Below are 71,490 nucleotides of genomic sequence, written 5' to 3' on the forward strand. Positions count from 1 at the left end.
CAAAAACATAGGGCCAAATCCTCAAAAAGGGATACGCAGGCGGAACTGCTGTTCAGCCTGCGTATCCCTGTGCCTATCTTTGGAACTGATCCTCAGAAGCAGTTTTCCAAAGATAGGCAGAAGATCTGACATCTGTAAGACACTTACACTGTCAGATCTTAGGATGCAGTACCGCATCTGCCGCTGGGGGCATTTCGCATTGAAATGCCGCTTTGCGTATGCAAATGAGGACTTACGGAGATCCACAAAGCTTTTCAGCTTTGTTTTTTCTGCGTAAGTTTACGTTTGCATACGTAAAATTAGGGCTGCTTTTACAAGGTGTAAACTGTTTACACCTTGTAAAAACAGACCTTTTTTTCGATCGGCGCGATTTTTTTCAAATTTTGAATTTTATTTTTCGGCGCGCAACTTTTTTTTTACCCGACGCAACTTTATTGTCCCGTCACAATCCACAAAGCCCGGCGTAACGTAATTTTGCGCGCTGCCCATCGGGAAAATGACGTCACGAGCATGCGTAGTACGGCCGGCGCGGGATCGCGCCTCATTTAAATTGTCATCGCCCCCTGGATAACAGGACCGCCTTGCGCCGGGAGAATTTAGGTTACACTGCGTGAAATTTCTAGTTAAGTGCTTTGTGGATCGGGCACTTAGGTAGAAATTTCCCGCCAGTGTAACTTAAATGGGAAAAATTAAGTTAGGCTACGATTTTGAGGATTTGGCCCATAGTGCCCAAACATCACAGCCAATCATCCCCATACCACCTCCCCAGACACGGCCCTTGCAGCTCAGGGCTATACATATCGCTCATACACCCACAGTAATTGCTTCACTCAACCCCTCTAATGGCAATATCTAGAACTATACCAGTGAGTCAACAGTCTCAGAGCAGTAGCCTATCCAGCACGAGGTCCACTGGGGACAGTCCTGGGGTGCTCAGCCAGGGTGACCACTGCCTTTCAAATTTGCCAGGGCTCCCTCTGTGTTGAAAGATAAACTTCTCTAGTCTCAATGTGTCTCCCACCTTATTGATCCATTCCCTAAGCAAGGGGGGTTCAGCCGCCTTCCATCGCCTTAGGATGGAGTACCCGTGCCTGAAATAGGGCTCTTGCAATGGGCAGTTTAACATTGTCCTCCAGGGGGAGATTGTCTAGGATGCCCAGGATGCACGGTTTGGGATCAGTCAGGATAGTCACTGAGAAGGCCCTATTTATGGTATTTAATACCCCTGTCCAATACAAATGTAGCTTTGGGCAGCGCCACAACATGTGAATTAAGTCTCCGTGGTCTCTCGCACACCTTGGGCAGTCTGAGTTTAGTCTCACCCCCTTTCTAGCCAGCCTGGCTGGTGTGTAATGCACTCTCAGTATAATGTATAATTGCGACTGACGCTGCGTCACGTTAAGGGAGGACATTTGTACCGCCTGAAGCGCCTCCTCCCACTGTTCCCCCTCCAGAGCACCGACGTCTCTCTCCCATTGGGTCACGGTCCTTAAAGGAAATCCCGTCAGGAACACCCCTAGTAGCATCGAGTAACAGTTGGAGATAAAGCCCTTATAGCTGTCCACCTCCTCCATATAGTGAAATATGGGGGTCGGTGAAAGGGTCCCCGGAGTCCCACCAAACTGAGCCCTGACGGCGTGTCGGAGTTGCATATAATAAAAATGCATCGTCCGGGGAAGCCGAAATCGCTCCCTCAGATCAGTAAAGGTGCTCAATTGACCCGCCACAAAAATGTGGCGTAGGTGCGTGACCCCATACCTCCTCCACCTAGACCCACATGTCAGAGCCTGTAGTTCCAGATAGTATTTATTATTCCAAATTGGGCTGTATTTGGTGAAACCTTCTACTGCCTGTAGCTGTCTGGCCTTGTTCCATATGTTTTGGATTAGGGCAAACGTGGGGAATCTCTTGTTAGACTTTGCGTATGCCAAGGCCTCCAAGCCCGCCGCTACATCTGATACACCCGTTTCGTGGCACATGAGAGTCCTAACGGGGTCTACAGCAGGATGGTCCTCCACCACCCCGTCCAGCGGGGCGAGGCCTCGGGCCACATGCTGCAGCTGGGAGGCAATATAATAGAGCCATGGGTTGGGCAATGCCAACCCCCCCTCGTTCTTGGGTTTCTGCAATTGTTCTAGCTTAACCCTTAGCCTATCCTGCCACAGAAAGGACCTGAATACAGAATTAATAATGCAAAATATTTTAAGGGGGATCACCACCGAGGCATTATGCAGTATATAAAGAAGCTGGGGCATGAAGATCATTTTGATCAAGTTAGCCCTACCTACCAGGGACATTTTCAGTTTTGACCACACTTTAATTCGGGCTCGGATACGGCCCAGCAGGGTGATAGGTTAAGGGGGATATATTCTAGTATTTACGGGGTGACCTGAATTCCTAAATATTTGAAGCTGGAGGTTACCGGTATTTGAAGCGCCACCAAACTCTGGGTGTCTGGCTCGGCGTCAAGCACCATAAGAGATGATTTCGTCCAGTTGATCACCAGACCAGAGAACGTTCCGAATTGCACTATGATCGACATTGCTGCTCTAACGGAGTCTGAAGTGTCTCCCAACAGCAGCATAGTGTCATCCGCATATAGCATGATTTTTTCATGTAGTGACCCGTACCGAAAGCCTTGGACCTGCAGACTGGACCTGATCAGGGCAGCCATCGGCTCAATTGCAACCGCAAACAGAAGCGGTGACAACAGACAGCCCAGTCTTGTCCCTCTATGGAGCCTAAAGGGTAGTGAAACGTGGCCTGCCTCTCTTATAACTGCCTGCAGGGAGTTATAAAGCAGTTTGACCCAGGACAGAAACATATCTCCGAACCCAAACTTGCCCATAACCGCCCAGAGGTATTGCCATTCTATGCTGTCAAACGCTTTATGGGCGTCCAAAGACAGCAGTGCCCTGTCTCCTGGATTATCTGACTGGGCTTGGAGGTTAAGAAAAAGCCTGCAGAGATTTATGGCCGTAGACTTTTGCGGGATAAATCCTGATTGGTCCGGGTGAATAATGAAAGTGATAACCTTGTTAAGTCTAAGGGCCAGTACCTTAGCTAGAATTTTTATGTGGCTTTGCAGAAGAGATATCACCCTATAGGACCCTGGGTCTAGCGGGTCCTTCCCTGGCTTCAATATAAGGACTATGTTCGCTCTAGTCATAGACTCCGGTAGGCTCTGATTGGTCCTGGCCTGGTTAAGCACTCTAAGGAGATGAGGTAGTATAGAGTCCCCGTACTGTTTGTAGATTTCAGTCGGGAGGCCATCATCCCCAGGGTCCTTATAGTTAGGGGAAAGAGCGATCGCCTCCCACAGCTCCTTAACTGTAATGAGGGCATCCAGCAGTGCTCTTTGGGACGCAAAGAGGCACGGAAGCTCTACAGTCTGCAAATAAGACTGCAGCTCTGCCTCCGTGTATCCCACTCTGGACCGGTAGAGGCCTGCATAATACTCCACCAGCTCCTGCATTATCAGGGTAGGAGTGTTCACCAGCTTCCCCTGCCTGGTGCGAAGAGCACCAATTGAGGGGGAGGTCTGGGAAGACTTCACTATCCTTGCTAGCAGGCGTCCCGTCTGCTCCCCCTCCTCATAAAAAGCAAGTCTGTTAAAAAAAATATTTTTTGTCAGCAACTGACCTGATAACCTGATCCAACGCCTCTTGTGCCGCTACCCAGGACTCCCTGTTTACATCACTGGGGTCATCAATAAACCTTGTCTCCAGTTGGCATACCAATTGCTCCACCTGCTCCTGCTGTGCCCTCGTATTACATTTGACTTTTGTTACTGCTTTAATGAGAATACCCCTCAAGGATGCCTTAAAGGCCTCCCAAGCTGCACAGGGGTCCGCGTGGTCTACATGGTGCTCCCAGAACTCCCCAATCGCCTTTGCCAGGCTCTCATGGGAGGGGATCAGGTTCAACCAAAAGGCATTGAGCTTCCAGGGGGCCCTTGCAAGAGTTGTGTCAGGTTTGGAGATTAGGTGAATCAGGAGTGGAGAATGATCAGAGATGCTCCTAACCAGGTATTGGATGTCCTGTAGAAAGCGGGACGTTTGGGCTGTGCACAGGCACAGATCTATCCTGGACAGGGAGAGGTGGGTCTTAGAGAAGCAGGAGAACTGTCGTTGCAATGGGTTTCGGTCCCGCCATGGGTCCAACCATCCCACCTCCTCCGTGAGCTTCCGCAGTGCCGTTTGAGCAATTTTGTGGCCGATCACTGGGGGCGGGTGCTTGTCCAGGACGGGGTCCATATAACAGTCAAGGTCTTCCACCGCGACCAGTGGTACATCGGGGTGACTTAATTGGAAGGTTAGGAGAGTTCTCAATGCCTCTGGGTTGAAGGGGGGTGGAATATATAAAGCAGCAATAATACATTTCAGTTGGTACACTTTGCGTAGCAATATAACATATCTCCCTTCTGTGTCAATCAATTTGTCATACACTAGGAAGTCCACTGACCTGCGCACTAGCACGCTCACCCCCCTTGAATAGGAGGTGTGTGTGGAGTGGAACCCCTCCCCCACCCAAGCATACCCAACACTGGACAGTGTCTCTTGGACCAAATGAGTCTCCTGGAGGCAATAAATAACCGGGGCGTGCTTCTTGAGAACCGTGGATACCATTGTACGTTTAAGGGGGTCCTGGAGACCTCTAACATTCCAGGACAATATAGGTACAGTACTCATGGTTAGGCATAGAGTCAACTCTGCAGGTCTGCCATACACTGAGTGATACATAGTTCTGACTGACCGGCAAGGGGAAGTGAGCACATCGGACAGTGGGCAAGTACCATTCAGCCACATACGGAAGATGGGCGGGGGTGAGGCAGATAGCTCTGAAGGCATGGCAACATACTGTGTGGGCTTGGAACTGGAGTATCAAGCAAAAAACTGAACGGAAAACATCACAAGCGCGCCTGGGCAAGCTGTCGCCTGCCTGCGATTTCTTCTTCAAACTGGTCGTACATATTGCATAACATAACCCCAAGAGGACCCAAACAACAAACTTAGGGTACCTCCGTGGGGCACAAACGGTGCCAACCATAGGGGATCAGCTATGGCTTTACAACGAAGTGTTGCGGTAATAACACAATTCACCTTGCTCACTGCGCTGGAAGGAAAAATAGGTTGTGGCTCCCAGCCAGGTTGTAGGTTACTGAAATGGGAAACAAAGTAAAGTCAGGTTCCATTCAGCTCACCTCTCCTCTAAGGACTGTTGTAAGGGTTATCAGTCACCCTCCGCTTCGGCCCTCCTGGTTTGACGGATGGGATGTTCATTGGCTGTCCAGATGGAGGCATCTGTCGCGGACTCAAAGAAATGTGCTTGGCCCCTGGCAATGATGCAGAGTCGTGCCGGGAACAGCATGGCATATGGTGCTTGTAGCTGCTGGAGCCTCCTCTTCACGTCAACGAATTGTGCTCTGCGCTGCTGCACTTCCGCGGAGTAGTCAGGGTAAAAAGAAATGCGTGCTCCGTTAAAGGTAACATTGCGCCTTTCCCTTGCCTTGCGGAGAATAATTTCCTTGTCCTTATAATTAAGGAGCCTGGCCAGCAGTGTTGCGGGGTGGGTGGCCTGGCGGGAGTGGTCTGGGTGGCACTCTGTGGGCCCTTTCCACTGCAAATAGTGACGTAAATACTTATTTCCCAAAGACCTCCTGCAGCCACGTTTCCACAAACTCTGTGGGGTCCCTGCCCTCCGTCTTCTCCGGTAACCCCACTATGCGCACATTGTTTCTCCTCATGTGATTCTCAAGGTCATCAGATTTGAGCTAATTTGCCCTGGCCAGCCTAGCCGTGATCTGAGTGTCTCTAAGAAGGAGGGCGATTTTATCTTCTATGTCGCTGATGCGGCCCTCCACTGCGGTAGTACGTTCTCTTATTTTTTGTATGTCATGGCGGATAAAGCTCAATTCCTCCTTCATACCGCCGAATTGCTCCTGCAGCGTGTGTACAGAAGCTGTGCAATTGTGCACAGCTCTCAGAATGTCTGCAAGGGTGGGTTGCAAAGGCTCCTCTTACCCCCCTTCCCTCATTTCTGCGGCTGGTGTGTCAGTGTCCTGTGACTCATCCTGAGTCTGCTGGCTCTGCTCTCCCGCCAGGGCTGCATGCAGTATGGCTGGGGTGGCATCCATGTCATCCACCCCCTGCTGGCCAGACTGCCCCCCCAGCTTCTGTGTGTAGTATCTCATGTCCTTGGGGGGGGTCCTTCCCCGACTGTTTGGGGGTTTTAGGAGGCTTACCCACATCCTTGGGCTTGTCGGCTCCACGAGAGGTCCTGGGGAGGGACGGGCCGGCGCCATCTTGGATCTCGAGTGGGCCGCCGGTCTCCGTATGTTTGTGGGTGAGCATCGCTGCCGGGATTGCAGGGGCAGACGCGGCAGTATCCAGAGAGGTTCCTCCGGAGGTCTGAGCCAAATTTCAACGTGTAGGGTGGCTGGGAGAAGGATCCGAGCAGGATGGTGTACAGGAGAGCTGTGAGACACTACCTCTCACATGCCGCTCTAGGCCACGCCCCCCACAAACAGATTCTACTTAAGAACAAACCTACAGTCCCTTTGTTGTTTGCACCGCCTGTATAATTCTGTTCAGAGTATATAGGGCAGGCCGGGAGCCCCACGCCTTTCCTTTTTTAAATTTGGGTGTGGGGTTCCCCTTAATATCCATACAAGACCCTAAGGGGCTGGTAAGGGGCTGGGGGAGTACCCATGCCGTTTCTCTCCATGATTTTCATCCATATTGCCGGGACCAGACATTACATTAAAGCCGCAAGCAGTTTTAAATTACTTTTATTCCTTTAGAAATGTCATTTAGTGCAGGGACAGTTCTAAACACGGGAAACACACACCACTTTACAGGCATACTATAGACACCCCCCAAGCATGATATTTAAAGGAATATTTCACTGTTATTTTTTCACTTTAAAGCAGAGTTCCACCCAAAAATGAAACTTCTGCTTTTTTGAACCCCCCCCCCCTCCGGTGTCACATTTGGCACCTTTCAGGGGGGAGGGGGGTGCAGATACCTGTATAAAACAGGTATTTTCACCACTTTCACGCCCCTTCACGTCCCCCCCACCAGTGTGGGAAACACACTGTTCCCAGGAGAGAGCGGGACCAGTAACGGCGCGCCGCGCTACTCAGGCGTGCGCAGAAGGAAACCCTGGCAGTGAAGCTGCAAGGCTTCACTTTCTGATTCCCTCATCGAAATTGCTTGTCCTCGTCTGCTAACATCGTGGGCGTGCTGGACAGGTACTTAAATGTCCAGTTTTTAAAAGTCAGCAGCTGCAGTATTTGTAGCTGCTGGCTTTTAAAAAAAATGTTTCAGGTGGACCATCATTAAAATCACTGCTCCCGAAAAAACTTCAGTTTTTAAAACTTTTTTTGCATTGATACATGTCCCCTGGGGCAGGACCCGGGTCTCCAACCCCTTTTTAGGACAATAACTTGCACTTTTGATTTCTCATGCTTGAGTCCCATAGGCCCGGATTCACAAAGCACTTGCGCCGACGTATCTCGAGATACGCCGTGTAAGTGCAAATATGCGCCGTCTTATCTGTGCGCCCTGCCCACAAAACTAAGTTACGCCTAAAAACAGGCTTCATTTCACCGACGTAACTTGCCTACGCCGGCGTAGAGTGGGCGCATATTTACGCTGACGCATTTGGTGTTCAAAAGTTTGTGCGAACTTTCGGTCTGTTCGCATGTTCTGGATGCTCGGCTCATCTCTAATGGCCAGCAAAGCATGTGATCAGCAGGTGTAAAAGGGGACCCAATTTGCCCTGCACATTACAGCTTTAAAGCTTTAAAGATTATTTTCTTTTTTCTTGCTTGCTGAAAGTGTAACTGACACTCAGGCTCCCGAATCCTGCCAGCCGCCGCTCAGCTCAGGTGCACCTCTGCTCTCCACCCTCACGTGCACCTCTGGTCTGCTCTCCGCCCGCTCTGCTCCTGCCTGTTTATAGGCTGGCGGTGGTGTTGGCGCAAAAATGCATCTGACTCGGCAGCTCAATGGCTCCAGCACACTTCCTAAGGGACAGCACAGCACGGACAGCGCTCTGGGCAGTTAGCAGCATCAGTACAGCCTGGTCGGGTGGTGAGTCCTCTGGGGGGTTCCCTGTTCTCTGCTGCAGCCGGGAGGGTGGCCTGTGGGTCTTGCCTTGCAGTCCAAGGGCGGCAATTGGGTGAGTCAGCATGGCGTCCGAACCGGAGGCTTCCCCCCTAGACATGCCGGAGTTAACCTTTAGTGCCCCTGTTCCTGCGGCCTCTGTGGATGCTTTGACGGCAGTCCTTGAGGCGTTTGTTTTCAGGATCGAAGCGGCGAGTGGCCAGAAGGGGAGTAAAAAGCACCCCCTCCCCCCGCCTTCTTCTGGGGATGTCTTTGACACGGAATCGGGCCCTGCTACTGCGTCCGGCCCTGGTTTCGTAATGTCAGAGGATGCAGGCCTAGTCCACACGGACAGTGAGAATGACTCTGCTTCAGGGTCAGCGCATAATAGGGCGCTTGTTGGAGCTCTCATCACTGCGGTGTGGGATACTCAAAAACTTGAGTAAAAAACACTGCAAAAGTGTTTCCTTGTGTTCCTTATCTGGACAAATTTTTGTACGGAATGGGATCGGCCGCAAAAAAAAATTTCTGTTCCAAAATGCTTTGCGGTCCGTTACCCGTTTGAGAATGACTTCCTAAAAAAGTGGACATCTCCTCCGTCGGTGGACCCCCCTGTGTCCAGACTGAACAAGGTGACCACGTTGCCTGTGGAAGGGGCTCCTGCATTTAAGGACCCTGCAGATAGGAGAGCTGAGGCTGTGGCCCGCTCCATGTTCACAGTGGTGAGGTCGGCGGTGAGACCGGTCTTGGCCGGGGCTCTAGTGTCAGTGGCCCAGATTTAGATAGGAGATATGACGGCATATCTCCTGATACGCCGTCGTATCTCTAAGGCCGGCCGGTCGTATCTATGCGACTGATTCATAGAATCAGTTACGCATAGATATGCCTAAGATCCGACAGGTGTAAGTGACTTACACCGTCGGATCTTAGGCTGCAATTCCAGGCCGGCCACTAGGTGGCGCTTCCGTGTCTTTTACGCGTCGAATATGCTAATGAGCATTTACGGCGATTCAGAAACGAACGCCTGCCAGTCGCTTTTTTTTTACGTCGCTTGCGTTCGGCTTTTTCCGGCGTATAGTTAGGATACGCCTCACATAGCAGGGCTATGTTAAGTATGGCCGTCGTTCCCGCGCCGAGTTTTGAATTTTTACCTCATTTGGAGCAATGCACGCTGGGAAATTGCACGCTGGGACGCGCCTGATTTAAATAGTACACTCCCCCTAGCCGCGGAATTTGAATTCCGCCGGGGGATTTACGATACGCCACCACAAGTTTTGAGGTAAGTGCTTTCTGAATACAGCACTAGCCTCTAAAACTTGCGCCGGCGGATCGTAAATCAGATAGATTAGCGGATCTTAAGATCCGCTAATCTATCTGAATCTACCCCACAGACACTTACTGAACGGGCAAAGTTGTTGCTTCGGGAATTGGAGGCGCATAATGCCTCTGAGGACTGTGTAGCGCTGGCCGACCGGTTGGTGCAGGGCCTAAAATTTGTCTGTGAGTCAGCCCTGGATACGCTTCCCTTGCTCTCCAGGGCCTCCGCCTACGTGGTAGTGTTACGCCGCCTTGTGTGACTGAAGTGTTGGTCTGCGGACCAGTCTTCTAAAAAGGCCTTGGTGGACTTACCCTTTAAGGGTGAACGGCTTTTTGGGGCGTCTCTGGATGACATCATAAAAGATGCCACGGGAGGTAAGAGTACTCTGCTCCCACAATCAGGTAAAGGTAAGGAGCCTTGCCGTAAGCAGGGGCCCTCCTTTACCGCCCCCAAGCGGTTTTTCCTCCGCCCGGTGCGGCAGGTGAACGTTTCCAGGGCGCTAAGGCGCCCGCTGAAGGGCAGAAGCGATCCTGGTTCCGCAAGCCCAACAAGCCTGCGGAACCAGGTAGGGGGTCTCTCGGGTAGGGGGCCGGCTTTGTGATTTCGTGGCTCGGTGGAGGTCTCTTCTTTCCGATCGGTGGGTTTGCGAAGTAGTTTTCTCGGGGTACAAGATAGTTTCTCTCTTGTTCTTCAAACAGATTTTTTCCTTCCAACCTCCAGCTTCCTCCGGAACGTCGGGAGGCCCTGTCAGGGGCTGTTCAGGATCTGCTGGTCAGGAGAGTGATTGTGCCGGTTCCTTTACTGGAACGGTTTTAGGGGTTTTACTCCAATCTGTTTGTAGTCCCCAAGAAAGAAAGGGGTCCGTCCAATCCTGGATCTCAAGGCCCTCAACTGTTTTGTCAAGGTGCAAAAGTTCAGGATGAAGTCGGTTCGCTCTGTAGTGGCGGCACTCCATAAGGGGGATTTTCTGGCATCCTTGGATATCAAGGACGCGTACCTGCATATCCCCATATGCGCAAAGCACCAGAGATTTCTGCGCTTTGCGGTCGGAGAGGACCACTTTCAATTTGTGGCCCTCCCTTTCGGCCTCAGCACCACAGGTTTTCACCAAAGTGCTCGCTCCGATTCTGGCCCTGCTGAGGCAGAGCGGGATTGCTATCGTAGGATACCTGGACGACCTTCTCCTGAGAGCTTCTTCAAGCTCAGAGTTAGAGGTGGATGTGTCTATCACCTGCCAGACCCTTCGGGAATTCAGTTGGCTGCTGAATGTCCAAAAGTCGGTGTCGGTGTTGGTACCGTCTCAGCATCTGGAATACCTGGGGTTGGTCATGGATTCCTCGAAGGCGAGAGTTTTCCTTCCAACGGAGAAACTACAGACACTGCAATCGGCAGTGCAGCGGTTGGCGACCCAGAAGTGGTCATCGCTTCGCTTTTGCATGCGGGTTCTGGGTCTGATGGTGGCCTCCTTTGAGGCGGTTCTGTATGCTCAATTCCACACTCGAGTGTTACAGAGAGAAATTCTGTCATGTTGGGACAAGCTCCCTTCGTCTCTGGATTACCAGATCTGGGTGAGTCGCCTGGTCAGGTCCTCCCTAGTGTAGTGGCTGACATCTCCGGTACTTCAGGCCGGGAAATCGTTTCTGCCGTGCCATTGGACGGTGGTCACGACGGATGCCAGTCTCTCTGGCTGGAGGGGTGTCTGGGGTGTCCAGTCAGCCCAGGGGTACTGGACTCGGGAGGAGTCCCGTCTGCCAATCAATGTCCTGGAACTCCGGGCGATCAGGCTGTGCCTCTCCAAGTGGTCTCTGGGTCTGCAGGGTTAACCGGTCAGGATCCAGTCCGACAACGCCACGGCTGTGGCGTATGTCAATCATCAAGGGGGCACACGGAGCTCGGCTGCAGCGACGGAAGTCGCGTACATCCTCCGGTGGGCCGAAAAGTACGTTCCGGCTCTGTCAGCCGTGTACATTCTGGGGGTACAGAACTGGCAGGCGGACTACTTAAGTCGCCAAACGCTAGACCAAAGAGAATGGTCGCTACACCTAGATGTGTTTCAGAATCTGTGTCTGAAATGGGGCACTCCAGACGTGGATCTTCTGGCGTCCCGTCTTAATCGGATGGTGTCACGGTTCGTGGCCAGGTCAAGAGACCCATGGGCAGACGCGTCAGAGGCACCATGGGGTCACTATCGCCTAATCTACGCCTTCCCTCCTCTGAAGCTTCTTCCTCGTCTGCTGCGCAGAGTGGAAGCCGAGGGGATACCAACAATCCTGATCGCTCCGGATTGGCCTCGCCGCCCCTGGTACGCAAATCTGGTGCGTCTGGTGGCAGACGTTTCTTGGCGCCTGCCTCTGCGAGAGGACCTATTCCTGGCTATGCTCTCTTTCGGAAAGACAGGGTAAAAAGGAAAGGTGGAGGGGTCTGTCTCTATGTGAGAAGTGACCTCAAAGCAAGCGTGAAAGAGAACATGGTTGATGGAGAGTGTGATGAGGCTGAAGCATTATGGGTGGAACTGCATACAGATGTGCGTAGTTCAAAATTAATCATTGGAGTTTGTTATAAACCACCCAATGTTAATGAGGAGGTGGAGACTCAGCTCCTTGCACAGATGGAAAGGGCTGCAAGGGCTGGGACGGTGATAATAATGGGGGATTTTAACTACCCAGAAATTGACTGGATTAATGGCACTTCTGGCACCGTTAACCACTTAAGCCCCGGACCTTTAGGCAGCTAAATGCCCAGGCCAGGTTTTGCGATTCGGCACTGCGTTGCTTTAACAGACAATTGCGCGGTCGTGCGACGTGGCTCCCAAACAAAATTGGCGTCCTTTTTTCCCCACAAATAGGGCTTTCTTTTGGTGGTATTTGATCACCTCTGCGGTTTTTATTTTTTGCGCTATAGACAAAAATAGAGCGACAATTTTGAAAAAAATGCAATATTTTCTACTTTTTGCTATAATAAATATCCCCCAAAAACATATATAAAAATGTTTTTTTTCCTCAGTTAAGGCCGATACGTATTCTTCTACCTATTTTTGGTATAAAAAAAAAATCGCAATAGGCGTTTATCGATTGGTTTGCGCAAAATGTATAGCGTTTACAAAATAGGGGATAGTTTTATTGCATTTTTATTAATTATTTTTTTTTACTACTAATGGCGGCGTTCAGCGATTTTTTTCATGACTGCGACATTATGGCGGACACTTCGGACAATTTTGACACATTTTTGGGACCATTGTCATTTTCACAGCAAAAAATGCATTTAAATTGCATTGTTTATTGTGAAAATGACAGTTGCAGTTTGGGAGTTAACCACAGGGGGCGCTGTAGGAGTTAGTGTTCACTTAGTGTGTGTTTACAACTGTAGGGGGGTGTGGCTGTAGGACTGACGTCATCGATCAACTCTCCCTATACAAGGGATCACTCGATCGATGCAGCGCCATAGTGAAGCACGGGAAAGCCGTGTTTACATACGGCTCTCCCCGTTCTTCAGCTCCGGGGAGCGATCGCGACGGAGTGGCTATAAACGATCCCGGATCGCTCCCCGCGGGAATCCGACCGCCGCATCCGATCGGACCCCCCACCCGCTAGAAGGCAAGGACGTACATGTACGCCCATTTGCCTGTACGTGCCATTCTGTGGACGTACATTTACATGCGGCGGTCGGGAAGTGGTTAAAGGACAAAAATTTAAAAACCTATTGCAGGACAATTTTATGGTGCAGGACAACTAAGAATGATGCTCTGTTGGACCTGATAATCTCAAACCATGCAGCGCTTATTACTAATGTTCAGATAAAGGAACACCTGGGTAGCAGTGATCATAACATGATTTCATTTAATGTTAACTTTAAGCAAGAAATACATACAGGAAATAATAAAACACTAAATTTTAAGAGAGCAAATTTTCCAAGGATGAGGGCTGCTCTCCAGGACTTGGACTGGGAGGGACTATTGGCACCGATGAACACAGAACAGAAATGGGAATTCTTCAAAAAGACTGTGTGGAACCTCACTGCAAAGTATGTTCCCATGGGCAATAAGTTTAAAAGGCTAAAAATAAAACCTATGTGGCTCACGGTCAAAGTTAAAAAAGCTATAAACAATAAGAAAGTAGCTTTTAAAAAATATAAAAATGAAGGAACACTAGTGTTGTTTAAATGTTACAAAGAATATAACAGGATATGTAAAAAGGAAATCAAGGATGCAAAAATTCAAAATGAACGACAGATTGCAAAAGATAGTAGGACAAACCCCAAAAACATCTTTAAATATATTAATAGTAAAAAGGTGAAGTCTGAGCATGTAGGCCCCTTACAAAATAATCTAGAGTGGGTGACTGGGGACAAAGAGAAGGCAAATGTATTAAATGCTTTCTTCAGCTCTGTGTATACAATGGAGCATGGGGGAGCTCATGTCCAAAATGGGGGTGGGAGTGACACAGCCCCAAATCCACAATGGCTCAAAAGTGATATGGTCCAGAAATATTTAGACAGAATAAAGGTGGATAAAGCACCTGGACCTGATGGCATCCACCCACGGATCCTAAATGAATTGAGCTCTGTAATTTCAAAGCCACTGTATCTAATATTTAGGGACTCATTAATGACAGGAATAGTACCACTGGATTGGCGCAGGGCCAATGTGGTGCCCATATTTAAAAAGGGAACAAAGTCTTTACCAAGTAACTATAGACCTGTTAGTCTACCTTCTATAGTTGGGAAGATACTGGAACGTTTAATAAAAGACCACATGGATGAGTTCTTGCTGGAAAAAAAAACTATCTAAGCAGCAGACAGCATGGATTCATGAAAGACAGAAGTTGTCAGACAAACCTGATTTCCTTTTATGAAGAGGTAAGTAAAACCCTGGACAGAGGCGTGGCCATGGGCGTAGGAACCGGGGGGGGACGCATCCCCCCCAGGAAATAATGCGGGGGGGACAGGTATTGTAAAATCCCCCCCATAAGCTAATACATTGCCCCCAAAGCAATCAAGCAAACCTAGGCTGACATCACGCACTTTGCACATTGCTAATGTTTGCACTGACATTTTTTAATGGCTCCCCAATGCACTAAAGGAACACACCTGCATTGTAGCACTGGGCACATGGTGCATGGTAATGCACTACCTATGGCATATGTTTTCCTGACATTCCATATTGTGTACTCTCCTTCTTTTATTCCTTATTTCTTCTGCAAGCCCATAATAGGCCGGCATCATGTGACGTAATGAGCCACCAGGAAAGGAACAATATGGTCAACAGTTACACAGTTTTCTATATTCCTGGTACTTATCATGCCGGCCTATTATGGGATTTAGCTTGCAGAAGAAATAAGGAATAAAAGAAGGAGAGTACACAATATGGAATGTCAGGAAAACATATGCCATAGGTAGTGCATTACCATGCATTGTGGTGTGCCAGTGCTACAATGCAGGTGTGTTCCTTTAGTGCATTGGGGAGCCATTAAAAAATGTCAGTGCAAACATTACATTTTTTTTTTTGGGGTGAACTCCCGCTTTAAGGGGATTGGCAACAAAAACCTTCACATTTTTCTTTGTATATATACCCTTAAAGTGCCAGGTGGGTGCACTGGTCAGTGGTCATAGTAACGCATGTATTAATGTCAGTGCAGGACATTAATAGGAGTTACTATGACCAGTGCAGGACATTTACCCCCCTCCCCCTCGCCGCCATGCTGTATATTAAAAAATGCTATATGTCGGTTTATTTTTACTATACTATATGTCAGTTTATTTTTACTAATGCTATATGTCGGTTTATTTTTACTAATGCTATATGTCGGTTTATTTTTACTAATGCTATATGTCGGTTTATTTTTTACTAATGCTATGATGGTTTATTTTTTTATTGCTGGATTTTGCTCTTCGCATTACCCTCTCTGGATTGCTTTAATAGTTTGATTTATTGGCTTGAGATACGAATATACCTGGCGAGTAAAAATGCTGTCCCCCCCAGATTTGTAAGGGTTCCTACACCCATGGGCGTGGCTGTGGACGTGATATATTTGGATTTTGCAAAAGCGTTCGATACAGTTCCGCACACACGTCTCATGTGTAAGGTAAGGTCTACAGGATTGGATATATCAGTTTGTAAATGGATAGAAAACTGGCTGAAAGACAGAATTCAGAGAGTCGTGGTTAATGATTCTTACTCTGAATGGTCCAATGTTATCAGTGGTGTACCCCAAGGTTCAGTGCTGGGACCCTTACTTTTCAATATATTTATAAATGATATTGGGTCTGAGATCAAAAGTAACATTTCTGTCTTTGCAGATGACACCAAGCTATGCAGTGGAATAACGTCCTTGCAGGATGTCGCCAATTTACAAGTCAACCTCAATGCTCTGTCTAATTGGGCGACTGAGTGGCAGATGAGGTTTAATGTTGATAAATGTAAAGTTATGCACTTAGGGAATAAGAATATGCATGCATCATACATGCTAGGGGGAGTACAACTGGGGGGATCTGTAGTGGAGAAGGATCTGGGGGTCTTGGTAGATCATAAGCTCAATAATAACATGCAATGCCAATCTGCGGTTTCCAAAGCGAGCAAAGTCCTTTCTTGTATTAAGAGAGGTATGGACTCCAGAGACAGAGATATCATTTTGCCCCTGTACAAATCATTAGTAAGACCTCATCTGGAATATGCAGTTCAGTTTTGGGCACCAGTTCTCAAAAAGGATATCGGAGAACTGGAGAAAGTGCAGAGAAGGGCAACCAAACTGACAAGAGGCATGGAGGAGCTCAGCTATGAGGAAAGATTAGAAGAACTAAATCTATTCACTCTTGAGAAGAGGAGAATTAGGGGGGATATTATCAACATGTACAAATATATAAGAGGTCCATACAGTGGACTTGGTGTTGAGTTATTCACTTTACGGTCAACACTGAGGACAAGGGGGCACTCTTTACGTCTAGAGGAAAAGAGATTTCACCTCCAAATACGGAAAGGTTTTTTCACAGTAAGAGCTGTGAAAATGTGGAACAGACCCCCTCCAGAGGTGGTTCTGGCCAGCTCAGTAGATTGCTTTAAGAAAGGCCTGGATACTTTCCTAAATGTACATAAAATAACTGAGTACTAAGATTTGTAGGTAAAGTTGATCCTGGGTAAATCCGATTGCCTCTCGGGGGATCAGGAAGGAATTTTTCCCCCTGCTGTAGCAAATTGGATCATGCTCTGCTGGGTTTTTTTTGCCTTCCTCTGGATCAACTGTGGGTATGGAGTTGGGATTGTACTGTGTTTTTTATTTTGTTTGTTTATTTTTTGTGGTTGAACTGGATGGACTTGTGTCTTTTTTCAACCTGACTAACTATGTAACTATGTAACCTTCTGTCGCAGGGCCCTATCTTTCATCCTGCTTTACAGTCGGTGGCTTTAAAAGGCATGGCTGTTGAGAGCCAGGTGCTGAAGGATCGAGGCCTGTCGGACTCAGTGATCTCTACCATGCTGCGGGCGCAGAAGTCTACTTTCCAGAAGATTTACCATCGTACGTGGAAGGCTTACATCTCTATGTGTGAGAAGATAAATTGGCACCCTCGTACATACGCGATGTCCCGGATTCTGCTGTTCTTACAGCGTGGAGTGGATCAGGCTCTCTGGTGCGTACATTTGTGCAGGGGGTTCGACATGTGGCACCTCCTGTGCGTCCTCCACTGCCTCCATGGGACTTGAATTTAGTTCTCTCGGTGCTGCAGAAGTCTCCGTTTGAGGACATTCGGAAAATCCCTTTACTGACCCTTTCCCAGAAGGTGGTTTTTCTGGTGGCAATTACTTTGGTCAGACTGGTTTCTGAACTAGCGGCCTTGTCTTGCAAGGCTCCTTACTTGGTCATCCACAGGGATAAGGTGGTGCTGCGGCCACAGCCGTCATTCCTTCCTAAGGTTGTTTCGGCCTTTCACATTAATGAGGACATTGTTTTTCCATCCTTATGTCCTCGGCCGACGAATCCGAAGGAGGCCATGTTACATTCCTTGGATGTGGTTCGAGCCCTACGGGTGTACCTGTCTGCTACGGCTCCGTTTCGAAGGTCGGATTCACTGTTCATGTCGGTGACTGGTCCTAAGAAGGATCTGGCGGTCTCGTCGGCCACCATTTCTAGGTGGATCAGACAGGTCAAGCTTCAGGCCTATGCCCTAAAGAGGCGGGCGCCCCCCTTCCCGGTTACAGCGCATTCGACCAGGGCAATTGGTGCCTCTTGGGCTTTCCGCCATCAAGCGTCTGTTTTACATGTGTGTAAGGCAGCGACCTGGTCGGCAGTCCACACCTTCTCAAAGTTTTACAAGGTGGGTATAGGCTCTGCCCCCCCATGCCTACAGGACTTAACTTGAGCCCACCTACAGCCTCGGCATTATTCTTTTTTCCTCCTATGCACAGGATCTAGGTGTGCTCCTCTACCTGCCTGTCTGCCCATGCGTGTGGCTAAAGCTGGTCCCTGGTGTCTAGTCTAAATGACCCATAATCCAGGGAGCCCCACTGCTGGTCCTTGGCGCGGCTTTTATCATGGCCATATCTGGGATCCGCTGGGTCCAAACAAAGTGGGCAGTGGTGTTGGCAGAGTCTCCCCTATGCACACGCACCCGCGCTGTGCTGGTGTTTTCGGTCAGATGACGGAGGTTGGGGGAGCTAAATTTGTAAAATGCTTTGTATCCAAATGAATGCTGCATTGCTGGGTATTGTTGTGCCTTGCTCCCTGCAGCCACTATGCATAGCCTGAGCTCCTCCACAGGGAGTACTCTGCATAACAGGTACACAAATAAACACTTTGGCCGGGATTCAGAAAGGACTTAAGACGACGTATCTCCAGATACGCCGTCGTAAGTCCAAATGTGCGCTGTTGTATCTTTAAGCGTATTCTGGAAACCAGATACGCCTGAATTTGGCCAAGATACGACCAACGTAAGTCTCCTACGCCGTTGTATCTTGGGTGCATATTTACGCTGGCCGCAAGGGGCGCTTCCATAGATTTACGCGTTGAATATGCAAATGACCTAGATACGCCGATTCACAAACGTACTTGCGCCCGTCGGATTTAGCTACGCCGTTTACGTAAGGCTTACGTCCGGCGTAAGGTTACCCCTGCTATATGAGGCGCAGGTAATGCAAAGTATGGACGTCGGAACAAGCGTATATTTTTATGTCGTTTACGTAAGTCGTACGTGAATGGGGCTGGGCGTAGGTTATGTTTCACGTCACAGGCATTGAGGCGTATGTTATGGAGTAAATTCAACGTGATTGTGAGCATGCGCGCGCATGCGCCGTTCGTTCGGCCACTCATTTACATGGGGTCACGGTTAATTTAAATACAACACGCCCACAGCCTTGCTACTTTGAATTAGGTGTAGTGTCACCGTTTGCTCCCTATCACAGAATGCAGCCTAAGTCACGTGGCGGCGAACTGCGCATGCGCAATGCGTTCCAATGCCAAATGTGATGCGTTCCAGGGATTCACGACACTACCCTTCAGTGAACCCTTCACAGTTTGTCACGGAAGTGACGAAGAGGCATACACAGAGCGGGGGGGGGGGGGGGGGCGGGACAGAACATACAGATCTAATGAGAAACATACAAAGAGCGGGGGAGGGGAGACGGAGGAGAGAAAGACATGCAGATACAGATCTAATGATACATTAGGCTGCATTCTGTGATAGGGAGCAACGGTGACACTACACCGCCAGCACCGCCTCCAGCCCTGTCCCCAAAGCAGAGGCTTATTGAGGTCCGTAAACAACACAGACTCGGGTGGGCGGGCGGAGGCTTTTAAAACATCACCCATGTATAATAAAATGTTACATTGTTTTGGTGTGCGCAATAAAGACTGTCGAGAAAATGGGTATTTAGGTGGAGAGCTTCTGAATACCCGACCAACAAACACATTTCCATTTTATTCCTCATTTCAATGGGACAGTTTAAAGTGGAACTTTGTTTGATTTAACTTTGAAGTGAAACGTTACCCAAAAAGTAAAGTTCCGCTCTTCTGTATTTTTTTAGGCTCCATGTACACGGGCCCATCCTCCCAGCTGTACGAATCACCCCCCCCCCACCGCCATCCTCCCAGCTGTACGAATCACCCCCCCCCCCACCGCCATCCTCCCAGCTGTACGAATCACCCCCCCCCACCGCCATCCTCCCAGCTGTACGAATCACCCCCCCCACCGCCATCCTCCCAGCTGTACGAATCACCCCCCCCCACCGCCATCCTCCCAGCTGTAGGGATCACCCACCCCCCCACCGCCGGAAGGATTTCCAGCTGTAGGGATCACCCCCCCCACCACCATCCTCCCAGCTGTAGGGATCACCCACCCCCCCACCGCCATCCTTCCAGCTGTAGGGATCACCCCCCCACCACCATCCTCCCAGCTGTAGGGATCACCCCCCCCACCACCATCCTCCCAGCTGTACGAATCACCCCCCCCCCACCGCCATCCTTCCAGCTGTACGAATCACCCCCACCGCCATCCTCCCAGCTGTAGGGATCACCCCCCCACCACCACCATCCTCCCAGCTGTAGGGATCACCCACCCCCCCACCGCCATCCTCCCAGCTGTAGGGATCACCCACCCCCCACCCCCATCCTCCCAGCTGTAGGGATCACCCACCCCCCCACCACCATCCTTCCAGCTGTAGGGATCACCCCCCCAGCACCATCCTCCCAGCTGTAGGGATCACCCACCCCCCAGCGCCATCCTCCCAGCTGTAGGGATCACCCCCCCCACCGCCATCCTCCCAGCTGTAGGGATCACCCCCACCACCATCCTCCCAGCTGTAGGGATCACCCACCCCCCACCGCCATCCTCCCAGCTGTAGGGGATCACCCCCCCCCCACCACCATCCTCCCAGCTGTACGAATCACCCCCCCCCCCACCATCCTCCCAGCTGTAGGGATCACCCCCCCCACCATCCTCCCAGCTGTAGGGATCAGACCTGTAGTAAAAAATCCTCGGACCTGTGAAAAAATCGTACCGCGTCACTTCCGGTGCTCGTATGCCAGGAGCACAGCTGATCGCGGGTCCACGGCGCATGCGCAGATGCTTTTTCTTTGGTCCGTGAATATCCTAGACTGGGGTAGGTCACTTGTGCCCGTCATACGCAGCCAGTGTGCCCACTATTTGCAGCCACTTGTGCCCATCATACGCAGCCAGTGTGCCCACCATATGCAGCTACTTGTGCCCATCATACGCAGCCAGTGTGCCCACTATTTGCAGCCACTTGTGCCCGTCATACGCAGCCAGTGTGCCCACTATATGCAGCCACTTGTGCCCGTCATACGCAGCCAGTGTGCCCACCATATGCAGCCACTTGTGCCCATCATACGCAGCCATTGTGCCCACCATATACAGTCACTTGTGCCCATCATAGGCAGCCAGTGTGCCCACTATTTGCAGCCACTTGTGCCCATCATACGCAGCCATCATATGCAGCTACTTGTGCCCATCATACGCAGCCAGTGTGCTCACTATTTGCAGCCACTTGTGCCCGTCATACGCAGCCAGTGTGCCCACTATATGCAGCCACTTGTGCCCGTCATACGCAGCCAGTGTGCCCACCATATGCAGCCACTTGTGCCCGTCATACGCAGCCAGTGTGCCCACTATATGCAGCTACTTGTGCCCGTCATACGCAGCCAGTGTCCCCACCATATGATGCTACTTGTGCCCGTCATACGCAGCCAGTGTGCCCTCCATATGCAGCCACTTGTACCCGTCATAGGCGGCACTTCCTTCTTCTTCTGTAGCGGCGGCTGTGGCTCCTGTGTCCGCTTGGCTCCTCAGGCTTCCTCCGTCATGTCTCCTTTTCCGCCAAAGCGTTAGGCATCCAATAGGATCGCCTAAAGCTTTGGCCAATCGGGAGACAGGTTTTACTGACCTGCCTGCTGATTGGCAAGGAGGAACTTTAGTGTGAAAATAGCCTCTGGCTCTTATCACGTGCTTCAAAATACACACCCCGCCTATTCCCGCCATAGTATTTCATGTGTCCGGCATCCTGAAAGGGGCCAGGCACATGAATAGGGAGGGCGGCAGAGGTGACGGGGGCGGTGCCCATGCATTGTGGGCCCACCATGCAGGGGCAACCACTGGTCTTTGATCTCTGTCAAGTGCTGGGGTCTGGATCGCCTCCGCTGCTTTTCCTCCAATCGGACCAAAGAAGCTGAGTGCGAGTTTACCTGTAGCCCTCACACTGGAGACTTGTACACCATCATCATGGCATCCCAGGACGGTGGGTATCAGGTCACGGGAGGGCAGAGCGCATGTGTGTCCCGCTTTGGGGTCACTGGTGGTTTAGGGAGAAGGAGAGGGCCCCTGGGTGTCCGTGGGAGAAGGAGAGGGCACCTGGGTGGCCATTTAGTGAAGAAGAGGGCCCCTGGGTGGCTGGGGGAGAAGGAGAGAGAACCTGGGTGGTTGGCAGAGAAGAAGATGGGCCCCAGTGTTGGCCAAAATTGGAAGAGCTGATCCTTGGGTGGTTGGAGGAGGAGAGGGTGCCACCCTTCTCCCCTTAGGACGGGGACAGACACCCTTCTCTCCCCCGGAGGACGGGGACACCCTTCTCTCCCCCGGAGGACAGAGACACCCTTCTCTCCCCCGGAGGACGGAGACACCCTTCTCTCCCCCGGAGGACGGAGACACCCTTCTCTCCCCCGGAGGACGGAGACACCCTTCTCTCCCCAGGAGGACGGAGACACCCTTCTCTCCCCAGGAGGACGGAGACACCCTTCTCTCCCCAGGAGGACGGAGACACCCTTCTCTCCCCCGGAGGACGGAGACACCCTTCTCTCCCCCGGAGGACGGGGACACCCTTCTCTCCCCCGGAGGACGGGGACACCCTTCTCTCCCCCGGAGGACGGGGACACCCTTCTCTCCCCGGAGGACGGAGACACCCTTCTCTCCCCTGGAGGACGGGGACACCCTTCTGTAACGGCTACCCATGTAGTGCGAGGGTCTCAGCCATTGGAGACGTCCTTTTCCCTGGCAAGCTGCAATATGCAGGTACCGCCGGTATATCCCATCGAACGCCCTTTCAAGAAACGAGACGGGCTACGTTTGCAGAGTCAAGCAGGACTGACTTTTAATGCCACATTTTTCTTCCTTATATCTGGTTACAAACTGTACAGAAACAAATGACACTCCCCCCCCAGGGGGGACTTCAATACACATACTTTGAAACAATGACATTCCCTTGAGCCAATCAGCCGCTAGACGTTTTGGCTCCTAAACTTAACTTGATCAGACAATAGAATTCAATTAACCTTTAAAACAATTATCACTCACACATAATCCCCATCAGCATACACCTCACAGGAGGCTGTTACCTACACAAAAGAGAGTTCATTAGCTATGCGAAGGGGACAACTTGGGGATGTCCGGTCTGCTGTTAGGGTAAAAGTTCCGTTTGCCTGGACAGTCCGTCGGCCTTGCCATTGGCTTACCAGGTCGGTAGCTGATGGTGACGGTGAATAATAGAATTCAGTTCTGGAACAGTCACTTGCTTTGCTCTCTCAATGGCTCCCAAAACCTGTTGCTGATGCTCTTGGGACAGATACGGCACCACCTGGATGCAAATCCCATTTAATCTTTTGACAATTTCCACCTGTTTGTGTATTTCAATGTTCAAGCCACGGGACATCTCATAATACATGACATAGTGTCGGTGCATCTCTGATTTCTCACTGGCCAACTTGTCACATTCCCATTTTAGACTGTAATATTGTGCCGGATCTACAGTACATGTCGGGGAAAATAGTCTTACCCGGTTCTCAGCAGCAAGCGGGTTGATTCCAGCAACGCGGGTGGTAACGGGACAAGCAGCAGCAGGTGTAGGTAAATAAGCCGAAGTCAGAGGGCCAATGTCGTTGCCCAGCACCACCTCGGCAGGTAGGTTGTCCATGATACCAACTGTGGTCTTTCCTGACCCGGGTCCCCAGTCTAAGTGCACCCGGGCGGTGGGTACGCGAAATACAGCACCCCCTGCGACCCGGACGGCAACTGTGCGAGTGGACACGTTCTCTGGCTTTACCAGATGTTTTTGAATCAGAGTGATAGTAGTCCCGGAATCTCTTAGGCCTTGTGCTACTTGTCCATTCACTCGTACCTCCTGACGGTGATGCTGATGGTTATCCGGAAATTCCGCTTGTATTGGGTCTGCCTCATACCAAATTTCCAGACATTCCTCAGGGCCCCCCTCGGTCTCCAGGCAGTGGGCCGCAGAGGGACGTGATGGAGTGACCTCTGTGTTGGTCACCGCTGTACAATCCCAGTAATTACATCTTCTTTGCTGACCGGTGCAAGGGGCTCAGTTCCTTCCATGGATCCATCCATTTCGTCCAGCCCCAGCAGTTCAGCTATCAGCTCCCTCCGTGGTCTGTTGCTGGCGCTCCTACCACGACTCTCCAATAGATCTTTTAGTGTGGATCTTTTCAGCCTGGCGTACTGCGACTCCATTCAGCACTTGCTCTTTGGATAAAAGGACCATCCCACTGCTGCCAACCAATGTAACGGCTACCCATGTAGTGCGAGGGTCTCAGCCGTTGGAGACGTCCTTTTCCCTGGCAAGCTGCAATATGCAGGTACCGCCGGTATATCCCATCGAACGCCCTTTCAAGAAACGAGACGGGCTACGTTTGCAGAGTCAAGCAGGACTGACTTTTAATGCCACATTTTTCTTCCTTATATCTGGTTACAAACTGTACAGAAACAAATGACACTCCCCCCCCAAGGGGGACTTCAATACACATACTTTGAAACAATGACATTCCCTTGAGCCAATCAGCCGCTAGACGTTTTGGCTCCTAAACTTAACTTGATCAGACAATAGAATTCAATTAACCTTTAAAACAATTATCACTCACACATAATCCCCATCAGCATACACCTCACAGGAGGCTGTTACCTACACAAAAGAGAGTTCATTAGCTATGCGAAGGTTACATTAGCATTCAGCAGTGAAAGAGACCATTGTCCAATTAACCCTTTGAGCTCAGAATACAATGTGGTACATCCAATTGTGACAAGCCATGCAGTTCCTTGTAGTCCTCCCTGCATGAAGATTATCGATGTCCAGGCAGCATGCATATGTCCGTTACACCTTCTCTCCCCCGGAGGACGGGGACACCATTCTCTCCCCCGGAGGACGGGGACACCATTCTCTCCCCTGGAGGACGGGGACACCATTCTCTCTCCCGGAGGACGGGGACACCATTCTCTCCCCCGGAGGACGGGGACACCATTCTCTCCCCTGGAGGACGGGGACACCATTCTCTCCCCTGGAGGACGGGGACACCATTCTCTCTCCCGGAGGACGGGGACACCATTCTCTCCCCCGGAGGACGAGGACACCATTCTCTCCCCCGAGGACACCATTCTCTCCCCCGAGGACGAGGACACCATTCTCTCCCCAGAGGTAGGGGACACCATTCTCTCCCCCCAGAGGACGAGGACACCCTTCTCTCTCCCGGAGGACACCATTCTCTCCCCCGAGGACGAGGACACCATTCTCTCCCCTGAGGACGAGGACACCCTTCTCTCCACCGGAGGACACCATTCTCTCCCCCGAGGACGAGGACACCATTGTCTCCCCCGAGGACACACTTCTCTCCCCCGGAGGACACCATTCTCTCCCCCGAGGACGAGGACACCATTCTCTCCCCCGAGGACGAGGACACCATGGGAGAGACTTGTCAAAGTGTATGAAGTCCAGGGCAATATTTTTGTCCCAGTCCAGCCCTGGTGTCCCCGTCCTCCGGGGGAGAGAAGGGTGTCCCCGTCCTCCGGGGGAGAGAAGGGTGTCCCCGTCCTCCGGGGGAGAGAAGGGTGTCCCCGTCCTCCGGGGGAGAGAAGGGTGTCCCCGTCCTCCGGGGGAGAGAAGGGTGTCCCCGTCCTCCGGGGGAGAGAAGGGTGTCCCCGTCCTCCGGGGGAGAAGGGTGGCACCCTCTCCTCCTCCAAACACCCAGGTGCCCTCTCCTTCTCCCACGGACACCCAGGGGCCCTCTCCTCCTCCAAACACCCAGGTGCCGTCTCCTTCTGCCACGTCCACCCAGGGGCCCTCTCCTTCTCCCTAAGCCACCAGTTACCCCAAAGCGGGACACACATGCGCTCTGCCCTCCCGTGACCTGATACCCACTGTCCTGGGATGCCATGATGATGGTGTACAAGTCTCCAGTGTGAGGGCTACAGGTAAACTCGCACTCAGCTTCTTTGGCCCGATTGGAGGAAAAGCAGCGGAGGCGATCCAGACCCCAGCACTTGACAGAGATCAAAGACCAGTGGTTGCCCCTGCATGGTTGCATGGTGGGCCCACAACGCATGGGCACCGCCCCCGTCACCTATGCCGCCCTCCCTATTCATGTGCCTGGCCCCTTTCAGGACGCCGGAGACATGAAATACTATGGCGGGGATAGGCGGGGTGTGTATTTTGAAGCATGTGATAAGAGCCAGAGGCTATTTTCACACTAAAGTTCCTCCTTGCCAATCAGCAGGCAGGTCAGTAAAACCTGTCTCCCGATTGGCCAAAGCTTTAGGCGATCCTATTGGATGCCTAACGCATTGGCGGAAAGGAGACATGACGGAGGAAGCCTGAGGAGCCAAGCGGACACAGGAGCCACAGCCGCCGCTACAGAAGAAGAAGGAAGTGCCGCCTATGACGGGTACAAGTGGCTGCATATGGAGGGCACACTGGCTGCGTATGACGGGCACAAGTGGCTGCATATGGAGGGCACAAGTGGCTGCGTATGACGGGCACAAGTATCTGCATATGGTGGGCACACTGGCTGCGTATGATGGGCACAAGTGACTGCAAATAGTGGGTACACTGGCTGCGTATGACGGGCACAAGTAGCTGCATATAGTGGGCACAATGGCTGCGTATGTGTTATATCCTCTGTGTTGTGAGGGAGACAAGACTCTGGGCTGGAACAATGGATGTTTATTCAGTACAGCTGTACACTGCAACATGCATCTCAGGACATTACATATCTCTGCTTCTTACATGTGGTCTCTCTAAGATGGCTACTGTACCCCTTGACCCTTGTCATCACTGCTGGGTGGAGCCAGCCTTAAAGTGCCAGTCCATGTGAAACCCTTCAGGTATAACACCTTCCATCCATCCCTAAAAAAAACAAACAAAAAAAAAAACAAAAAAAAAACACAACAAAACAATAACAGGCACAAAACATTAACTGGTAGCTGTCCAATAACAGTCCTCCAAACACAGGAGAATTATGGGACTTCAAGCTTCCAGGAACAGTTGCTGGGTTAATATGTCATCGGATCACTTCCGTCGGCCCCGTCGAAAGTCTCGTAACCGCTCTTGCAACTGAAACCGGTCAGGAGGGCGACAGTGTCGTTGAGGCCGGGCATCCAGCGATTCTGGACCGGAGGAAACAGGGCTGGCCGGAATGGGTACCGGCGGGGCCAAGAAGGGATCCCCCAGCTCAGAGGGTAAACAGACCTCCGGACCCGAGCTGGAGGGCTCTGTTGGAGATGAGTTCAAAAGTTCAGAGTCCCCGCAATCATCAGTCTCTGTGCATCCTGATTCGCTGGGAGCAGATCCTTGAGACACTGGTGGTTCAGCTGGCATCAGGGATTCGGGCAGTTGAGAACGAGGACGCAGTTGGTCCGCATGACGTCTGCAAATGGAACCATCTTCCAGGCGTACCTTGTACATCTTGGGTCCCAAGGTCTCTGCAATGACAGCAGGAAGCCAACGGGTGTTGGAAGCCCCATAAGATCGGGCCCATACCTTTTGTTGGGCTGTGAATCGGGGGAGCTCATTGTGTTGGACCATCTTGTCTTGGGACTGTAGTACATGTTCCTGGATTGTTTGAGGACGGAGCATATCCAAAACAGTCCATGGCTGCCGCCCCAGAAGGAGTTCTGCTGGAGTTTTCCCAGTGGTTGCATGTGGTGTGTTTCTGTAAGCAGAAAGGAAGGAGTCCAGCTGCTGGGGTGACAGGGACTGTTGTTTACTTGCAGCCACTGTAGCTTTGAAATAGCGTTTAAAAGTCTGCACAAAGCGCTCTGCTTGACCATTTGTAGCCGGGTGGTAAGGTGCGGTCAACTTGTGCTTGATGTTGTGGGCAGTCAGGAAATGCTGAAACTCCTGACTGGTGAATTGTGCACCGTTGTCTGTGACAATTTCTCTGGGGTATCCAAACGTAGCAGCGAGATGTAACAGTATGGAAACCGTTGCCTTAGTCGTTGGCTGAGTAACAGGAATGACCTCAGGCCACTTTGAATGGGCGTCCACTATGATCAAGAAGGTGTGTCCTCTGATCGGGCCTGCAAAGTCCAAGTGTAGGCGAAACCAAGGAACCGTGGGCCAAGTCCAGGGCTGGACGCACCCTCGAGGAGGGTCTCTTGCCGTTTGTGCACATCCAGCACAAGCATTCACATATGTTGCGATATCTGAGTCTAGGTTTGGCCACCACACATAGCCTCTGGCCTTTTGTTTCATACGTGTGCTCCCGGGATGACCAGTATGTAGCAAGTCCAGAATGTGTCTCCGGAGGGTCTGTGGAATGATCACGCGGTCTCCCCATAAAACACAGTTGCCAGCCACAGTTAATTCCATACGCCTACGGAAATAAGGTTCATACTCCTGTGTGACAGTTGCAGGCCAACCGGAACGTACCCAGGAGAGTATGGTTTTCAGAAAGGTATCCTTGTTTGTATGGGCTGCTATCTCCCCAGAAGACAAGAAGGACAGGCTGGTGTAACGACAACTCTTGACCGGTGGAGAAGAGTCCATGGACCTCCCTGTCAGTCGGGACATAGCGTCCGCATTAGCATTGGCATCATGACCACGATACTGAATTTTGTAGCTGTATGCCCCCAAGAATAGGGCATAGCGTTGGAGGCGGGCCGCAGTAGTCTGGGAGATGCCTTTGTCAGGGCTAAAGATCTGAAGGAGTGGTTTATGGTCCGTCAGTATGGTGAATTCCCTACCATACAGGTAAAGATGAAACTTCTTAATTGCCCATATCAGCGCAAGAGCCTCTTTGTCAATGTGTGAGTAATTGCTTTCTGCTTTTGTCAAAGACCTGGAGGCAAATGCCACTGGTTTTTCTGACCCATCTGGTAAGATGTGAGATAGTACCGCCCCCAGACCATAGGGTGAGGCATCACAAGCCAAGGTGAGAGGCTTCTGGAGGTCATAGTGCACGAGCATGCGTGACGCCAACAGCTTCCGCTTAGAAACTTCAAAAGCACGTTGGCATGCAGCCGACCAGTCCCATCTGGAGTGTTTCTCCAAAAGCTTGTTCAACGGAAACAAGGTGTGTGCCAGATCTGGCAGGAATTTGTGGTAATAGTTCAGCAAGCCAAGGTATGATCGCAGCTGCTGGACGTTGGTTGGGGCTGGAGCTTTGACTAAAGCATCAACCTTGGCTTCTGTGGTGTGTATACCTTCTGCATCCACAAGGTGGCCACAAAACTCCAATTTAGGCACCATGAATTGGCATTTTGCTAAGTTCACTTTCAGACCCTGTTCTTGGAGTCTCGCCAACACAAGCTCCACATTCTGCTTGTGTTCCTGGTCGGTCCGTCCTGTAATGAGCATGTCATCTAGCAGGCACTGAGTGAAAGGAATGGCCGCCAAAATCTCGTCCATTTTTCGTTGCCAAATGGCTGGGGCAGAGGCTACCCCAAACACCATCCGATTATATTGATACAGTCCCTTGTGGGTGTTGATGGTCAGAAACTTGCGGGAAGAAGGATGGACCTCAAATTGTAAATATGCTTGTTTGAGATCAAGCTTGGTGAACTTTTGACCTCCTGCAAGAGAGGCAAAAATGTCATCTACTCTGGGTAGGGGATACTGGTCTATTTCCAGTTGAGAGTTCAGTGCCATGCGGAAATCGCCACAAATGCGCAAGTCCCCATTCGATTTCTTTACCGGTACAACTGGTGATGCCCACTCACTGTGCTCTACCTTTGAGATGACACCTTGTTCCTCCAGCCGACTTAGTTCTGCTTCCACACCTGCTCGGAGTGCGAAAGGTACTGTCCGAGCTTTGAAGAACTTAGGCTGAGCGTTGGGTTTCAGCTTGAGTCTCACACAGTCATGCTTTATTTTTCCCAACTGGTCATCAAAAATCTTTGGGAACCGCTGCTTCAGGGACACCACCCATCCCTCATTATCTCCTAATGGAATGGTAACGGTGTTACAGGGACTTATGGCGATGTCTGGCATACCAAAGTGAGCAATCCAGTCTCTCCCAAAGAGAGGGGGTCCCCCATTTTCTAGGATATATAATGGCAGTCTCTTTGTCTGACCCTTGTACAATACCTTTACTTTTGCGTAACCCAGTGGGTGGAGTATCTGCTTTGAGTATGTCTGCAGTTTGATTTGTGTTGGGCGGACAGTTTTTCGGGTCTGAAGTTGTCTCCATTGTTTCTGGGTGATAACTGAAACTGCTGCTCCTGTGTCTACATCCATCCTGAGTTTCTTTCCCTCAATGGTTACATCTACAGTCATTGCGGAGGGTGCTGAATGCATATGATGTATGTCTAACCTGTGGAGCACAGCCTCATCCTCTGACTCAGATGATGATGTATATCTTCCCACCATATATGTCTTAGTCTTGGGGTTCAGAGGTTGTTTATCTCGCACCTTCTTGCTACGGCAAACTCGTTTCAGATGGCCGGTCCTACCGCAATTATGACAGGTCTGATCCTTAAACCGGCAGACTTTGTGGTCATGGTCTGTATTCCCACAACGGTAGCAAGCTGACTCCCGGCTTGGTGGGGGTCTGTATTTCCAGTTTGCAGCAGTTGGCTTGACTGCTGTTCTGAAAACTTCCTGCTTCACCTCTTCCCTTCTGCTCTGGGGGTTCAATTCCTCTATCTTTCACAGCCATTTCCATCACTGAAGCTATCTCAATTGCCTTTGTAAGGGTAAGGTCTTTCTCTGTTAACAGTCTCTTTTGTGTTGACTCACAACTCAGTCCCATGACAAACTTATCTCTCAGTGCAGTAGGTAGGTAGTCCCCAAAAGAACAGGTAGAGGCTAGTCTGCGAAGGGCGAGCACATAAGCTTTAATCTCTTCACCTTTCTGCTGCTGCCTCTGATAGAAGCGAAATCTTTCTGCAATTTCCAGGCCCGGACTGGCCATAGGGCATACCGGGCATATGCCCGGTGGGCCGTGGCGGCCCGCGGGCCGCCAGTGGCCCGCGAGTGGCCCGCGACGGCCCTCGGGCGGCATGGCATGTCTCCCCCCCAGCAGTGCTGTGTCTTACAGCCGAACCCTGTGTAAAAAACTTGAGCGGTGATTGTCCAGGCTGGCCGCACTCACTACAATTGCCGGAGGCGGAGCCTAATACTCCGCCCACCTTCCTCCGCACCATCCTTCCTGCCCGGGCTCTCTGGACTGGATGAGAGAGTGAGGGGAACTTACATGCAGACCTGCACGTCCAGCAAGCAAAGCACTATTGCATCCTCCTCCTAAATGTAAGTGCTAATTCCACTGCCACTTGCCAAGCCTGTGTGGCACGATGTAGCCAAGGAGGAGTTTGATGTACCCTAGCTGTTGGCTCCTGTCTCTGCCCACCTCCTGTCAGTCAGACCTGTGTAGCTAGCACAGAGCTGAGGAGGATTTTAAGAGCACTTCCTATGGCTCCAATCCATGCTGTATAGGTCTGTCCCCAGCAAACACATGGCTCCAGCAATGTCCCTGTTGGTGCAGACATGGACAAAAGCTGCAATTAAATGCCACATGGGTCTGAGGTGTCCCGTCAATTAAGGGTACATGGGCGCTGCCCCCTCTCTACAGCCACCCCTTCTATGTAGAATGGATAGATTCATGCTTTGCATGAATCTATCCATGGCTGCCGCTGCCACCCCCTATTCATGCGTCCGGCCTCTTTTCCGATGCCAGGCGTCGGAATTACAGCAGCAGGGGTGTTTTTTTGAAGCACCTGATTAGAGCCGTAGGCTCTAACAGGCTTCAAAAAGGAGGACTGCAAGCACAAAGCATTGTTCTTGCAGTCCACCCAGATGTGTTAGAAAAGCAAATTAATATTTGCTTTTCTAACACTGAACTGCCTCTCTGCCAATCAGGTAGCGTGGGTCTAATACCCGTTACCTGATTGGCTCCTATTGGATGCAATGGAACAACAGAGGAGGGGAAAGAATGGAGGACACAGGAGCTGTCCCACAGCTCGACACCGTCACCCACTGCCTGAGAAGGAGTAAGTGCCGGGCAGGCAGGGGCCACAGTAGCAGCATTTGATGGGCACAGCTGGCAGCATTTGATGGGCATGAGTGATTTCATTAGACGGGGTACAAGTGGTGGCATTTGATGGGGTAAAAGTGATGGCATTTGATGGGCAGGAGTGGCTGCATTTGATTGGGCACAAATGGCTGTATTAAATGGGGCACAAGTGGCTGTATTAGATGGGGCACAAGTGGCTGTATTAGATGGGGCACAAGTGGCTGTATTAGATGGGGCACAAGTGGCTGTATTAGATGGGGCACAAGTGGCTGTATTAGATGGGGCACAAGTGGCTGTATTTGACGGGCACAATGGCTGCATTTGATGGGCACAGTGGCTGCATTTGATGGGCATGAGTGATTTCATTAGACGGGGTACAAGTGGTGGCATTTGATGGGGTAAAAGTGATGGCATTTGATGGGCAGGAGTGGCTGCATTTGATTGGGCACAAATGGCTGTATTAAATGGGGCACAAGTGGCTGTATTAGATGGGGCACAAGTGGCTGTATTAGATGGGGCACAAGTGGCTGTATTAGATGGGGCACAAGTGGCTGTATTAGATGGGGCACAAGTGGCTGTATTAGATGGGGCACAAGTGGCTGTATTTGACGGGCACAATGGCTGCATTTGATGGGCACAGTGGCTGCATTTGATGGGCATAGTGGCTGCATTTGATGGGCACAGTGGCTGCATTTGATGGGCACAGTGGCTGCATTTGACGGGCACAGTGGCTGCATTTGATGGCTACAGTGGCTGCATTTGATGGGTACAGTGGCTGCATTTGATGGGAGCAGTGGCTGCATTTGATGGGCGCAGTGGCTGCATTTGATGGGCGCAGTGGCTGCATTTGATGGGCCCAGTGGCTGCATTTGATGGGCCCAGTGGCTGCATTTGATGGGCACAGTGGCTGCATTTGATGGATACAGTGGCTGCATTTGATGGGCGCAGTGGCTGCATTTGATGGGCGCAGTGGCTGCATTTGATGGGCCCAGTGGCTGCATTTGATGGGCCCAGTGGCTGCATTTGATGGGCACAGTGGCTGCATTTGATGGGTACAGTGGCTGCATTTGATGGGTACAGTGGCTGCATTTGATGGGTGCAGTGGCTTCATTTGATGGGTGCAGTGGCTGCATTTGATGGGCACAGTGGCTGCATTTGATGGGCACAGTGAGGCTGCATTTGATGGGCACAGTGAGGCTGCAATTGATGATTTTTTTTCAGTATTTTTCAGTTTGTTTGCGCCCCTCCAAAAATGTTGAGCACCAGCTGCTACTGGGTCTGATAGCTTCTGTCCCTGCCTGTCACCTATCTATTTGATGATAAAAACACCATGGCCCGGACTCACGTAGAGCAGCGTATATTTGTGCGGGCGTAGCACATCTCATATGCGCTACGCCGATGTAACATTAAGGCCCCATACACACGACCAAACATGTATGCTGAAACTGGTCTGCGGGCCAGTTTCAGCAGACATGTTCGGTCGTGTGTAGGCGCGAGCGGGCAGAATTCCAGCAAACATTTGCCCGCCGGGCCTTTTCCCAGCAGGCAAATATTCCTGGACTTGTTTTAAAACCGTCCGCTGGAATCCTGCCCGCTCGGACATGTATGGTCGTCTGTACAGACCTACCGTACATGTCCGAGCGCCCGCCGTCCCTCGCATGCGTCGAATGACTTTTAAATGCTTCCACGCATGCGTCAAAGGCAGGCCCGCCCACGTCGCCGCGTCATCGCCACGGCGACAGCGCGGACACGCCCCGCGTATTGTTTACACGCGGACTTCTGTACGATGGTTAGTACAGCCATCGTACAGAAGTCCCCGGGCAGACATGTACGGTGAAAACGGTCCGACGGACCGGTTTCATTGTACATGTTTGCCCGTGTGTACCCGGCCTGAGAGGCAAGAACAGTATTCACAAAGCACTTGCTCCCATTACAAGTAGCTGCTACTCACATATAAAACTGCTTGTTCCCAAGCTACAAGCGATTCCTACTATATGAATTTACACTATGGATACCTGGGCTTTACTCTTTCATGTACATGGTGGGACTGGGCCATTTTGGTGGATAAATCAGACACTGTCACTTTTTTTGGGACCAGTGACAGTAATACAGTGATCAGTGGTAAAAATATGCACTGTCACTGTACTAGTTATTCATTTATTTCATTTTACGTACTTATATAGCGCCATCAAGGTGGATCCTTAAGAGGAAGAGGTGTGATTTACAGGTGATAGGGCAGGTTTTAAACATGAAGGGGCGTGGCATTGACGGAAAGGGGTAGGTCATATTTAAATTAGGAGGTGCACACGTTTAGTCAGGCCTAGGGCAGCACAAAACCTAAATACACCACTGCCCCCCAGTGCACTCTCAGCTGCGAGTCAGAGCCGCAGAGTGAAGTCACCTCCGGATATGAGGTACATTATGGGTCTGAAGGGAGGATCTGTATTGTAGGGGGGTTTCTGTATTGTGGGGGGGGGGGGGTTCTGTATTGTAGGGGTGGTCTGAAATGTAGGGGGGATTTTGTATTGTAAGGGGGGTCTGAAATGTAGGGGGGGTCTGTATTGTAGGGGGGGGTCTGTATTGTGGGGGGTTTGTACTGTAGGGAGGGGGTCTGCACTGTAGGGAGGTCTGCACTGTAGGGAGGGGGTCTGCATTGTAGGGAGGTCTGTGTAACATGCAGGGGGTCCAGAACTGTTAGGGGGGGGGTGTCTGTGTAACAAACTGTGGGCTATGTAATGTAAAGGGGCCCAGAGGTGCAGGGGGCTGTGTAATGTAAAGGGACCCAGAGGTGTAGGGTGCTGTGTAATGTAAAAGGGTCCAGAGTGCTATGTAATGTAAAGGGTCCAGAGGTGCAGGGTGCTGTGTATTGTAAAGGGTCCAGAGGTGCAGGGTGCTGTGTAATGTAAAGGGGTCCAGGGTGTTGTGTAATGTAAAGGGTCCAGAGGTGCAGGGTACTGTGTAATGTAAAGGGGTCCAGGGTGTTGTGTAATGTAAAGGGTCCAGAGGTGCAGGGTGCTGTGTAATGTAAAGGGGTCCAGGGTGTTGTGTAATGTAAAGGGTCCAGAGGTGCAGGGTGCTGTGTAATGTAAAGGGGTCCAGGGTGTTGTGTAATGTAAAGGGTCCAGAGGTGCAGGGTGCTGTGTAATGTAAAGGGGTCCAGGGTGTTGTGTAATGTAAAGGGTCCAGAGGTGCAGGGTGCTGTGTAATGTAAAGGGTCCAGAGGTGCAGGGTGCTGTGTAATGTAAAGGGGTCCAGGGTGTTGTGTAATGTAAAGGGTCCAGAGGTGCAGGGTGCTGGAACCCCACATCTCATGATTAACCGCCGCAAAGTGCACTACAGGTCTGATCCCTACAGCTGGGAGGATGGTGGTGGGGGAGGGGGTGATCCCTACAGCCGGGAGGATGGTGGTGGGGGGGTGATCCCTACAGCTGGGAGGATGGTGGTGGGGGGTGGGTGATCCGTACAGCTGGGAGGATGGTGGTGGGGGGGGGGTGATCCCTACAGCTGGGAGGATGGTGGTGGGGGGGGGGTGATCCCTACAGCTGGGAGGATGGCGGTGGGGGGGGGTGATCCCTACAGCTGGGAGGATGGCGGTGGGGGGGGGGTGATCCCTACAGCTGGGAGGATGGCGGTGGGGGGTGGGTGATCCCTACAGCTGGAAGGATGGTGGTGGGGGGGGTTGTTTCCCTACAGCTGGGAGGATGGTGCTGGGGGGGTGGGTGATCCCTACAGCTGGGAGGATGGCGGTGGGGGGGGGTGATCCTACAGCTGGGAGTATGGTGGTGGGGGGGGTGGGTGATCCCTACAGCTGGGAGGATGGTGGTGGGGGGGGTGATCCCTACAGCTGGGAGGATGGTGGTGGGGGGGTGATCCCTACAGCTGGAAGGATGGTGGAGGGGGGGGGGGGGGGGTGATCCCTACAGCTGGGAGGATGGTGGTGGTGGGGGGGGTGGGTGATCCCTACAGCTGGGAGGATGGTGCTGGAGGGGGTGGGTGATCCCTACAGCTGGGAGGATGGTGGTGGTGGGGGGGGGTGATCCCTACAGCTGGGAGGATGGTGGTGGTGGGGGGTGATCCCTACAGCTGGGAGGATGGTGCTGGGGGGGTGATCCCTACAGCTGGGAGGATGGGGGGGGGTGATCCCTACAGCTGGGAGGATGGTGCTGGGGGGGTGATCCCTACAGCTGGGAGGATGGCGGTGGGGGGGTGATCCCTACAGCTGGGAGGATGGTGGTGGGGGGGGTGATCCCTACAGCTGGGAGGATGGTGGTGGGGGGGGGGGGGTGATTCCTACAGCTGGGAGGATGGCGGTGGGGGGGGTGATCCCTACAGCTGGGAGGATGGCGGTGGGGGGGAGGTGATTCGTACAGCTGGGAGGATGGCGGTGGGGTGGGGGGGGTGATTCGTACAGCTGGGAGGATGGTGGTTGGGGGGGGTGATCCCTACAGCTGGGAGAATGGTGCTGGGGGGGTGATCCCTACAGCTGGGAGGATGGCGGTGGGGGGGGTGATTCGTACAGCTGGGAGGATGGCGGTGGGGGGGGTGATTCGCACAGCTGGGAGGATGGCGGTGGGGGGGGGGGGTGATTCGTACAGCTGGGAGGATGGTGCTGGGGGGGGGGTGATTCGTACAGCTGGGAGGATGGCGGTGGGGGGGGTGATTCGTACAGCTGGAGGATGGGCCCGTGTACATGGAGACCTTAAAAAAATACAGAAGAGCGGAACTTTTTGGGTAACGTTTCACTTCAAAGTTAAATCAAACCTAAAGTTCCACTTTAAATTTTCCCATTAAAATGAGGAATAAAATGGAAATGTGTTTGTTGGTCGGGTATTCAGTAACTCTCCACCTACATACACATTTTCTTGACAGTCTTTATTGCGCACACCAAAACAATGTAACATTTTATTATACATGGGTGATGTTTTAAAAGCCCCCGCCAGCCCCAACCGAGTCTATGTTTTTTACGGACCTCAATAAGCCTCTGCTTTGGGGACGGGGCGGAGGCGGTGCTGACGGTGTAGTGTCACCGTTTGCTCCCTATCAAAGAATGCAGCCTAATGTATCATTAGATCTGTATCTGCATGCCCTCCCCAGCTCTTTGTATGTTTCTCATTAGATCTGTATGTTCTGTCCCGCCCCCCCCCCCCCCCGCTCTGTGTATGGTTCCTCGTTATGGTTTGTTTCTCATTAGATCTGTATGTTCTGTCCCGCCCCCCCCGCTCTGTGTATGGTTCCTCGTCACTTCCGTGACAAATTGTGATGGGTTCACTGAAGGGTAGTGTCGTGAATCCCCTGGAACGCATCAAATTTGGTGTTGGAACGCATTGCGCATGCGCAGTTCGCCGCCACGTGACTTAGGCTACATTCTGTGATAGGGAGCAGAATATGACACTGCACCGGCGTACATATGGGAGCAAGTGCTTTGTGAATACAGTACTTGCCTCTCTACGTTACGTCGGCGTAGCGCATATGAGATGCACTACGCCCTCTCAAAGATACGCCAATGTATCTGAATCCCGGCCTTTGTCTGTTCACACATGGCAATAACCTGTTGGTGGCCTCTCATGCTTGCTTTACTATTGTACCATTATGCCAACCCTCTCAAAAGACCAGCATTTCCAGATAAGGTAGAGGAGTCACCTGTGGATGTCTACTGGAGCCAACCATGGCCTGTTGAGATATGGGATATCCTTTTATATTTCTTTTTTTTTTTTTTTTTTTTTTTTTCTGAGTGTATAAAAATACCACATTCATTTTTTTTTTCTGTGTGATCTTTTGGTCTGTGTCAAGTGCAGGAAAGTCCCATACTGCGTAAACAGGGATTTATTCAGCTTGATCCCCGTATATATTCTTGGTTTTCTGTACTTTTCATTCCGATTCTGTAGTCTGCTGGTAATCTGTGTTATTCAATTGCGGCTGAGGACCTTTCTCAAGATAAATCCACAATTTGGAACATTTTTCCGTCTCTCTTCTAGTCACTGAATAGCTGGCGACAGAACCTGCAACTACAGACACCAGTATATTCCATTTCATAGGGTATGGAAGTCTCCTCTTCAAAGCACTCTGGATTATCATTGCTGTGACAGTACCTGTGACAAAAGTGGCCACCCCCTTCATGAAGGCTTGTGACTGACATGCTGCATATCCTGATAAACCCGGGTGCCTAGCCGCCACTTCATCGTCCACCCTGGATAAGCCTAGGTTCACCATCGAGCTGATCTCCGTCCCGTAGATTCCAATCTCAATTCTGCTGCGGGATTTCATCCTTTTATATTTCTATGTGCTCTTTCACCAACAAAAAAAAAGAAAGAAAAAGGGGGAGAAGCATGTTTATGATGTCTACAATTCCCTTGGTTTGTGTACATTGCAGAATATTATTGTAATTCTGTTAAAAATTCCTACCTTTTTGTTATCTATTTGTTATTACCAATTTCAGAGCAAACATGCTTCATGCTCTTCAATAAGAAGACGTGGAGGAACATGACTGTGTGAATCTTGCTTTGATTAAGCAACCAGAGATGAGAATGATAAAACCAAACAGGTTGTCTTATTTATTAAACAAGTGACCAATACACTCAAAGGAGTTATTCCCACTTACCCTGTGAAGGGTTTAAAGGGTTTGTAAAGGATTTTTTTTTTTATCTAAATAGCTACCTTTACCTTACTGCAGTCCTGGTTTCATGTCCTCATTGTTAGTTTTTGCTCTGATGTTGCTCTATTTCTTGTCTGTTGTGGACACTTCCTGGTTGTTAGTTTCCTGATAACCACAGTGATGGGAGCTTTCTAACTGTGGTCACAAACGTTCTAGCCCCCGTCCTCGGGACTACAGCAGTGCGTCATGCTCGCTCTTTAGATGATACAGACTTCAAGGAGGTGTGATTAGTGTGTGTCTAAAACCACACAGCACCGCCTCCCTTTGAATCAGTTTCGTTTCATCACCATCACTGCCCCCGCCTGGACCCCCGTCCCCTTGCTTTCTGAACAGCTCCCATACGAACAGACTGAGTCTCATTCTCAGCATCAGAAGGAAGGAGAAATCTTTTCACAAATCTACAAAATAACGGTAAAACCTCCCTGTCAGTTTAATAAACAATATGTGGGCAATATATGAATTATAATCTAATTTATGTCACTGTTTTTCCTTATGAATAATGTGTGTGCCTCCTACTAATTATTCAACAAATCGGCCCCCCCTCCCCCAACGTCCATATATCAATCCCATTCCATCCCATTCCTCTCTCAGGCATCAATCTGTCCTCTATCCATCCATCCTCCGCTATCCCCCGTCCTCCGTTATCCCTGTCTCCACTATACCAATCATTCGCTATCCTGTCTTCCAACTATCCTGGCCCTCCATTATCCCCTGTCCTCCACTATTCCAGGCCTCTGTTATCCCCGTCCTTCACTATCCCAGGCCTCTGTTATCCCTGTCCTTCACTATCCCAGGCCTTCGCTATCCCTGTCTTCCGTTTACCCTATTTTCCACTATCCCTGTCTTCCCCTATCCCACGTTATCCCTGTCCTCCACTATCCTGGGCCTCCATTATCCCTGTCCTTCACTATCCCTGTCTTCCCCTATCCGCTATTCCTTTCTTCCCCTATCCCAGGCCTCCACTATACCCGTCCTCCGTTAACCCTGTCTTCCACTATCCTGGGCCTCCGTTATCCCTGTCCTTCACTATCCCTGTTTTCCCCTATCCGCTATCCCTGTCTTCCCCTATCCCAGGCCTCCACTATCCCAGTCCTCCGCTATCCCTGTCTTCCACTATCCTGGGCCTCCATTATCCCTGTCATCCGCTATCCCTGTCTTCCCCTATCCGCTGTTCCCTGTCTTCCCCTATCCCAGGCCTCTGTTATCCCTGTCCTCCGCTATCCCCATCCTCCTTTATCACTATCCCAGGCCTCTGTTATCCTTGTCCTCCACTATCCCAGGCCTCCATTATCCCTGTCTTCCGCTATCCCTGTCTTCCCCTATCCCAGACCTCTGTCATCCCTGTCCTCCATTATCCCCGTCCTCTGTTATCCCTGTCCTCCGTTATCCCTGTCCTCCACTATCCCCGTCCTCCGTTATCCCTGTCCTCCCACTATCCCAGACCTCCGTTATCCCTGTCCTCCACTATCTTCAGGCCTCCGTTATCCCTGTCCTCCACTATCCCTGTCTTCCACTATCCTGGGCCTCCGTTATCCCTGTCTTCACTATCCCTGTCTTCCCTATCGGCTTATCCCTGTCCTCCCCTATCCCAGGCCTCCACTATCCCTGTCCTCCACTATCCTGGGCCTCCGTTATCCCTGTCCTTTCACTATCCCTGTCTTCCCCTATCCGCTATCCCTTTCTTCCCCCTATCCCAGGCCTCCACTATCCCCCATCCTCCGCTATCCCTGTCTTTGCACTATCCTGGGCCTCCGTTATCCCTATCCTATCCTCCACTATCCTGGGCCTCCGTTATCCCTGTCCTTCACTATCCCTGTCTTCCCCTATCCGCTATCCCTTTCTTCCCCTATCCCAGGCCTCCACTATCCCCGTCCTCTCCTATCCCTGTCTTCCACTATCCTGGGGCCTCCGTTATCCCTATCTTCACTATCCCTGTCTTCCCCTATCTGCTATCCCTGTCTTCCCCTATCCCAAGCCTCCACTATCCCCGTCCTCCGCTATCCTGTCTTCCACTATCCTGGGCCTCCATTATCCTGTCCTCCGCTATCACTGTCTTCCCCCTATCCGATATCCCTGTCTTCCGCTATCCCTGTCTTCCGCTATCCCTGTCTTCCCCTATCCCAGGCCCTCCGTTATCCCTGTCCTCGCTATCCCAGGCCTCCGCTATCCCCCATACTCCTTTATCACTGTCTCCACTATCCAGGCTTCCACTATCCCTGGCCTTCGCTATCCCTCGTCTTCCACTACTCCAGGCCTCCGTTATCCCCTTCCTCTGCTATCCCCGGCCCCCTGGGTTGGAGGACACAGGGGGACACTGATGGTGGGTTGGAGGACACAGGGGGACACTGATGGTGGGTGGACACAAGGGTACACTGGTGGTGGGTGACGGGGCGCACTGTGGGGGGTGGAAGGCACAGGGAGGACACTGTGGGTGGGTAGAGGACACAGGGGGACACTGATGCTGGGGTGGGTGGAGGACACAGGGGGGCTGATATTTACTTATGCTCTGTGCGCTGCGCTGGTTCATGCCTTAATTAGTGCGCCGGGTGAGGCTTAATTAGGCGCATCATGAACCAGCGTAGCAGCCGGCGCATTGAAAGTAATATGTAAAGCCGCGCCGAACTCCCTATAGAAGTCTATGGGAGAAATCAAAAGTGTTAATTTTAAGGCTAATCTGCAAGTTTTGTCCTAAAAAGTGTTTGGGGACCTCAGTCCCTGCCCCAGGGAATATGTATCAATGTTTTTTTTATTTTTTTAAAACGGCCGTTTTTTCGGGGAGCAGTGTGAAATTAATAATTCTTAAAGTGAAACAATAAAAGTGAAATATTCCTTTAAATTTCATACCTAGGGGGGGGTGTAATGTCAACATGTGAAATAGCGCAATTTTTCCCGCACTTAGAATGCCCCCCTGCACAAAATGACATTCAGAAGGAAAAAAGTCATTTAAAAATTCACACGCGGTATAATGAATTGTCGGCTCTGACAATTCTAAAGGGATTCATTCATAAAACAAAAACAAAAAATGTGTAGGGGTTCCCCCAAATTAAATTACCAGGCCCTTCAGGTCTGGAATGGATATTAAGGGGAACCCCCGACGTTATATTAAAAACCCAAAAAAAAAAAGACGTATGCGGTTCCCGGCAAATATCCATTCCAGGCCCTTCAGGTCTGGTGTGGATTTTAGGGGAACTCCACCCCAAATTGAAAAAAAAAATGGCGTGGAGTCCCCCCTAAAAATCCACACCAGACCCTTATCCCGAGCACGTTGACCTGGCCGGCCGCAGAAAAAGAGGGGGGGGACAGAGTGCGGCCCCCCCCTCTCCTGAACCGCACCAGGCACCATGCCCTCAACATTGGGTGAGGATGTCCCATGTTGATGGGGACAAGGGCCTCATCCCACAACCCCTTGTCCCGGTGCGTTGTGGGGGTCTGCGGGGCGCGGGGGCTCTTATCAGATCTGGAAGACCCCTGTAACAAAGGGCCCCCAGATACCTGCCCCCCCCTATGTGAAATGGTAATGGAGGTACATTGGGTACATTGTTAAATGTCAGAAGTGTTAAAAATGACAGTAGCCGGTTTTTGACAAATCTTTTAATAAAATCTTCTTTTCTTCTTTCCTTCGGGTTTTTTCCGCTGCTTCTTTCTTGGGTCTTCTCGTCCACATCTTGCCCGACGTGTTCTTCTATCTTCTCCGTCCGTCCTTCAGCCTTCTGGTCCCGCATCTTGCCCGTTGTCTTCTCCTGTCTTCTTCTCCGTCCGTCCGCCAGCCTCCTCGTCCGCATCTTGTGTCTTCTCCGGTCTTCTTCTCGGTCCGCCAGCCTTCTCGTCCACATCTTTTTCTTCCCCGGACCCAGCGTTTGAATTTGATTTGGCCGCCGTGTTGCGCTCCTGGGACCCGCCCCCCTCTGACGCCACAAGTAAACTCCTTAGAAGGTCATGTGCGTCAGAGGGGGGTGGGGTCACAGAGCGTCACACGGCGGGGGAATTCAATTTCAAACGCGCCGCCCGGAGAAGAAGATGGCGCCGCTTCCAATTGAAGTTCCCGCCGTGTCACACTCATGTGACCCCACCCCCCTCTGACGCACATATGCCACACGCGGACTTTCATATGAGTTTACCTGTGGCGTCAGAGGGGGGCGGGTCCCAGGAGCGGGAACACGGCGGCCAAATCAAATTTAAACGCTGGGTCCGGGGAAGAAAAAGATGCGGACGAGAAGGCTGGCGGACGGACGGAGAAGAAGACAGGAGAAGACAACGGGCAAGATGCGGGACCAGAAGGCTGAAGGACGGACGGAGAAGATAGAAGAACACGTCGGGCAAGATGTGGACGAGAAGACCCAAGAAAGAAGCAGCGGAAGAAACCCGAAGGAAAGAAGAAAATAAGATTTTATTAAAAGATTTGTCAAAAACCGGCTACTGTCATTTTTAACACTTCTGACATTTTTTTGGGGGTGAAATGGTAGAGGTACAATGTACCCCATTACCATTTCACATAGGGGGGGGCAGGATCTGGGGGTCCCCTTTGTTAAAGGGGTCTTCCAGATTCTGATAAGCCCCCCGCCCGCAGACCCCCACAACCACCGGGCAAGGGTTGTGGGGATGAGGCCCTTGTCCCCATCAACATGGGGACATCCTCCCCATGTTGAGGGCATGTGGCCTGGTGCGGTTCAGGAGAGGGGGGGGGCCGCACTCTGTCCCCCCCCTCTTTTCTGCGGCCGGCCAGGTCAACGTGCTCGGATAAGGGTCTAGTGTGGATTTTTAGGGGGACTCCACGCCATTTTTTTTCAATTTGGGGTGGAGTTCCCCTTAAAATCCACACCAGACCTGAAGGGTCTGGTATGGATATTTGGGGGGACCCCACGCCATTTTTTTGGGGGGTTTTTACGGCGGGGTTCCCCTTAATATCCATTCCAGACCTGAAGGGCCTGGTAATTTAATTTGGAGGGACCCCCATTTTTGTTTTTTTTGTTTTTTGTTTTTATTATTTTTAATGAGCAATGACTGTATTCTTTATAGCCATGAGTACTTTAAACTTCCTTTTTTTTGTTTCACTTCAGAAATGACATCTTGTACAGGGACAGTTCTAAGCACGGGAAACATGCGTGTACCCCCCTCCCCCCCTGTATGAAATTTAAAGGAATATTTCACTTTTATTATTTCACTTTAACCACTTCCATACCGCGCCTATTCTGGCACTTCTCTCCTTCATGTAAAAATTAGATTTTGTTCCTGGGAAATTAATCAGGACCCCCAAACATTATATATAATTTTTTAGCAGACACCCTAGGGAATAAAGTTAGCGGTCATTTTTTATTTGATTTCCAACGGTATTTGCGCAATAATTTTTCTAACGCCTTTTTTTTTGGCCCAAAAAAAAAACACGGTTCATGAATTAAAAAAAAAAAAAAACAGTAAAGTTAGCCCAATTTTTATGGATAATGTTAAAGATGATGTTACATCGAGTAAATAGATACCTAACTTGTCACACTTTAATATTGTACACACTCATGGAATGGCGCCAAACTTCGGGACATAAAAATATCCATAGGCGATGCTTGTTTTTTTTTACAGGTGACCAGTTCAGAGTTACAGAGGAGGTCTAGGGCTAGAATTATTGCTCTCGCTCTAACGCACGCGTCAATACCTCACATGTGTGGTTTGAATGGTGTTTACATATGTGGGTGGGACTTACATGCATATTCGCTTCTGAGTGCGAGCTTCTAGGGACAGGGGCGTTATTTTATTTTTTTGTTTGTTTTTTTTACCTCATATTTTTCTTCTTGCACTTTTTTGACACTTTTTTTCCTATTACAAGGAATGTAAACATCCTTTGTAATAGGACTAGTGTGTGACAGGTCCTCTTTATGGAGAGAGGCGGGGTCAATAAGGCTGGAAAGCATGGTATTGAAAAAAAATAAAAAAGATCTCATGCTTTCAGCTGCAACCATGTTCGTTCAGCACAGTGGTGTAGTGTATAGCACTTTGACCTAGCAGCAAAAGGGTCGCTGGTTCGAATCCAGCCCGTGACACCATCTGCATGGAGTTTGCATGTTCTCCCTGTGCCTGCGTGGGTTTCCTCCCACAATATAAAAACACGCTGTAAATCGGATCCGGTCTAAATAAGCCCTAATACGCAGTAGTATATTTAGGTTTTGTTCTGCCCTAGGCCTGACTACATATCTGCACCTCCTAATAGAAAAATGACCCACCCCTTCCTGTCAAGGTCACACCCTGTTTTTGTATGACCCGCCCAGGAATTTTCAGGGGACCCACACACTAGTTCTGGGGGGGAGGGGGGGCACTGGATTCCCTTAACCACTTCCATACCAGGCACTTACGCACCTTCCCGCCCAAGCCAATTTTCAGCTTTCAGCACTGTCGCACTTTGAATGGCAATTGCGCGGTCATACAACACTGTACCCAAACAAAATTGGCGTCCTTTTTCCCCCACAAATAGAGCTTTCTTTTGTTGGTATTTGATCACCTCTGCGATTTTTTTTTTGCGCAACAACTAAAAAAAGACTGCAAATTTTGAAAAAAAAAACGTTTTTATTTTTTTATGTTAATTTTTTTGTAAATACGTTTTTCTCTTTCAATTACGGGCACTGATATGGCGGCACTGATGGGCACCGATGAGATGGCACTGATGGACATCGATGAGGTAGTACTGACGGGCACAGATGAGGTGGCATTGATTGGCGGCGCTGGTATGCGGCACTGATGGGCACTCATAGGCGGCACTCATGGGCGGCACAGATGGGCACTCATGGGCGGCACTTATGGGTGGCACTGATGGATACTTATGGGTGGCACAGGTGGGCACTGATAGGTGGGCACTGTGCATGGATGGGCACTGTGGGGTGGCACTGATGGACACTGTGGGGTGGCACTGATTTCCCCAGGTTGCCAGTCAGTGCCCATTTGTGGGCACTGATTGGCATCTTTTTTCTTTTTTTTTAATGCTTTTTTTTTTTTTTTTCCATATTTTTTTTTTTTGCCCACCCTGGTGGTCCAGGGTGGGCATCCCTGGTGGTCCAGTGTGGTGATCCGAGGGGGGGCTGCGCTGATAAACAATCAGCGCGAACGCCCCGTGTCAGGAGAGCCGCCGATCGGCTCTCCTATACTCGCGTCTGTCAGACGCGAGTGAGGAAGAGCCATCGATGGCTCTTCCTGTTTACATCGTGATCAGCCGTGATTGGACAGGGCTGATCACGTGGTAAAGAGTCTCTGTCTCCGTGAGAGACTCTTTACCGAGATCGGAGATGCAGGGTGTCAGACTGACACCCCGCATCACCGATCGCCGCGCTGTGTGCCCCCACAGGCGCGCGCGGCATGAAATCCTGCAGGACGTCCTGTCAGGATTGTGTAACCACTTCCCGGACGTAAATCGGCCATAGGCTGGGCGGGAAGTGGTTAATTTGCATAGTTTTTCTCTCACTTCCTGTTTGGCTATGGGGCAGGAAGTGAAGGCAAATCTCCCCAATTGGACACAGATAATACAAAATAAACTGACAGGGCCTATAACCCTCCCTCACTCTATCCAAAATAAAGAAAATAAAACGTGTTTTAGTGTTGATTATAGTTCTAGTCAGGGGCGGCCGACTCTGACCATTGAGTCACTCGGGCACCTGCCACGAGGGCCCCATGCCACTAGGGGGCCCCATCGGGTTGCCAGGCCTCAGATAAAACCAGGGACAGTATGTAAAAATCTGCTGTTTTTTTTTTAGATCTGTCCCTGATATGTCCGAAAATGACATGCTTTTAATGTGAATATCACAAGATTTTTAGCTTGCGCCGCCTCTGCACTACCTCCCTGGCGTGGTGGCCATCTGTAAGCCAGAGGGGCCCCCACCCATACTCTTCTATTGCCCGGGCCGGGCCCCCATGAGTTGTCAGTCCGCCCCCTGATGCGCTCTAGTTTAAGCACAAATTTCATAGAGTTTTATTGAGAGCCCTAAGAAAATATAACCATGCCAATAGGCCAGCGATACAGCGTGGCTAATATGTATGAATGCTGTGCTTAGAGCACCCCCACCCAATGTTAACTAAAATATTATTAATTTGCAAATAAGTATTATCTGCTCATTTTTTTTGGGGATGTCTGCACCCCTGATAGTGACAACATTTGTGAGGTGTCTTCACCCTTTCTAATTCATTCACTTCCTGTCACATAGCCAAACAGGAAGTGAGGGTAAAAACCTCTACTAATATCTTTTCTTGGGGACACAGAGATCAATTAAATAGTTTCCCATTATGTAAATTGCACTCTAGCATTTTGCGGTGTACACCCCAAATTATTAGGCTCTTGGACTTTGGGGACCATTTACTAAAGGCAAATCCACTTGCACTACAAGTGCCAAAGCGAGGAAGAAACAAAACAACTTTGCTTCTACAGGGATTGATGTTAAAACCATCAGTGCTTCCTCTCTGATTTTCAGTCAACTATGCCTGTACTGCCAGAGTGGCTTTGCCTTTACTAAAACCCAAACTAATTATCATTTGGGGCAAGGGATCCTCAAACTACGGCCCTCCAGCTGTTGTAGAACTACACCACCCATGAGGCCTTGTAATGCATGACATTCACAGACATGACTAGGCCATGATGGGAATTGTAGTTCCTGAACAACTGGAGGGCCGTAGTTTGAAGACCCATGATTTAGGGGTGTACACAGCAGTGCTGGAGTGCAATTTGCTTTAATGGGGACACTAGTTAGATTGACCTGTGTCCCCAAGAAAAGACACTGGTAGAGGTTTTAACCTCACTTCCTGTCAGACTGATGTGACAGGAAAGCATAAAGCCAATTTTAAGAAAAGGGACACAAAGCTCAACCCCAAAAAAAACACAAGCAGGGGTTCCTAACACACACTTGGCTTCCCTCAACACCCACAATTAGAATAGGATTGCCTTTGCCCTAGATTTAAGCACAGTGCTGTAAATCAGCACTTCAAGCCTGTCCACCAATACGCCCCCCCCCCCCCCCCCACACACACATTTCATGATTACACACAGGAAAGAAGCTTAGACAAAAATCACACCTAATTTGTTAGGCCCTAACCTAGTTCAGCTGCAGCTGTCAAAATATGTTGCATGAAAAAGTAACAAAAAACAAACTTCAAAATTTTAAAGTAATTTTTATTGGTCAACAAAACAAGGAAAGAAAAAAAACAAACAAACACACACAAACAAAAATACATTTCAAAACTCAAATAAACAGATTTAAAGTCGCAAACATCTTCACAATTTTGTCATAAAATAAGGCCACAAGAGACAAATACATCAAAGTGAACATCATTTAAAAATAAACAAAAACCATTGGCAAACTAAAAACCCATGCAACAAACCACATTTGTGTTCCGCAACAGCATTTCTGCCTGCCCCTATGAGGGCAGCTGAGGACTGATCGATGCACGGTTTTTTATAACATGTGCTAGTAATGAAGCAATTGAAATCACATGAACAAATTGCAGTCTCTAGTGTGGGTGACTTACTTACGCAAGTCCCGCCCACATATATAAACATCGTTCAAACCACACATGTGAGGTATTGACGCGTTGCGTTAGAGCGAGAGCAATACTTTTAGCACTAGACCTTCTTTGTAACTATTAAACTGGTAACCTGGAAAAAAAAGAAAAAGGTCGCCTATGGGATATTCACGGAATGAATTTTGGCCCCCCATTGCCAGGAGTGTTTCAATAGTAAAGCGTGACATGTAAGGTATCTATTTACTCGGTTGTAACTCATCTTTCACATTATCCCCATAAATTGGGCTAACTTTAGTGTTTTGTTAATTTTTAACACTTGAGCCCCGGACCATATTGCTGGTCAATGACCGGGCCAGTTTTTGTGATTCGGCACGGCGTCGCTTTAACTGACAATTGCGCAGTCGTGCGACGTGGCCTCCCAAAACCAATTGGCAACCTTTTTGTTTTCCCACAAGAGAGCTTTATTTTGGTGTGGTATTTGATCACTTCTGCGTTTTTTTTATTTTTTTTAGAGCTCTAACCAAAAATATAGAGCGACAATTTTAAAAAATAAAGAATTATTTTTACTTTTTGCTCTATTAAAATATCCCCAAAAATATATATTCTAAAAAATAAAAAAACCTCAGTTTAGGCCGATACGTATTCTACATCTTTTTGGTTCCAAAAAATCGCCAAATAGCGTTTAGTGTTGGTTTTGGCAAAAGTTATAGCGTCTACAAAATATGGCTTTTTTTTGTTTTAACTAGTTATTGCGGCGATCAGCGATTTTTATCGGTTACTGCGACATTATGGCGGACACATCGGACACTTTTTTGGAACCATTGGCATTTTTCTGCGATCAGTGCTGTAAAAATGCATTGCCTTACTATAAAAATGCCACTGGCAGGGAAGGGGTAACATAGGTGCGAGGGAGGGGTTAAATATGTTCCCTGGGTGTGTTCTAACTGAAGGGGGGGGTGGGACTGACATGGGTAATGACAGATCGCTGTTCATGAAGGGGAACTCCAGACCCCAAAAAAAAATAACGTGGGTTCCCTCAGGTGCATACAGGTCTTAGGCTTGGTCTGGAACATAAGGGGTTAACCCGCGCAAAAAAAACAGTGGGGTCGTCCCCCAAGATCCAGACCAAGCCCTTATCCCAGGCACGCAGTCTGGCCAGACAGGAATGGGGGTGGGGACGAGCGAGCGCCAACCCCCCTCCTGAGCCTGTACCAGACCACATGCCCTCAACATGGGGGAGTGTGTGCTGTGGGGGAGGGGGGCACTGCCCCCCACCCCAAAGCACTCTTGTCCCCATGTCGATAGGGACAAGAGCCTCTTCCCGACAACCCTGGCCGTTGGTTGTCGGGGTATGCGGGCAGAGGGCTTATCAGAATCTGAGAGGCCCCTTTAATAAAAGGGGCCCCCAGATTCCGGCCCGCCACCCTATGTGAATGAGTATGGGGTACATCGTACCTCTACCCATTCACATGGGGGAAAGTGTAAAGTAAAATAAAAACACCACACAGAATAAAATATTTTATTAATCTGCTCGGAGCCCCCCCTTTCTCTTTAGCTCTCTTACACGAGGGGGTTTCTTCTCTCCCGATCTTCCGCCGGGACCCTGGGCTTCGGTGATTTCTGCCGAGGGAGGGCGCCATCCCTCGGTCCTCTCCGGAGCCTTCCGCCAGGGTTCCGGTCTTCCTGCGTCTTCTGCCGGGGGTGCGCCAACTCCAGGTCTTTTCTCTTCTGTCTTCTCTGCTCCCTCTTCTGCCTGGCTCCCCCGCGGAGCCAGGGCTTTCTTCCGTCTTCTTTCTTCTCTCTTCCTTCTTCTGCCTGTCTCCTCCGGGAGCACAGGCTGTCTCCGCTGTCTTCCTCCCTTCTCTTCCATTGGATGTTGACACGACGAGGTCCGGCGCTGGAATGCCCCAGGGAATGTGATGTCACATGGGTTGAGGTCACATGGTGGCATTACCCTATATAAGTCCATGCCCGCCGCTGACCGGCCATGTCAGCGCGGAACCTCGTCGTCTGTCAACATCCAATGGAAGAGAAGGGACGAGGACAGCGCAGACAAGCCCTGTGCTCCCGGAGGAGGAGACAGGCAGAAGAAGGAAGAGAGAAGAAAGAAGACGGAAGAAAGCCCTGGCTCCGCGGGGGAGCCAGGCAGAAGAGGGAGCAGAGAAGACAGAAGAGAAAAGACCTGGAGTTGGCGCACCCCCGGCAGAAGACCAGGAAGACCGGAACCCTGGCGGAAGGCACCGGAAAGACCGGGGGATAGGCGCCATCCCCCGGCAGAAGACCCCGAAGTCCGGATGCCCCCCCCCTAATGTAAAAAGAGCTTAAATGGAGGTGGGGCATCCGGCGGAAGGCTCCGGAGAGGACCGAGGGATGGCGCCCTCCCCCGGCAGAAATCACCGAAGCCCAGGGTCCCGGCGGAAGATCGGGAGAGAAGAAACCCCCCCTTGTAAGAGAGCTAAAGAAGAAAGGGGGGGCTCCGGAGCAGATTAATAAAATATTTATTCTGTGTGGTGTTTTATTTTACTTTACACTTTCCCCCATGTGAATGGGTAGAGGTACGATGTACCCCATACTCATTCACATAGGGTGGGGGGCCGGTATCTGGGGGCCCCCTTATTAAAGGGAGCTCGCAGATTCCGATTAGCCCCGCCCGCATACCCCGACAACCAATGGCAAGGGTTGTCGGGAAGAGGCTCTTGTCCCTATCGACATGGGGACAAGAGTGCTGTGGGGTGGGGGGGCAGTGCCCCCCTCCCCCACAGCACACACTCCCCCATGTTGAGGGCATGCGGTCTGGTACGGCTCAGGAGGGGGGGGGCGCGCTCGCTCGTCCCCACCCCCATTCCTGTCCGGGCCAGACTGCGTGCTTGGGATGAGGGCTTGGTTTGGATCTGGGGGGGGTACCCCCGCACCGAATCGGCGCGGGTTTAACCCCTCACGTTCCGGACCAAGCCTAAGAGCCTAATGTAGCCCTGAAGGGGGACCCGCGCCGATTTCAAGTTTGAAATTTGGCGCGGAGTTCCCCTTCATGGCTGAAAACGGCTCGGAGATTCCTGTGCGCCGCGTCACGCAGCGCAATCATGGGTACGCCGCTTGGTATTTACCAAGATTTTCACGGCGTACTGACAAGGCGCACGGGAAGCGCCGAAATTTCTCTCTGCGCATGCCCAGTATGCAAATGAACCTCCCGAGGTTCAGGCGCACTGTGCAAGCGTACGGGGATCTGTTTTCAAAAAACACTTTCCCTTTCAATTCGGCCCGCCAAACACATTCAAACACATGTCACTTCACTTCCCCTGCATCCCCCCACCTCCCCCCTAATAAACTCCCGCCCAAACCCCCGCAATTTACAGTTCAATGTGCCGTGCGCCAGGTCTGTACTGGTGCACAATGCACCCTCTCCTGGGCGCACGGAGCACATTAGTAACTAGGGAAATACACTGCACTAGCAGCGTATTTCTTTAGTAAATGTCAAAACGGCTGCTACTCCTGCTTTTACTCCATGAGTCATGGAGTAAAGGCTTGGTAAATCAGCCCCAGGGGGACACTGATGGTGGGTGGGTGGACGGAGGACACAGGGGGCCTGATTTACCAAGCCTTTACTCCATGACTCATGGAGTAAAAGCAGGAGTAGCAGCCGTTTGGCCATTTACTAAAGAAATACGCTGCTAGTGCAGTGTATTTCCCTAGTTACTAATGTGCTCCGTGCGCCCAGGAGAGGGTGCATTGTGCACCAGTACAGACCTGGCGCACGGCACATTAAACTGTAAATTGCGGGGGTTCGGGCGGGAGTTTATTAGGGGGGAGGTGGGGGGATGCAGGGGAAGTGAAGTGACATGTGTTTTGAAGTGTTTGGCGGGCCGAATTGAAAGGGAAAGTGTTTTTTGAAAACAGATCCCCGTACGCTTGCACAGTGCGCCTGAACCTCGGGAGGTTCATTTGCATACTGGGCATGCGCAGAGAGAAAAGTCAGGGATTCCCGTGCGCCTTGTCAGTACGCCGTGAAAATCTTGGTAAATACCAAGCGGCGTACCCGTGAATGCGCTGCGTGACGCGGTGCACGGGAATCTCCGAGCTGTTTTCAGCCCTGAAGGGGAACTCCGCGCCAAATTTCAAACTTGAAATCGGCGCGGGTCCCCCTCCAGGGCTACATTAGGCTCTTAGGCTTGGTCCGGAACGTGAGGGGTTAAACCCGCGCCGATTCGGCGCGGGGGTCCCCCCCAGATCCAAACCAAGCCCTCATCCCAAGCATGCAGTCTGGCCCGGACAGGAATGGGGGCAGGGACGAGCGAGCGCCCCCCCCCCCTCCTGAGCCGTACCAGACCACATGCCCTCAACATGGGGGAGTGTGTGCTGTGGGGGAGGGGGGCACTGCCCCCCCACCCCACAGCACTCTTGCCCCCATGTCGATAGGGACAAGAGCCTCTTCCCGACAACCCTTGCGATTGGTTGTCGGGGTATGCGGGCGGGGCTAATCGGAATCTGCGAGCTCCCTTTAACCTCCCTGGCGGTATGATTCTTTCAGAAAAAACATGCTGAAAGCGGTACCATTATTTGCAAGGAAATTTGGCGTTTTATATTGTAGGTCTGTCATTTTTAGAAATAACTCACTTAAATCTGACCAAACAAGCTTCTAATAGGCATCCCTCGTATGACATTTTTTTAATTAAAATTATAAATTATAATATAATAAATAATTATAAATAATTATAACAAATAATAATATAATTATAATAAAAATTATTCAATAATGTAATCAAATCAAAATCACTGAAATTTGCTCAGTTGCAGAATTGTTGCTGTCATTATTTTTTTTTTTTTATGACGAATTTCCCCACAAATCGCTATCGCACAATTCTGCAAGTGATTATAATTTATTATCGCTGTTTTTTAGCTGATCTAAAACTATTTTTGACATAAAGGGACACTTTTGGTTGCTATGGACAATCTCCAGTTTGCAGGGAGAAAGAAACGTTTTTATTATATAAAATGACATGCATGACACAGGACAGACCACTAGGGACAAGGGGGGTGTGTTTTTTTTACATACAGTACTGTAATCTATAAGATTACAGTATACTGTATGTAATGTGTTTGTTTACTTTTTTGAATTTGGCGCCGTTCTCCGTCCCCGTGCGTCGTAACGTCGCAGGGAACGGAGATCGGCGTCACACGGAGGCACTGTGTGAATCGAGCGAGGTCCCGCTCGCTCACACAGCGCGGTGGCATCGCTGGATCCAGGGACAAGGTAAGTAACTTTGCCTGTGGATCTAGCGAGGCAAGCCCGAGTCTGACTCGGGGTTACCGCTCGCAGCAGGAAAATCTAACCCCGAGTCAGACTCGGGAACACCGCCAGGCAGGTTAATAAGGGGGCCCCCAGATGCCGGCCCCCCACCCTATGTGAATGAGTATGGGGTACATCGTACCTCTACCCATTCACATGGGGGAAATGTAAAGTAAAATAAAACACCACACAGAATAAAATATTTTATTAATCAGCTCCGGAGCCCCCCCTTTCTTCTTTAGCTCTCTTAGAAGGGGGGGTTTCTTCTCTCCCGATCTTCTGCCGGGACCCTGGGCTTCGGTGATTTCTGCCGGGGGAGGGCGCCATCCCTCGGTCCTCTCCGGAGCCTTCCGCCGGATGCCCCCACCCCATTTAAGCTCTTTTTCATTAGGGAGGGGCATCCGGACTTCGGGGTCTTCTGCCGGGGGATGGCGCCTATCCCCCGGTCTTTCCGGTGCCTTCCGCCAGGGTTCCGGTCTTCCTGGTCTTCTGCCGGGAGTGCGAGTGCACCCCCCCCCCCCCCCGCAGAAACCCGTCGTGGAAGCCCGGGACCCTCCCCCAAAGGCAGGAGCCTCACTGGTGAAGGGGGTCCCGGTGAATTACGTCGCTGGGGTGGGGTGCCAGTGCACCCCCCCCCACAGAAACCGTCGTGGAAGCCCGGGACCCTCCCCCAAAGGCAGGAGCCTCACTGGTGAAGGGGGTTCCGGCAGAAGATGGCGAAGCCCGGGGCCTAATGGGGTGGTGGTGGTGGGGGGCCCCGGCAGAAGACCCCCGGCTGACTAATTAATTTTTAAATGTGTATTATTTTTTTCCATTTTTTTCCCCAGGTGAATGGGTAGGGGTACAATGTACCCCATACTCATTCACATAGGGTGGGGGGCCGGAATCTGGGGACCCCTTTATTAAAGGGGTCTCTCAGATTCTGATAAGCCCTCCGCCCGCATACCCCGACAACCAACGGCCAGGGTTGTCGGGAAGAGGCTCTTGTCCCTATCGACATGGGGACAAGAGTGCTTTGGGGTGGGGGGGCAGTGCCCCCCTCCCCCACAGCACACACTCCCCCATGTTGAGGGCATGTGGTCTGGTATGGCTCAGGAGGGAGGGGGGCGCTCGCTCGTCCCCACCCCCATTCCTGTCTGACCAGACTGCGTGCCTGGGATAAGGGCTTGGTTTGGATCTTGGGGGGGACCCCACGCTATTTTTTTTGCGCGGGTTTAACCCCTTATGTTCCAGACCAAGCCTAAGAGCCTGGTATGCACCTGGAGGGAACCCACCTTATTTTTTTTTTGGGGGTCTGGAGTTCCCCTTCATGAACAGCGATCTGTCATTTACACATGTCAGTCCCACCCCCCCCCCTACAGTTAGAACACACCCAGGGAACATATTTAACCCCTCCCTCGCACCTAGTGTTAACCCCTTCCCTGCCAGTGGCATTTTTAGAGTAAGCAATGCATTTTTACAGCACTGATCGCTAGAAAAATGCCAATGGTTCCAAAAAAGTGTTCGATGTGTCCGCCATAATGTCGCAGTACCGATAAAAATCGCTGATCGCCCCAATAACTAGTTAAAACAAAAAAAAAATATTTTTTAGACGCTATAACTTTTGCCAAAACCAAACACTAAACGCTATTTGCGATTTTTTGGAACCAAAAAGATGTAGAATACGTATCGGCCTAAACTGAGGGGTTTTTTATTTTTTAGAATATATATTTTTGGGGATATTTATTATAGCAAAAAGTAAAAATAAGTTTTACATATGTGGGCGGGACTTACGCAAGTCCCGCCCACATATATAAACATCGTTCAAACCACACATGTGAGGTATTGACGCGTGCGTTAGAGCGAGAGCAATACTTTTACCACTAGACCTTCTTTGTAACTATAAACTGGTAACCTGGAAAAAAAAGAAAAAGGTCGCCTATGGGGATATTCACGGAATTAATTTTGGCCCCATTGCAGGAGTGTTTCCAATAGTAAAGCGTGACATGTAAGGTATCTATTTACTCAGTGTAACATCATCTTTCACATTATCCCCAAAAATTGGGCTCACTTTTGTGTTTTGTTAATTTTTAACCACTTGAGCCCGGACCATATTTCTGGTCAATGACCGGGCAGGTTTTTGTGATTCGGCACGGCGTCGCTTTAACTGACAATTGCGCAGTCGTGCGACGTGGCTCCCAAACAAATTTGGCAACCTTTTTTTTCCCACAAATAGATTATTATATGTGCGTGTTTACTTCTGTCTTTAACACCTCCCCTTCAGGCTGGAAAGCATCAGATCAGGGGAAACCAAAAAAAAAAGCTCTCATTCCATTGCAGCTTGGTTCCTACATGTGTGATGAACTGAGCATGCTCAAACACTTAGAAAAAAAATATCCTTTCTTTTTAAAAGGTGAAAAACACTCCTTGGATGCTCATAGAGCGTGGTTTGGGTTAATTGCAGGTGTGCCCAATTACAAGCTCACCCAAACTAGAGACTGCAATTTGTTCATGTGATTTCAATTGCTTCATTACTAGCACTGTTATAAAAAGCTTGGATCGATCAGTCCTCAGCTGCCCTCAGAAGGGGCAGGCTGGCAGAAATGCTGTTGCTAAACACAAATGTGGTTTGTTGCATGGGTTTTGTTTTATTTTGCCAATGGTTTTGGTTTATTTTTAAATGATGTTCACTTTGATGTATTTGTCTATGTGGCCTTATTTTATGAAAAATGTGTGAAGCTATGGTTATTTAGAATTTTGAAATGTATTTTTGTTTGTGTTTGTTTGTTTGTTTGTCTTTTTTTGCTTTCCTTGTTTTGTTGACCAATAAAAATTACTTTAAAATTGTTAAGTTTGTCTTTTGTTACTTTTTCATGCTACATATGTTGACAGCTGCAGCTGAAATCGGTTTGGGCCTAACAAATTATGTGTGTCTAAGCTTCTTTCCTGGTGTGTAATCATGAAATGTTTGCCATGTTTATTCTCCATGACTTTAAAGACAAAACTGTTAAGTATTTTCTTTTTTCTGCAGTGGTCCTCAGCCCTCAAGTACCCCCGACAGGACATGTTTTGTGGATTTCTCTTATCAAGAATTGCTGTCCAGACTGTATTTTAAAGCACATGTGCAAGATGAAGGAAAACCTGCAAACATGGCCTGTGGGGGGGGGGGGGGGGGTTTGCTATTGGTGGACAGGCTTGACGTGCTGATTTACAGCACTGTGCTTAAATCTAGCGCAAGGCAATCCTATTCAAATTGTGGGTGTTTGAGGGAAGCCAAGTGAGTGTTAGAACCCCTGCTTTGTGTTTTTTTATTTTTGTGTTGAGCTTTGTGTCCCTTTTCTTAAAATTGGCTTCACTTCCTGTCACACAGCTGAACAGGAAGTGAGGTTAAAACCCTACCAATCTCATTTCTTGGGGACACAGGTCAATCTAACTAGTGTCCCCATTAAGCAAATTGCACTCCAGCACTGCTGTGTACACCCCAAATCATGGGTCTTCAAACTACGGCCCTCCAGTTGTTCAGGAACTACAATTCCCATCATGCCTAGTCATGTCTGTGAATGTCAGTGCATTACAAGGCCTCATGGGATGTGTAGTTCTACAACAGCTGGAGGGCCGTAGTTTGAGGATCCCTGCCCCAAATGATTATTTAGTTTGGGGTTTAGTAAAGGCAAAGCCACTCTGCAGTACAAGCATAGTTGCTGAAAATCAGAGAGGAAGCACTGATGGTTTTAACATCCAATCCTGTAGAAGCAAAGTTGTTTTGTTTTCTTCCTTGCTTTGCACTTGTAGGAGTGGATTTGCCTTTAGTAAATGGACCCCAAAGTCCAAGATCCCTAATAATTTGGGGTGTACACAGCAAAATGCTAGAGTGCAATTTACATAATGGGAAACTATTTAGATTGATCTCTGTGTCCCCAAGAAAAGATATTAGTAAGGTTTTACCCTCACTTCCTGTTTGGCTATGTGACGGGAAGTGAATGAATTAGAAAGGGTGAAGACACCTCACAAATGTTGTCACTATCAGGGGTGCAGACATCCCCAAAAAAATGAGCAGATAATACTTATTTGCAACTTAATAATTTGCAACTAATTCCTACATATTAGCAACGCTGTATCCTGGCCTATTGGCATGGTTTTATTTTCTTAGGGCTCTCAATAAAACTCTATGAAATTTGTGCTTAAACTAGAACCAGGGGCGGACTGACAACTCATGGGGCCCCTGGGCAATAGAAGATTATGGGGCCCCTCTGGCTTACAGATGACCACCACGCCAGGAGGTAGTGCAGAGGCGGGCAGCTAAAATCTTGGGATATTCACATTAAAAGCATGTCATTTTCGGACATATCAGGGACAGATCTAAAAAAAACACAGATTTTTACATACTGTCCCTGGTTTTACTGAGCCTGGCAACCCGGATGGGGCCCCCTAGTGGCATGGGGCCCTCGGGCAGTGCCCGAGTGACTCAATGGTCAGTCCGCCCCTGACAAGAACTATAATCAACAAGTTTTATTTTCTTTAATTTTGGATAGAGTGAGGGAGGGTTATAGGCCCTGTCAGTTTATTTTGTATTATCTGTGTCCAATTGGGGAGATTTGCCTTCACTTCCTGCCCCATAGCCAAACAGGAAGTGAGAGAAAAACTATGCAAATTAACCACTTCCCGCCCAGCCTATGGCCGATTTACGTCCGGGAAGTGGTTACACAATCCTGACAGGACGTCCTGCAGGATTTCATGCCGCGCGCGCCTGTGGGGGCACGCAGCGCGGCGATCGGTGATGCGGGGTGTCAGTCTGACACCCTGCATCTCCGATCTCGGTAAAGAGTCTCTCACGGAGACTCTTTACCACGTGATCAGCCGTGTCCAATCACGGCTGATCACGATGTAAACAGGAAGAGCCATCAATGGCTCTTCCTCACTCGCGTCTGACAGACGCGAGTATAGGAGAGCCGATCGGCGGCTCTCCTGACAGGGGGCGTTCGCGCCGATTGTTTATCAGCGCAGCCCCCCCTCGGATCACTACACTGGACCACCAGGGATGCCCACCCTGGACCACCAGGGTGTGCAAAAAAAAAACAAAATATATAAAAAAAAAAGCATTAAAAAAAAAGAAAAAAAGATGCCAATCAGTGCCCACAAATGGGCACTGACTGGCAACCTGGGAAAATCAGTGCCACCCCACAGTGTCCATCAGTGCCACCCCACAGTGTCCATCAGTGCCACCCCACAGTGCCCATCCATGCACAGTGCCCACCTATCAGTGCCCACCTGTGCCACCCATAAGTATCCATCAGTGCCACCCATAAGTGCCGCCCATAAGTATCCATCAGTGCCACCCATAAGTGCCGCCCATGAGTGCCCATCTGTGCCGCCCATGAGTGCCCATCAGTGCCGCCTATGAGTGCCCATCAGTGCCGCATAGCAGCGCCGCCAATCAATGCCACCTCATCTGTGCCCGTCAGTACTACCTCATCGATGTCCATCAGTGCCATCTCATCGGTGCCCATCAGTGCCGCCATATCAGTGCCCGTAATTGAAAGAGAAAAACTTATTTACAAAAAAATTAACCTAAAAAAATAAAAACGTTTTTTGGTTTAAAAATTTGCAGTCTTTTTTTAGTTGTTGCGCAAAAAAAAAACGCAGAGGTGATCAAATAACAACAAAAGAAAGCTCTATTTGTGGGGGAAAAAGGACGCCAATTTTGTTTGGATACAGTGTTGTATGACCGCGCAATTGCCATTCAAAGTGCGACAGTGTTGAAAGCTGAAAATTGGCTTGGGCGGGAAGGTGCGTAAGTGCCTGGTATGGAAGTGGTTAAGGGAATCCAGTGCCCCCCCAGAACTAGTGTGTGGGTCCCCTGAAAATTACTGGGCGGGTCATACAAAAACAGGGTGTGGCTTTGACAGGAAGGGGTGGGTCATTTTTCTATTAGGAGGTGCAGATATGTAGTCAGGCCTAGGGCAGAACAAAACCTAAATATACTACTGCATATTAGGGCTTATTTAGACCTGATCCGATTTACAGCGTGTTTTTATATTGTGGGAGGAAACCCACGCAGGCACAGGGAGAACATGCAAACTCTATGCAGATGCTGTCACGGGCGGGATTCGAACCAACGACTCTTTTGCTGCTAGGTCAAAGTGCTATACACTACACCACTGTGCTGAACGAACATGATTGCAGCTGAAAGCATGAGAACTTTTATTTATTTTTTCAATACCATGCTTTCCAGCCTTATTGACCCCGCCTCTCTCCATAAAGAGGACCTGTCACACACTAGTCCTATTACAAGGGATGTTTACATTCCTTGTAATAGGAAGAAAAGTGATCCAAAATCAAAAAAAGTGTCAAAAAAGTGCAAGAATAAAAATATGAGGTAAAAAAAATAAACAAATAAAATAACGCCCCTGTCCCTAGAAGCTCGCACTCAGAAGCAAATATGCATGTAAGTCCCGCCCACATATGTAAACACCATTCAAACCACACATGTGAGGTATTGACGCGTGCGTTAGAGCGAGAGCAATAATTCTAGCCCTAGACCTCCTCTGTAACTCTGAACTGGTCACCTGTAAAAAAAAAAACAAGCATCGCCTATGGATATTTTTATGTCCCGAAGTTTGGCGCCATTCCATGAGTGTGTACAATATTAAAGCGTGACAAGTTAGGTATCTATTTACTCGGTGTAACATCATCTTTAACATTATCCATAAAAATTGGGCTAACTTTACTTTTTTTTTTTTTTTAATTCATGAACCGTGTTTTTTTTTTGGGCCAAAAAAAAGGCGTTTGAAAAATTATTGCGCAAATACCGTTGGAAATCAAATAAAAAATGACCGCTAACTTTATTCCCTAGGGTGTCTGCTAAAAAATTATATATAATGTTTGGGGGTCCTGATTAATTTCCCAGGAACAAAATCTAATTTTTACATGAAGGAGAGAAGTGCCAGAATAGGCGCGGTATGGAAGTGGTTAAAGTGAAATAATAAAAGTGAAATATTCCTTTAAATTTCATACAGGGGGGGAGGGGGGTACACGCATGTTTCCCGTGCTTAGAACTGTCCCTGTACAAGATGTCATTTCTGAAGTGAAACAAAAAAAAGGAAGTTTAAAGTACTCATGGCTATAAACAATACAGTCATTGCTCATTTAAAAAAAAAAAAAAAAAAAAAAAAGGGGGTCCCTCCAAATTAAATTACCAGGCCCTTCAGGTCTGGAATGGATATTAAGGGGAACCCCGCCGTAAAAACCCCCCCAAAAAATGGCGTGGGGTCCCCCCAAATATCCATACCAGACCCTTCAGGTCTGGTGTGGATTTTAAGGGGAACTCCACCCCAAATTGAAAAAAAAATGGCGTGGAGTCCCCCTAAAAATCCACACCAGACCCTTATCCGAGCACGTTGACCTGGCCAGCCGCAGAAAAGAGGGGGGGACAGAGTGCGGCCCCCCCCCCCCTCTCCTGAACCGCACCAGGCCACATGCCCTCAACATGGGGAGGATGTCCCCATGTTGATGGGGACAAGGGCCTCATCCCCACAACCCTTGCACGGTGGTTGTGGGGGTCTGCGGGCGGGGGGCTTATCAGAATCTGGAAGACCCCTTTAACAAAGGGGACCCCCAGATCCTGCCCCCCCCCTATGTGAAATGGTAATGGGGTACATTGTACCTCTACCATTTCACCCCAAAAAAATGTCAAAGTGTTAAAAATGACAGTAGCCGGTTTTTGACAAATCTTTTAATAAAATCTTATTTTCTTCTTTCCTTCGGGTTTCTTCCGCTGCTTCTTTCTTGGGTCTTCTCGTCCACATCTTGCCCGACGTTTTCTTCTATCTTCTCCGTCCGTCCGCCAGCCTCCTCGTCCGCATCTTGTGTCTTCTCCGGTCTTCTTCTCGGTCCGCCAGCCTTCTCGTCCCCGGACCCAGCGTTTGAATTTGATTTGGCCGCCGTGTTCCCGCTCCTGGGACCCGCCCCCCTCTGACGCCACAAGTAAACTCATATGAAAGTCCGCGTGTGGCATACGTGCGTCAGAGGGGGGCGGGGTCACATGAGTGTGACACGGCGGGAACTTCTTCTCCGGGCGGCGCGATTGAAATTGAATTCCCCCGCTGTGTGACGCTCTGTGACCCCGCCCCCCTCTGACGCACATGACCTTCTAAGGAGTTTACTTGTGGCGTCAGAGGGGGGCGGGTCCCAGGAGCGGGAACACGGCGGCCAAATCAAATTCAAACGCTGGGTCCGGGGACGAGAAGGCTGGCGGACCGAGAAGAAGACCGGAGAAGACACAAGATGCGGACGAGGAGGCTGGCGGACGGACGGAGAAGAAGACAGGACAAGACAACGGGCAAGATGCGGGACCAGAAGGCTGAAGGACGGACGGAGAAGATAGAAGAACACGTCGGGCAAGATGTGGACGAGAAGACCCAAGAAAGAAGCAGCGGAAGAAACCCGAAGGAAAGAAGAAAAGAAGATTTTATTAAAAGATTTGTCAAAAACCGGCTACTGTCATTTTTAACACTTTAACATTTTTTTTGGGGTGAAATGGTAGAGGTACAATGTACCCCATTACCATTTCACATAGGGGGGGGGCCAGGATCTGGGGGTCCCCTTTGTTAAAGGGGTCTTCCAGATTCTGATAAGCCCCCCGCCCGCAGACCCCCACAACCACCGGGCAAGGGTTGTGGGGATGAGGCCCTTGTCCCCATCAACATGGGGACATCCTCCCCATGTTGAGGGCATGTGGCCTGGTGCGGTTCAGGAGAGGGGGGGGCCACACTCTGTCCCCCCCTCTTTTCTGCGGCCGGCCAGGTCAACGTGCTCGGATAAGGGTCTGGTGTGGATTTTTAGGGGGACTCCACGCCATTTTTTTTCTCAATTTGGGGTGGAGTTCCCCTTAAAATCCACACCAGACCTGAAGGGCCTGGAACGGATATTTGCCGGGAACCGCACGTCTTTTTTTTTTTTGGTTTTTACGGCGGGGTTCCCCTTAATATCCATTCCAGACCTGAAGGGCCTGGTAATTTAATTTGGGGGAACCCCTACACATTTTTTTTGTTTGTTTTATGAATGAATCCCTTTAGAATTGTCAGAGCCGACAATTCATTATAGCCGCGTGTGAATTTTTAAATGACTTTTTTCCTTCTGAATGTCACTTTGTGCAGGGGGAGTTCTAAGTGCGGGAAAAATGCGCTATTTCACATGCTGACATTACACCCCCCCTAGGTACGAAATTTAAAGGAATATTTCACTTTTATTGTTTCACTTTAAGAATTATTAATTTCACTGCTCCTGAAAAAACGGCCGTTTTAAAAAATGAAAAAAAGCATTGATACATGTTCCCTGGGACAGGACTGAGGTCCCCAAACACTTTTTAGGACAAAACTTGCAGATTAGCCTTTAAAATGAACACTTTTGATTTCTCCCATAGACTTCTATAGGGAGTTTGGCGCGGCTTTACATATTAGTTTCAATGCGCCGGCTGCTACGCTGGTTCATGCGCCCAATTAAGCCTCCACCCGGAGTACTAATTAACGCATGAACCAGCGCAGCGCACAGAGCATAGTAAATCAGGCCCAGGGGGACACTGATTGGAAGGGGGTCTGCTGTGCTGGGGGAGAGGTTTATGGGAATGCTGGAGGAGTATTTAAACTAGACTTGAGGGGGGAGGGTGAACTAGAATTACATCAGGCACACAGGTCAGTTAGGTGTCAGACATTAATGGAGAGTGGAATGGGGATAGATGGGGGAGGGCTATGGTAGGTGAAAAGAAAGTTCCCATGTTGCAAAAAGCCATTGGAAATTATAGTGCCATTTGTACTACTAAAAATTATATGAAAAACACCAGAGAAAAATGTAACAATACATTTAAGTGTTTGTTCACCAATGCCAGAAGTCTGCCAAGCAAAACAGATGAGTTGGAAGCTCTGGTGCATGAGGAGAGCTATGATGTAATCGGTATTTCTGAAACTTGGCTTCAATCCTCAGATGACTGGGCTATTAATATTCCTGGCTATGCTCTCTTTCGGAAAGACAGGGTAAAAAGGAAAGGTGGAGGGGTCTGTCTCTATGTGAGAAGTGACCTCAAAGCAAGCGTGAAAGAGGACCTGGTTGATGGAGAGTGTGATGATGCTGAAGAATTATGGGTGGAACTGCATACAGATGTGCGTAGTTCAAAGTTAATCATTGGAGTTTGTTATAGACCACCCAATGTCCTCCTTGCACAGATGGAGATGGCTGTAAGGGCTGGGACGGTGATAATAATGGGGGATTTTAACTACCCATAAATTGACTGGAATAATGGCACTGCTGGGACAGTTAAAGGACAAAAATTTAAAAACCTATTGCAGGAAAATTTTATGGTCCAGTTTATTGAGGCCCCAACTAGGAACGATGCTCTGTTGGACCTGGTAATCTCAAACCATGCAGAGCTTATTACTAATGTTCAGATAAAGGAACACCTGGGTAGCAGTGATCATAACATGACTTCATTTAATGTTAACTAAGACCAACATGCTTAGTGACTTAAGGCCTGTACACACGGTCGGACTTTTTGCCAACAGACTTCAAAATGAGCAAGTTTGCCAATAAAAGACTTAAGACTCAAGCAGCAATATCTTATACCAACCAGTTTACCAACCACTGTCCAAAGTGGGCTACATTACCAAAAAGTCAGGTTACCACCCAGCCACCGTGGCCTAAAAAAAAAATCACTCTTTACAATCCAGCATTAAAAATGCCCTTACAAATAACTGAAAAAATGTACCAAAAACATACCTCCCAAATTTCTGAAATTATAAAGAGGTACACCCTTCTGCACAGTAAGTAGCAAAAGACATGTCAAAGGATCTAATATGCAGAAAATAATTGGCTAAACAACACATGTTTTTTACCTCTACTTTTCCTTTATAATGATTTTTTAAAATAACACATGTAGAGGCTGGATAAAAACAATAGTGCAACATAACACTTTTGGCAGTAAAATATTACATTTTGTATAATCTTGTACATATCGGACTAAAAAGAGGGACAACTGAAGCTGCATGAGGGACAGAGGGATTTGCTCCCAAAGAACACTATGGACACTATGCCAAATACTGCTAGACCTCTGATGAAACTCCCCAGATCACAATAGGGAGGAATTAAGTCACTAATAATGAGTATACAGTAAATTAGCCGATCAATCAATTTTATGCTAACTGTACTCATGGTTCTCAGGACAGTTCCTGTTTTTTTTTTTAGAAGATCTAAGATTTTAAATCCCTTCCAGGTGAACATGAAGGATATCACAGCTCACACTTGCAAATAGGGAATAGGATCAGCCAACTAACCAGACTTGCGTAATAAAAGCAAAGAGCAGGATGCACATAAAGAGCAGGGTGCCCACCTACATCCTGATTCACTCCCTATGTAGCAGCTGCATATCCTGTACCATAAACATTTTTTAAGAACAGATTTAAATTATGATTCTGTTAAAGGAGAGCCATTCGCATGTGACAAAAAAAATGGAATGCCTTGCAAATAGCTGAAATTGCTGAATCAGCTCTATTGGGCAATGGGAATTGCCACTAACAGGCCACGTTTGCAAGATAACTGAAATACATCACAGGTGATATCATTTGCTGCTCATTGACTGCAACATTCTAGACTGCATTTCCCCAAGGTAATACATAAAACCTGCCATGTTAGTGGGCCCTGCAGGACAAGGTTGATGATCACTGTCCTAAGGCAATAGGACAATATAGGCAATAAATCATAACTGCCTATCCTTTCTTGCTAATCTAATTCTGCAAACACTTTTGTCCAGCAAGTTAACAACCTACCTCAACTAACCAGACTGAACTGATTCCATAGCAGTAGCAAAATTACATGACATGTTGAATGCAATTTGTGACCCAAGAGCAGCATATAAACATTGCTTTTAAAATCATTTTCAGGATGGTTGCTATGGAGGGTTGCTATGGTCTGGTAGCTATGGACTGGTTGCCATGGAGGGTTGCAATGGACTGGTTGCTATGGACTGGATGCAATGGAGGGTTGCTATGGACTGGTTGCTATGGACTGGTTGCTATGGACTATGGCAATGGAGGGTTGCTATGGACTGGTTGCTATGGACTGGATACAATGGAGGGTTGCTATGGACTGGTTGCTATGGACTTTTGCAATGGAGGGTTGCTATGGACTGGTTGCTATGGATTGGTTGTTATGAACTGGTTGCTATGGAGGGTTGCTATGGACTGGTTGCTATGAACTGGTTGATATGGACTGGTTGCTTTGGATGGTTGCTATGCACTGGTTGCTATGGACTGGTTGCTATAGAGGGTTGCTATGGACTGGTTGCTATGGAGGGTTGGTATGGACTGGTTGCTATGGATGGTTGCTATGGAGGGTTGCTATGGACTGGTTGCTATGGACTGGTGGCCTTGGACGGTTGCTATGGACTGGTTGCTATGGACGGTTGCTATGGACTGGTTCCTATGGACTGGTTGCAATGGAGGGTTGCTAAGGACTGGTTCCTATGGACTGGATGCATGAAGGGTTGCTATGGACTGGTTGCTATGGAGGGTTGATATGGACTGGTTGCTATGGACTGGTTGCTTTGGCCGGTTGCTATGGACGGTTGCTATGGACTGGTTCCTATGGACTGGTTGCAATGGAGGGTTGCTAAGGACTGGTTCCTATGGACTGGATGCATGAAGGGTTGCTATGGACTGGTTGCTATGGAGGGTTGCTATGGACTATGGCAATGGAGGGTTGCTATGGACTGGTTGCTATGGACTGGATACAATGGAGGGTTGCTATGGACTGGTTGCTATGGACTTTTGCAATGGAGGGTTGCTATGGACTGGTTGCTATGGATTGGTTGTTATGAACTGGTTGCTATGGAGGGTTGCTATGGACTGGTTGCTATGAACTGGTTGATATGGACTGGTTGCTTTGGATGGTTGCTATGCACTGGTTGCTATGGACTGGTTGCTATAGAGGGTTGCTATGGACTGGTTGCTATGGAGGGTTGGTATGGACTGGTTGCTATGGATGGTTGCTATGGAGGGTTGCTATGGACTGGTTGCTATGGACTGGTGGCCTTGGACGGTTGCTATGGACTGGTTGCTATGGACGGTTGCTATGGACTGGTTCCTATGGACTGGTTGCAATGGAGGGTTGCTAAGGACTGGTTCCTATGGACTGGATGCATGAAGGGTTGCTATGGACTGGTTGCTATGGAGGGTTGATATGGACTGGTTGCTATGGACTGGTTGCTTTGGCCGGTTGCTATGGACTGGTTGCTATGGACTGGTTGCAATGGAGGGTTGCTAAGGACCCGGTTGCTATGGACTGGTTCCTATGGACTGGATGCAATGAAGGGTTGCTATGGACTGGTTGCTATGGACGATTGCTATGGAGGGTTGCTATGGACGGTTGCTATGGACTGGTTGCTATGTATTGGCTGCTATGGACTGGTTGCTATGGAGGGTTGCTATGGACTGGTTGCTATGGACTGGTTGCTATAGAGGGTTGCTATGGACTGGTTGCTATGGAGGGTTGGTATGGACTGGTTGCTATGTACAGTTGCTATGGAGGGTTGCTATGGACTGGTTGCTATGGACTGGTGGCCTTGGACGGTTGCTATGGACTGGTTGCTATGGACTGGTTGCAATGGAGGGTTGCTAAGGACTGGTTGCTATGGACTGGTTCCTATGGACTGGATGCAATGAAGGGTTGCTATGGACTGGTTGCTATGGACGATTGCTATGGAGGGTTGCTATGGACTGGTTGCTATGGACTGGTTGCTATGGACTATTGCAATGGAGGGTTGCTATGGACTGGTTGCTATGGACTGGATGCAATGGAGGGTTGCTATGGACTGGTTGCTATGGACTGTTGCAATGGACTGATTGCTATGGATGGTTGCTATGGACGGGTTGCTATGAACTGGTTGCTATGGAGGGTTGCTATGGACTGGTTGCTATGGAAGGTTGCAATGGATGGGTTGTTATGGACTGGTTGCTATGGACTGGTTGCTATGGACTGGTTGCTATGGACTGGTTGCCTTGGACGGTTGCTATGGACGGGTTGCTATGGACTGGTTGCTATGGATGGTTGCAATGAACTGGTTGCTATGGATGGTTGCAATGGAGGGTTGCTATGATTTATTATTTATTATTTATTTATTTTATTTTTTATTTTTTTATTATATATTATTTTTTTTATTTTTTATTATTGATTATTTATTTTTTTATTTAATATTTATTTATTTATTATTTATTTATTTATTATTTTTTTATATTTTATTATTTATTTATTATTTTATTTATTTATTTTTTATTTATTTATTTATTTATTATGTATTTATTATTATTTTTTTTTTTTTTATTATTTTTTTTTTTTTTTTTTTTTTTTTTATTTATTATTTATTTGTGGAAAAGTTTAGGCCGTGGCACCTTTATTGGGTTTAAAACTATTTTAATTATGAAATGAACTTTAACCTTTAATACCAAACAGAATCGCTGTTAACCATTGACAGACCAACATGCTTAGTCACTTAAGGCCTGTACACACGGTCTGACTTTTTGCCAACAGACTTCAAAATGAGCAAGTTTGCCAATAAAAGACTTAAGACTCAAGCAGCAATATCTTATACCAACCAGTTTACCAACCACTGTCCAAAGTGGGCTACATTACCAAAAAGTCAGGTTACCACCCGCCCACCGTGGCCTAAAAAAAAAATCACTCTTTACAATCCAGCATTAAAAATGCCCTTACAAATAACTGAAAAAATGTACCAAAAACATACCTCCCAAATTTCTGAAATTATAAAGAGGTACACCCTTCTGCACAGTAAGTAGCAAAAGACATGTCAAAGGATCTAATATGCAGAAAATAATTGGCTAAACAACACATGTTTTTTTACCTCTACTTTTCCTTTATAATGATTTTTTAAAATAACACATGTAGAGGCTGGATAAAAAAAATAGTGCAACATAACACTTTTGGCAGTAAAATATTACATTTTGTATAATCTCGTACATATCGGACTAAAAAGAGTGACAACTGAAGCTGCATGAGGGACAGAGGGATTTGCTCCCAAAGAACACGATGGACACTATGCCAAATACTGCTAGACCTCTGATGAAACTCCCCAGATCACAATAGGGAGGAATTAAGTCACTAATAATGAGTATACAGTAAATTAGCCGATCAATCAATTTTATGCTAACTGTACTCATGGTTCTCAGGACAGTTCCTGTTTTTTTTTTTTAGAAGATCTAAGATTTTAAATCCCTTCCAGGTGAACATGAAGGATATCACAGCTCACACTTGCAAATAGGGAATAGGATCAGCCAACTAACCAGACTTGCGTAATAAAAGCAAAGAGCAGGATGCACATAAAGAGCAGGGTGCCCACCTACATCCTGATTCACTCCCTATGTAGCAGCTGCATATCCTGTACCATAAACATTTTTTAAGAACAGATTTAAATTATGATTCTGTTAAAGGAGAGCCATTCGCATGTGACAAAAAAAATGGAATGCCTTGCAAATAGTTGAAATTGCTGAATCAGCTCTATTGGGCAATGGGAATTGCCACTAACAGGCCACGTTTGCAAGATAACTGAAATACATCACAGGTGATATCATTTGCTGCTCAGTGACTGCAGCATTCTAGACTGCATTTCCCCAAGGTAATACATAAAACCTGCCATGTTAGTGGGCCCTGCAGGACAAGGTTGATGACCACTGTCCTAAGGCAATAGGACAATATAGGCAATACATCATAACTGCCTATCCTTTCTTGCTAATCTAATTCTGCAAACACTTTTGTCCAGCAAGTTAACAACCTACCTCAACTAACCAGACTGAACTGATTCCATAGCAGTAGCAAAATTACATGACATGTTGAATGCAATTTGTGACCCAAGAGCAGCATATAAACATTGCTTTTAAAATCATTTTCAGGATGGTTGCTATATGGAGGGTTGCTATGGTCTGGTAGCTATGGACTGGTTGCCATGGAGGGTTGCTATGGACTGGTTGCTATGGACTGGATGCAATGGAGGGTTGCTATGGACTGGTTGCTATGGACTGGTTGCTATGGACTATGGCAATGGAGGGTTGCTATGGACTGGTTGCTATGGACTGGATACAATGGAGGGTTGCTATGGACTGGTTGCTATGGACTTTTGCAATGGAGGGTTGCTATGGACTGGTTGCTATGGATTGGTTGTTATGAACTGGTTGCTATGGAGGGTTGCTATGGACTGGTTGCTATGAACTGGTTGATATGGACTGGTTGCTTTGGATGGTTGCTATGCACTGGTTGCTATGGACTGGTTGCTATAGAGGGTTGCTATGGACTGGTTGCTATGGAGGGTTGGTATGGACTGGTTGCTATGGATGGTTGCTATGGAGGGTTGCTATGGACTGGTTGCTATGGACTGGTGGCCTTGGACGGTTGCTATGGACTGGTTGCTATGGACGGTTGCTATGGACTGGTTCCTATGGACTGGTTGCTAAGGACTGGTTCCTATGGACTGGATGCATGAAGGGTTGCTATGGACTGGTTGCTATGGAGGGTTGATATGGACTGGTTGCTATGGACTGGTTGCTTTGGCCGGTTGCTATGGACTGGTTGCTATGGACGGTTGCTATGGACTGGTTGCTATGGACTGGTTGCAATGGAGGGTTGCTAAGGACCCGGTTGCTATGGACTGGTTCCTATGGACTGGATGCAATGAAGGGTGACTATGGACTGGTTGCTATGGACGATTTCTATGGAGGGTTGCTATGGACGGTTGCTATGGACTGGTTGCTATGTATTGGCTGCTATGGACTGGTTGCTATGGAGGGTTGCTATGGACTGGTTGCTATGGACTGGTTGCTATAGAGGGTTGCTATGGACTGGTTGCTATGGAGGGTTGGTATGGACTGGTTGCTATGGATGGTTGCTATGGAGGGTTGCTATGGACTGGTTGCTATGGACTGGTGGCCTTGGATGGTTGCTATGGACTGGTTGCTATGGACTGGTTGCTATGGACTGGTTGCAATGGAGGGTTGCTAAGGACTGGTTGCTATGGACTGGTTCCTATGGACTGGATGCAATGAAGGGTTGCTATGGACTGGTTGCTATGGACGATTTCTATGGAGGGTTGCTATGGACTGGTTGCTATGGACTGGTTGCTATGGACTATTGCAATGGAGGGTTGCTATGGACTGGTTGCTATGGACTGGATGCAATGGAGGGTTGCTATGGACTGGTTGCTATGGACTGTTGCAATGGACTGGTTGCTATGGATGGTTGCTATGGACGGGTTGCTATGAACTGGTTGCTATGGAGGGTTGCTATGGACTGGTTGCTATGGATGGTTGCAATGGATGGGTTGTTATGGACTGGTTGCTATGGACTGGTTGCCTTGGACGGTTGCTATGGACGGGTTGCTATGGATGGTTGCAATGAACTGGTTGCTATAGATGGTTGCAATGGAGGGTTGCTATGATTTATTATTTATTTATTTTATTATTATTTTTTTTATTATATATTATTTATTATTTTTTTTTTATTATTGATTATTTATTTCTTATTTAATATTTATTTATTATTATTATTTATTTATCATTTATTTATTTTTTTATTTAATATTTATTTATTTATTAATTTATTTATTTATTCTTTTTTTATATTTTATTATTATTATTATTTTTTTTAATTATTTTTTATTTATTTATTTATTTTTTATTTATTATTTATTTGTGGAAAAGATTAGGCCGCGGCACCTTTATTGGGTTTAAAACTATTTTAATTATGAAATGAACTTTAACCTTTAATACCAAACAGAATCGCTGTTAACCATTGACAGACCAACATGCTTAGTCACTTAAGGCCTGTACACACGGTCTGACTTTTTGCCAACAGACTTCAAAATGAGCAAGTTTGCCAATAAAAGACTTAAGACTCAAGCAGCAATATCTTATACCAACCAGTTTACCAACCACTGTCCAAAGTGGGCTACATTACCAAAAAGTCAGGTTACCACCCGGCCACCGTGGCCTAAAAAAAAATCACTCTTTACAATCCAGCATTAAAAATGCCCTTACAAATAACTGAAAAAATGTACCAAAAACATACCTCCCAAATTTCTGAAATTATAAAGAGGTACACCCTTCTGCACAGTAAGTAGCAAAAGACATGTCAAAGGATCTAATATGCAGAAAATAATTGGCTAAACAACACTTGTTTTTTACCTCTACTTTTCCTTTATAATGATTTTTTAAAATAACACATGTAGAGGCTGGATAAAAAAAATAGTGCAACATAACACTTTTGGCAGTAAAATATTACATTTTGTATAATCTCGTACATATCGGACTAAAAAGAGGGACAACTGAAGCTGCATGAGGGACAGAGGGATTTGCTCCCAAAGAACACTATGGACACTATGCCAAATACTGCTAGACCTC

At 48.9% G+C, this 71,490-nt stretch overlaps 1 protein-coding gene across 1 annotated transcript; it reads right to left on the reverse strand.

The window, feature by feature from the left end:
• Positions 1-37,514: 37,514 nt before the first annotated feature.
• On the reverse strand, positions 37,515-37,910 carry LOC120935738 (transmembrane protein 141-like). The gene has a single exon (XM_040347798.1). The coding sequence runs from the start codon at positions 37,908-37,910 to the stop codon at positions 37,515-37,517; it is 396 nt and encodes a 131-aa protein (XP_040203732.1).
• Between the last annotated feature and the right edge of the window lie 33,580 nt (positions 37,911-71,490).

This window comes from Rana temporaria, chromosome 4 (genome assembly GCF_905171775.1).
Source record: "Rana temporaria chromosome 4, aRanTem1.1, whole genome shotgun sequence".
In the NCBI taxonomy this organism is placed as follows: Eukaryota; Metazoa; Chordata; class Amphibia; order Anura; family Ranidae; genus Rana; species Rana temporaria.

Excerpts from the sequence above, each read along its gene's own strand:
- LOC120935738 (XM_040347798.1), bottom strand. The coding sequence starts at position 37,910 with ATGAAATCCCGCAGCAGAATTGAGATTGGAATCTACGGGACGGAGATC.